This window comes from Apodemus sylvaticus, chromosome 20 (assembly GCF_947179515.1).
Source record: "Apodemus sylvaticus chromosome 20, mApoSyl1.1, whole genome shotgun sequence".
Classification (NCBI taxonomy): domain Eukaryota; kingdom Metazoa; phylum Chordata; class Mammalia; order Rodentia; family Muridae; genus Apodemus; species Apodemus sylvaticus.
The window spans coordinates 66,382,197-66,454,285 of NC_067491.1; positions in this window are offsets into that span (position 1 = coordinate 66,382,197).

Genomic DNA, 72,089 nt, shown 5'->3' on the forward strand with positions numbered 1-72,089 from the left:
CAGAAAATCACGTTTTAAGGAAATCCCACATCGTGGGAAATTAACTTGTTTTTCCTAAACAACACGTTGTAACTTGAAAAGCTTTCGTGTTGCGTGTATGTCAAAGTGTGTAGCCTCAAAAGAGAAAGCACAGGAGAGTTTTCTCTCGAAAGAATATGTAAGAATACCACGTTATAAGAAAATACAGTTTTGCAGAGTAAAGACAAATACATACGTATTGGAAACACTTTATGTGAAGAAATAAGGCATCGTAAAAAATTAGCTTTTATCTCCAAAACTACATGTTGTAACTCGAAAAGAATTGGTGTGGCGTGTACGTCTAAACGTGTAGCCTTAAAAGAGAACCCAAAGGAGAATTTTCTTTCGTCAAAATTTTTCAGAAAATCACGTTTTAAGGAAATCCCGCATTGTGCGAATTTATCCTGTATTTACTAAACAACACGTTGTAACTCGAAAAGCTTTCGTGTTTCGTGTATGTCTAAGTGTGTAGCCTCAAAAGAGAAGGCACAGGAGAGTTTTCTCTCGATAGAATATGTAAGAATACCACGGTATAAGGAAATACAGTTTTGCAGAGTAAAGACTAATACGTACGTACTGGAAACACTTTATGAGAAGAATTAACGCATCCTACAAAATTAGTTTTATCTCCAAAACTACACGTTGTAACTCGAAAAGAATTGGTGTGGCGTGTACGTCTAAACATGTAGCCTCAGAAGAGAACCGAATGGAGAATTTTCTTTCGTCAAACTTTTTCAGAAAATCACGTTTTAAGGAAATCCCGCATCGTGCGAAATTATCTTGTTTTTCCTAAACAACACGTTGTAACTTGAAAAGCTTTCGTGTTTCGTGTATGTCTAAGTGTGTAGCCTCAAAAGAGAAGGCACAGCAGTGTTTTCTCACGAAAGAATATGTAAGAATACCACGTTATAAGGAAATACAGTTTTGCAGAGTAAAGACAAATATGTAGGTATTGGAAACACTTTTCGAGAAGAAATAACGCATCGTAAAAAATTAGCTTGTATCTCCTAAAGTACACGTTGGAACTCGAAAAGAATTGGTGTGGCATGTACGTCTAAACGTGTAGCCTCAAAAGAGAACTGAAAGGAGAATGTTCCTTCGTCAAAATTTTTCAGAAAATCACGTTTTAATGAAATCCCGCATCTTGCGAAATTATCTTGTTTTTCCTAAACAACACCTAGTAACTCGAAAATCTTTCGTGTTGCGTGTATGTCTAAGTGTGTAGCCTCAAAAGAGAAGGCACAGGAGAGTTTTCTCTCGAAAGAATATGTTAGAATACCACGTTATAAGGAAATACAGATTTGCAGAGTAAAGACAAATACTTACGTATTGGAAACACTTTATGAGAAGAATTAACGCATCCTACAAAATTAGCTTTTATCTCCAAAACTACACGTTGTAACTCAAAAAGAAATGGTGTGGCATGTACGTCTAAACGTGTAGACTCAAAAGAGAACCCAAAGGAGAATTTTCTTTCGTCAAAATTTTTCAGAAAATCACGTTTTAAGGAAATCCCGCATCGTGCGAAATTATCTTGTTTTTCCTAAACAACACGTTGTAACTCGAAAAGCTTTCGTGTTGCGTGTATGTCTAAGTGTGTAGCCTCAAAAGAGAAGGCACAGGAGAGTTTTCTCTCAAAAGAATATGTAAGAATACCACGTTATAAGGAAATACAATTTTGCAGAGTAAAGACAAATACGTACGTTTTGGAAACACTTTATGAGAAGAATTAACGCATCCTACAAAATTAGCTTTTATCTCCAAAACTACACGTTGTAACTCGAAAAGAATTGGTGTGGCATGTACGTCTAAACGTGTAGCCTCAAAAGAGAACCCAAAGGAGAATTTTCTTTCGTCAAATTTTTTCAGAAAATCACGTTTTAAGGAAATCCCGCATCCTGCGAAATTATCTTGTTTTTCCTAAACAACACGTTGTAACTCGAAAAGCTTTCGTGTTGCATTTATGACTAAGTGTGTAGCCTCAAAAGAGAAGGCACAGGAGAGTTTTCTCTCGAAAGAATATGTAAGAATACCACGTTATAAGGAAATACAGTTTTGCAGAGTAAAGACAAATACGTAGGTATTGGAAACACTTTACGAGAAGAAATAACACATAGTAAAAAATTAGCTTGTATCTCCAAAACTACACGTTGTAACTCGAAAAGAATTGGTGTGGCGTGTATGTCTAAACGTGTAGCCTCAAAAGAGAACCTAATGGAGAATTTTCGTTTGTCAAACTTTTTCAGAAAATCACGTTTTAAGGAAATCCCACATCGTGGGAAATTATCTTGTTTTTCCTAAACAACACGTTGTAACTTGAAAAGCTTTCGTGTTGCGTGTATGTCAAAGTGTGTAGCCTCAAAAGAGAAGGCACAGGAGAGTTTTCTCTCGAAAGAATATGTAAGAATACCACGTTATAAGAAAATACAGTTTTGCAGAATAAAGACAAATACATACGTATTGGAAACACTTTATGAGAAGAAATAACGCATCGTAAAAAATTAGCTTTTATCTCCAAAACTACACGTTGTAACTCGAAAAGAATTGGTGTGGCGTGTACGTCTAAACGTGTAGCCTTAAAAGAGAACCCAAAGGAGAATTTCCTTTCTTCAAAATTTTTCAGAAAATCACGTTTTAAGGAAATCCCGCATTGTGCGAATTTATCCTGTATTTACTAAACAACACGTTGTAACTCGAAAAGCTTTCGTGTTTCGTGTATGTCTAAGTGTGTAGCCTCAAAAGAGAAGGCACAGGAGAGTTTTCTCTCGATAGAATATGTAAGAATACCACGGTATAAGGAAATACAGTTTTGCAGAGTAAAGACTAATACGTACGTACTGGAAACACTTTATGAGAAGAATTAACGCATCCTACAAAATTAGTTTTATCTCCAAAACTACACGTTGTAACTCGAAAAGAATTGGTGTGGCGTGTACGTCTAAACATGTAGCCTCAGAAGAGAACCGAATGGAGAATTTTCTTTCGTCAAACTTTTTCAGAAAATCACGTTTTAAGGAAATCCCTCATCGTGCGAAATTATCTTGTTTTTCCTAAACAACACGTTGTAACTTGAAAAGCTTTCGTGTTTCGTGTATGTCTAAGTGTGTAGCCTCAAAAGAGAAGGCACAGCAGAGTTTTCTCACGAAAGAATATGTAAGAATACCACGTTATAAGGAAATACAGTTTTGCAGAGTAAAGACAAATATGTAGGTATTGGAAACACTTTTCGAGAAGAAATAACGCATCGTAAAAAATTAGCTTGTATCTCCTAAAGTACACGTTGGAACTCGAAAAGAATTGGTGTGGCATGTACGTCTAAACGTGTAGCCTCAAAAGAGAACTGAAAGGAGAATGTTCCTTCGTCAAAATTTTTCAGAAAATCACGTTTTAATGAAATCCCGCATCTTGCGAAATTATCTTGTTTTTCCTAAACAACACCTAGTAACTCGAAAATCTTTCGTGTTGCGTGTATGTCTAAGTGTGTAGCCTCAAAAGAGAAGGCACAGGAGAGTTTTCTCTCGAAAGAATATGTTAGAATGCCACGTTATAAGGAAATACAGATTTGCAGAGTAAAGACAAATACTTACGTATTGGAAACACTTTATGAGAAGAATTAACGCATCCTACAAAATTAGCTTTTATCTCCAAAACTACACGTTGTAACTCAAAAAGAAATGGTGTGGCATGTACGTCTAAACGTGTAGACTCAAAAGAGAACCCAAAGGAGAATTTTCTTTCGTCAAAATTTTTCAGAAAATCACGTTTTAAGGAAATCCCGCATCGTGCGAAATTATCTTGTTTTTCCTAAACAACACGTTGTAACTCGAAAAGCTTTCGTGTTGCGTGTATGTCTAAGTGTGTAGCCTCAAAAGAGAAGGCACAGGAGAGTTTTCTCTTGAAAGAATATGTAAGAATATCACGTTATAAGAAAATACAGTTTTGCAAAGTAAAGACAAATACGTACATATTGGAAACACTTTTAGAGAAGAAATACCGCATCGTAAAAAATTAGCTTTTATCTCCAAAACTACACATTGTAACTCGAAAAGAATTGGTGTGGCGTGTACGTCTAAACGTGTAGACTCAAAAGAGAACCCAAAGGAGAATTTTCTTTCGTCAAAATTTTTCAGATAATCACGTTTTAAGGAAATCCCGCATGGTGCGAAATTATCTTGTTTTTTCCTAAACAACACATTGTAACTCGAAAAGCTTTCGTGTTGCGTGTATGTCAAAATGTGTAGCCTCAAAAGAGCAGGCACAGGAGAGTTTTCCCTCGAAAGAATATGTAAGAATACCACGTTATAATGAAATACAGTTTTGCAGAGTAAAGACAAATACGTAGGTATTGGAAACACTTTTCGAGAAGAAATAACGCATCCTAAAAAATTAGCTTGTATCTCCTAAACTACACGTTGTAACTCGTAATGAATTGGTGTGGCGTGTACATCTAAACGTGTAGCCTCAAAAGAGAACCCAATGGAGAATTTTCTTTCGTCAAAATTTTTCAGAAAATCACGTTTTAAGGAAATCCCGCATTGTGCGAAATTATCTTGTTTTTCCTAAACAACACGTTATAACTCGAACAGCTTTCGTGTTGCGTGTATATCTAAGTGTGTAGCCTCAAAAGAGAAGGAACAGGAGAGTTTTCTCTCAAAAGAATATGTAAGAATACCACGTTATAAGGAAATAGAGTTTTGCAGAGTAAAGACAAATACGTACATATTGGAAACACTTTATGAGAAGTATTAACGCATCCTACAAAATTAGCTTTTATCTCCAAAACTACACATTGTAACTCGAAAAGAATTGGTGTGGCGTGTCCGTCTAAACGTGTAGCCTCAAAAGAGAACCCAAAGGAGAATTTTCTTTCGTCAGAATTTTTCAGAAAATCACGTTTTAAGGAAATCCCGCATCATGCGAAATTATCTTGTTTTTCCTAAACAACATGTTGTAATTCGAAAAGCTTTCGTGTTGCGTGTATGTCTAAGTGTGTAGCCTCAAAAGAGAAGGCACAGGAGAGTTTTCTCTCGAAAGAATTTGTAAGAATACCTCATTATACGGAAATACAGTTTTGCAGAGTAAAGACAAATAAGTACCTATTGGAAACACTTTACGAGAAGAAATAACACATCGTAAAATATTCGCTTGTATCTCCAAAACTACACGTTTTACCTCGAAAAGAATTGGTGTGGCGTGTATGTCTAAACGTGTAGCCTCAAAAGAGAACCTAATGGATAATTTTCTTTCGTCAAACTTTTTCAGAAAATCACGTTTTAAGGAAATCCCGCATCATGCGAAGTTATCTTGTTTTTCCTAAACAACACGTTGTAACTTGAAAAGCTTTCGTGTTGCGTGTATGTCAAAGTGTGTAGCCTCAAAAGAGAAGGCACAGCAGAGTTTTCTCTCGAAAGAATATGTAAGAATACCACGTTATAAGGAAATACAGTTTTGCAGAGTAAAGACAAATATGTAGGTATTGGAAACACTTTTCGAGAAGAAATAACGCATCGTAAAAAATTAGCTTGTATCTCCTAAAGTACACGTTGGAACTCGAAAAGAATTGGTGTGGCGTGTACGTCTAAATGTGTAGCCTCAAAAGAGAACTGAAAGGAGAATTTTCTTTCGTCAAAATTTTTCAGAAAATCACGTTTTAAGGAAATCCCACATCGTGCGAAATTATCTTGTTTTTCCTAAACAACATGTTGTAACTCGAAAAGCTTTCGTGTTGCGTGTAGGTCGAAGTGTGTAGCCTCAAAAGAGAAGGCACAGGATAGTTTTCTTTCGAAAGAATATGTAAGAATACCACGTTATAAGGAAATAGAGTTTTGCAGATTAAAGTCAAATACATACGTATTGGAAACACTTTAGGAGAAGAAATAACGCATCCTAAAAGATTATCTTGTATCTCCTAAACTACACGTTGTAACTCGAAAAGAATTTTTGTGGCGTGTACATCTAAACGTGTAGCCTCAAAACAGAACCCAAAGGAGAATTTTCTTTCGTCAAAATTTTTCAGAAAATCACGTTTTAAGGAAATCCTGCATTGTGCGAAATTATCTTGTTTTTCCTAATCAACACGTTGTAACTCGAAAAGCTTTCGTCATGCGTGTAGGTCTAAGTGTGTAGCCTCAAAAGAGAAGGCACAGGAGAGTTTTCTCATGAAAGAATATGTAAGAATACCACGTTATAAGGAAATACAGTTTTGCAGAGTAAAGACATATACACACGTATTGGAAACACTTTACGAGAAGAAATAACACATCATACAAAATTAGCTTGTATCTCCAAAACTACACATTGTAACTCGAATAGAATGGGTGTGGCATGTATGTCTAAATGTGTAGCCTCAAAAGAGAACCAAAAAGTGAATTTTCTTTCGTCAAAATTATTCAGAAAATCACGTTTTAAGGAAATCCCGCATCGTGCGAAATTATCTTGTTTTTCCTAAACAACACGGTGTAACTCGAAAAGCTTTCATGTTGCGTGTATGTCTAAGTGTGTAGCCTCAAAAGAGAAGGCACAGAAGAGTTTTCTCTCGAAAGAATATGTAAGAATACCTCATTATAAGGAAATACAGTTTTGCAGAGTAAAGACAAATAAGTAGCTATTGGAAACACTTTACGAGAAGAAATAACACATCGTAAAAAATTAGATTGTATCTCCAAAACTACACGTTGTACCTCGAAAAGAATTGGTGTGGCGTGTATGTCTAAACGTGTAGCCTCAAAAGAGAACCTAATGGAGAATTTTCTTTCGTCAAACTTTTTTCAGAAAATCACGTTTTAAGGAAATCCCACATCATGCGAAATTATCTTGTTTTTCCTAAACAACACGTTGTAACTTGAAAAGCTTTCGTGTTGCGTGTATGTCAAAGTGTGTAGACTCAAAAGAGAAGGCACAGGAGAGTTTTCTCTCGAAAGAATATGTAAGAATACCACGTTATAAGAAAATACAGTTTTGCAGAATAAAGACAAATACGTACGTATTGGAAACACTTTATGAGAAGAAATAACGCATCATAAAAAATTAGCTTTTATCTCCAAAACTACACGTTGTAACTCGAAAAGAATTGGTGTGGCGTGTACGTCTAAACGTGTAGCCTCAAAAGAGAACCCAAAGGAGAATTTTCTTTCTTCAAAATTTTTCAGAAAATCACGTTTTAAAGGAAATCCCGCATTGTGCGAATTTATCCTGTATTTACTAAACAACACGTTGTAACTCGAAAAGCTTTCGTGTTTCGTGTATGTCTAAGTGTGTAGCCTCAAAAGAGAAGGCACAGGAGAGTTTTCTCTCGAAAGAATATGTAAGAATACCACGGTATAAGGAAATAAAGTTTTGCAGAGTAAAGACAAATACCTACGTACTGGAAACACTTTATGAGAAGAATTAACGCATCCTACAAAATTAGTTTTATCTCCAAAACTACACGTTGTAACTCGAAAAGAATTGGTGTGGCGTGTACGTCTAAACATGTAGCCTCAAAAGAGAACCGAATGGAGAATTTTCTTTCGTCAAACTTTTTCAGAAAATCACGTTTTAAGGAAATCCCGCATCGTGCGAAATTATCTTGTTTTTCCTAAACAACACATTGTAACTCGAAAAGCTTTCGTGTTTCGTGAATGTCTAAGTATGTACCCTCAAAAGAGAAGGCACAGGAGAGTTTTCTCTCGAAAGAATATGCAAGAATACCACATTATAAGGAAATACAGTTTTGCAGAGTAAAGACAAATAAGTACGTATTGGAAACACTTTACGAGAAGATATAACGCATCGTAAAAAATTAGCTTGTATATCCAAAACTACACGTTGTAACTCGAAAAGAATTGGTGTGGCGTGTATGTCTAAACATGTAGCCTCAGAAGAGAACCGAATGGAGAATTTTCTTTCGTCAAAATTTTTCAGAAAATCACTTTTTAAGGAAATCCCGCATCGTGCGAAATTATCTTGTTTTTCCTAAACAACATGTTGTAACTCGAAAAGCTTTCGTGTTGCGTGTAGCTCGAAGTGTGTAGCCTCAAAAGAGAAGGCACAGGATAGTTTTCTTTCGAAAGAATATGTAAGAATACCACGTTATAAAGAAATAGAGTTTTGCAGATTAAAGTCAAATACATACGTATTGGAAACACTTTAGGAGAAGAAATAATGTATCCTAAAAAATTATCTTGTATCTCCTAAACTACACGTTGTAACTCGAAAAGAATTTTTGTGGCGTGTACATCTAAACGTGTAGCCTCAAAACAGAACCCAAAGGAGAATTTTCTTTCGTCAAAATTTTTCAGAAAATCACGTTTTAAGGAAATCCTACATTGTGCGAAATTATCTTGTTTTTCCTAATCAACACGTTGTAACTCGAAAAGCTTTCGTCATGCGTGTAGGTCTAAGTGTGTAGCCTCAAAAGAGAAGGCACAGGAGAGTTTTCTCATGAAAGAATATGTAAGAATACCATGTTATAAGGAAATACAGTTTTGCAGAGTAAAGACATATACATAAGTATTGGAAACACTTTACGAGAAGAAATAACACATCATACAAAATTAGCTTGTATCTCCAAAACTACACATTGTAACTCGAATAGAATGGGTGTGGCATGTATGTCTAAATGTGTAGCCTCAAAAGAGAACCAAAAAGAGAATTTTCTTTCGTCAAAATTTTTCAGATAATCACGTTTTAAGGAAATCCCGCATCGTGCAAAATTATCTTGTTTTTCTTAAACAACACGTTGTAACTCGAAAAGCTTTCTTGTTGCGTGTATGTCTAAGTGTGTAGCCTCAAAAGAGAAAGCACAGGAGAGTTTTCTATCGAAAGAATATGTAATAATACCACGTTATAAGGAAATACAGTTTTGCAGAGTAAAGACATATACGTACATATTGGAAACACTTTACGTGAAGAAATAACGCATTGTACAAAATTAGCTTGTATCTCCTAAACTACACATTGTAACTCGAAAAGAATTGGTGTGGCGTGTACGTCTAAACGTGTAGCCTCCAAATAGAACCCAAAGGAGAATTTTCTTTCGTCAATATTTTTCAGAAAATCACGTTTTAAGGAAATCCCGCATCATGCGAAATTATCTTGTTTTTCCTAAACAACACGTTGTAACTCGAAAAGCTTTCGTGTTGCGTGTATGTCTAAGTGTGTAGCCTCAAAAGAGAAGGCACAGGAGAGTTTTCTCTCGAAAGAATATGTAAGAATACCACGTTATAAGGAAATAGAGTTTTGCAGATTAAAGTCAAATACATACGTATTGGAAACACTTTAAGAGAAGAAATAACGCATCCTAAAAAATTAGCTTGTATCTCCTAAATTACACGTTGTAACTCGAAAAGAATTGTTGTGGCGTGTACGTCTATACGTGTAGCCTCAAAAGAGAACCCAAAGTAGAATTTTCTTTCGTCAAAATTTTTCAGAAAATCACGTTTTAAGGAAATCCTGCATCGTGTGAAATTATCCTGTTTTTCCTAAACAACAAGTTGTAACTCGAAAAGCTTTCCTGTTGTGTCTATATCTAAGTGTGTAGCCTCAAAAGAGAAGGCACAGCGGAGTTTTCTCTCGAAAAAATATGTAAGAATACCAGGTTATAAGGAAATACAGTTTTGCAGAGTAAAGACAAATACATTTATATTGGAAACACTTTACTAGAAGAAATAACGCATCGAAAAAATTAGCTTGTATCTCCAAAACTACACGTTGTAACTCGAAAAGAATTGGTGTGGCGTGTATGTCTAAACGTGTAGCCTCAAAAGAGAACCCAAAGAAGAATTTTCTTTCCTCTAAATTTTTCAGAAAATCACGTTTTTAGGAAATCCCGCATCATGCAAAATTATCTTGTTTTTCTAAACAACACGTTGTAACTCGAAAAGCTTTTGTGTTGCGTGTAATTCTAAGTGTGTAGCCTCAAAAAAAAGGCACAGGAGAGTTTTCTCTACAAAGAATATGTAAGAATACCACGTAATAAGGAAATACAGTTTTTCAGAGTAAAGACAAACACATATGTATTGGAAACACTTTACGAGAAGAAATAACGCATCCTAGAATATTAGCTTGTATCTCCAAAACTACACGTTGTAATTCGAAAGGAATATTTGTGGCGTTTACGTCTAAACGTGTAGCCTCAAAATAGAACCCAAAGGAGAATTTTCTTACATCAAAATTTTTCAGAAAATCGCGTTTTAAGGAAATCCCGCATCGTGGGAAATTATCTTGTTTTTCCTAAACAACACGTTGTAACTCGAAAAGCTTTTGTGTTGCATGTATGTCTAAGTGTGTAGCCTCAAAAGAGAAGGCACAGGAGAGTTTTCTCTCGAAAGAATATGTAAGAATACCACATTATAATGAAATACAATTTTGCAGAGTAAAGACTAATACGTATGTATTTGAAACACTTTATGAGAAGAATTAACGCATCCTACAAAATTAGCTTTCATCTCCAAAACTACACGTTGTAACTCGGAAAGAATTGGTGTGGCGTGTACGTCTAATCGTGTAGCCTCAAAAGAGCACCCAAAGGAGAATTTTCTTTCGTCAAAATTTTTCCGAAAATCACGTTTTAAGGAAATCCCGCATTGTGCGAATTTATCTTGTTTTTCCTAAGCAACACGTTGTAACTCGAAAAGCTTTCATGTTTCGTGTATGTCTAAGTGTGTAGCCTCAAAAGAGAAGGCACAGGAGAGTTTTCTCACGGAAGAATATGTAAGAATACCACGTTATAATGAAATACAGTTTTGCAGTGTAAAGACAAATACGAAGGTATTGGAAACACTTTTCGAGAAGAAATAAGGTATCATACAAAATTAGCTTGTATCTCCTAAACTACACGTTGTAACTCGAAAAGAATTGGTGTGGCGTGTACGTCTAATCGTGTAGCCTCAAAAGAGCACCCAAAGGAGAACTTTCTTTCGTCAAAATTTTTCAGAAAATCACGTTTTAAGGAAATCCCGCATCGTGTGAAATTATCTTGTTTTTCCTAAACAACACGTTGTAACTCGAAAAGCTTTCGTGTTTCGTGTACGTCTAAGTGTGTAGCCTCAAAAGAGAAGGCACAGGAGAGTTTTCTCACGAAAGAATATGTAAGAATACCAAGTTATAAGAAAATACAGTTTTGCAGAGTAAAGACAAATACATACGTATTGGAAACACTTTACCAGAAGAAATACCGCATCGTAAAAAATTAGCTTTTATCTCCAAAACTACACGTTGTAACTCGAAAAGAATTGGTGTGGCGTGTACGTCTAAACGTGTAGCCTCAAAAGAGAACGTAAAGGAGAATTTTCATTCTTCAAACTTTTTCAGAAAATCACGTTTTAAGGAAATCCCGCATTGTGCGAATTTATCTTTTTTTTCCTAAACAACATGTTGTAACTCGAAAAGCTTTCATGTTTCCTGTATGTCTTAATGTTCAGCCTCAAAAGAAAAGGCACAGGAGAGTTTTCTCTCGAAAGACTATGTAAGAATACCACGTTTAAGGAAATACGATTTTGCAGAGTAAAGACAAATAAGAACGTATTGGAAACACTTTATGAGAAGAAATAACGCATTGTACAAAATTAGCCTTTATCTCCAAAACTACACGTTGTAACTCGAAAAGAATTGGTGTGGCGTGTATGTCTAAACATGTAGCCTCAGAAGAGAACCGAATGGAGAATTTTCTTTCGTCAAACTTTTTCAGAAAATCACGTTTTAAGGAAATCCCGCATCGTGCGAAATTATCTTGTTTTTCCTAAACAACACGTTGTAACTTGAAAAGCTTTCGTGTTTCGTGTATGTCTAAGTGTGTAGCCTCAAAAGAGAAGGCACAGCAGAGTTTTCTCACGAAAGAATATGTAAGAATACCACGTTATAAGGAAATACAGTTTTGCAGAGTAAAGACAAATATGTAGGTATTGGAAACACTTTTCGAGAAGAAATAACGCATCGTAAAAAATTAGCTTGTATCTCCTAAAGTACACGTTGGAACTCGAAAAGAATTGGTGTGGCATGTACGTCTAAACGTGTAGCATCAAAAGAGTACCCAAAGGAGAATTTTCTTTCGTCAAATTTTTTCAGAAAATCACGTTTTAAGGAAATCCCGCATCTTGCGAAATTATCTTGTTTTTCCTAAACAACACCTAGTAACTCGAAAATCTTTCGTGTTGCGTGTATGTCTAAGTGTGTAGCCTCAAAAGAGAAGGCACAGGAGAGTTTTCTCTCGAAAGAATATGTTAGAATACCACGTTATAAGGAAATACAGATTTGCAGAGTAAAGACAAATACTTACGTATTGGAAACACTTTATGAGAAGAATTAACGCATCCTACAAAATTAGCTTTTATCTCCAAAACTACACGTTGTAACTCAAAAAGAAATGGTGTGGCGTGTATGTCTAAACGTGTAGACTCAAAAGAGAACCCAAAGGAGAATTTTCTTTCGTCAAAATTTTTTAAGAAAATCACGTTTTAAGGAAATCCCGCATCGTGCGAAATTATCTTGTTTTTCCTAAACAACACGTTGTAACTCGAAAAGCTTTCGTGTTGCATGTATGTCTAAGTGTGTAGCCTCAAAAGGAAAGGCACAGGAGAGTTTTCCCTCGAAAGAATATGTAAGAATACCACGTTATAATGAAATACAGTTTTGCAGAGTAAAGACAAATACGTAGGTATAGGAAACACTTTTCGAGAAGAAATAACGCATCCTAGAATATTAGCTTGTATCTCCAAAACTACACGTTGTAATTCGAAAGGAATATTTGTGGCGTTTACGTCTAAACGTGTAGCCTCAAAATAGAACCCAAAGGAGAATTTTCTTACATCAAAATTTTTCAGAAAATCGCGTTTCAAGGAAATCCCGCATCGTGGGAAATTATCTTGTTTTTCCTAAACAACACGTTGTAACTCGAAAAGCTTTTGTGTTGCATGTATGTCTAAGTGTGTAGCCTCAAAAGAGAAGGCACAGGAGAGTTTTCTCTCGAAAGAATATGTAAGAATACCACATTATAATGAAATACAATTTTGCAGAGTAAAGACAAATACGTATGTATTTGAAACACTTTATGAGAAGAATTAACGCATCCTACAAAATTAGCTTTCATCTCCAAAACTACACGTTGTAACTCGGAAAGAATTGGTGTGGCGTGTACGTCTAATCGTGTAGCCTCAAAAGAGCACCCAAAGGAGAATTTTCTTTCGTCAAAATTTTTCCGAAAATCACGTTTTAAGGAAATCCCGCATTGTGCGAATTTATCTTGTTTTTCCTAAACAACACGTTGTAACTCGAAAAGCTTTCATGTTTCGTGTATGTCTAAGTGTGTAGCCTCAAAAGAGAAGGCACAGGAGAGTTTTCTCACGGAAGAATATGTAAGAATACCACGTTATAATGAAATACAGTTTTGCAGTGTAAAGACAAATACGAAGGTATTGGAAACACTTTTCGAGAAGAAATAAGGTATCATAAAAAATTAGCTTGTATCTCCTAAACTACACGTTGTAACTCGAAAAGAATTGGTGTGGTGTGTACGTCTAATCGTGTAGCCTCAAAAGAGCACCCAAAGGAGAACTTTCTTTCGTCAAAATTTTTCAGAAAATCACGTTTTAAGGAAATCCCGCATCGTGTGAAATTATCTTGTTTTTCCTAAACAACACGTTGTAACTCGAAAAGCTTTCGTGTTTCGTGTACGTCTAAGTGTGTAGCCTCAAAAGAGAAGGCACAGGAGAGTTTTCTCACGAAAGAATATGTAAGAATACCAAGTTATAAGAAAATACAGTTTTGCAGAGTAAAGACAAATACATACGTATTGGAAACACTTTACCAGAAGAAATACCGCATCGTAAAAAATTAGCTTTTATCTCCAAAACTACACGTTGTAACTCGAAAAGAATTGGTGTGGCGTGTACGTCTAAACGTGTAGCCTCAAAAGAGAACGCAAAGGAGAATTTTCATTCTTCAAACTTTTTCAGAAAATCACGTTTTAAGGAAATCCCGCATTGTGCGAATTTATCTTTTTTTTCCTAAACAACATGTTGTAACTCGAAAAGCTTTCATGTTTCCTGTATGTCTTAGTGTTCAGCCTCAAAAGAAAAGGCACAGGAGAGTTTTCTCTCGAAAGAATATGTAAGAATACCACGTTTAAGGAAATACGATTTTGCAGAGTAAAGACAAATAAGAACGTATTGGAAACACTTTATGAGAAGAAATAACGCATTGTACAAAATTAGCCTTTATCTCCAAAACTACACGTTGTAACTCGAAAAGAATTGGTGTGGTGTGTGCATCTAAACATGTAGCCTCAAAAGAGAACCCAAAGGAGAATTTTCTTTCGTCAAATTTTTTCAGAAAATCACGTTTTAAGGAAATCCCACATCGTGCGAAATTATCTTGTTTTTCCTAACCAACACGTTGTAACTCGAAAAGCTTTCTTGTTGCGTTTATGTCTAAGTGTGTAGCCTCAAAAGAGGAGGCACAGGAGAGTTTTCTCTCGAAATAATATGTAAGAATACCACGTTATAAGGAAATACAATTTTGCAGAGTAAAGACAAATACGTACGTTTTGGAAACACTTTATGAGAAGAATTAACGCATCCTACAAAATTAGCTTTTATCTCCAAAACTACACGTTGTAACTCGAAAAGAATTGGTGTGGCATGTACGTCTAAACGTGTAGCCTCAAAAGAGAACCCAAAGGAGAATTTTCTTTCGTCAAATTTTTTCAGAAAATCACGTTTTAAGGAAATCCCGCATCCTGCGAAATTATCTTGTTTTTCCTAAACAACACGTTGTAACTCGAAAAGCTTTCGTGTTGCATTTATGTCTAAGTGTGTAGCCTCAAAAGAGAAGGCACAGGAGAGTTTTCTCTCGAAAGAATATGTAAGAATACCACGTTATAAGGAAATAGAGTTTTGCAGAGTAAAGACAAATACATAGGTATTGGAAACACTTTATGAGAAGAAATAACACATCGTAAAAAATTAGCTTGTATCTCCAAAACTACACGTTGTAACTCGAAAAGAATTGGTGTGGCGTGTATGTCTAAACATGTAGCCTCAAAAGAGAACCTAATGGAGAATTTTCTTTCGTCAAACTTTTTCAGAAAATCACGTTTTAAGGAAATCCCGCATCGTGGGAAATTATCTTGTTTTTCCTAAACAACACGTTGTAACTTGAAAAGCTTTCGTGTTGCGTGTATGTCAAAATGTGTAGCCTCTAAAGAGAAGGCACAGGAGAGTTTTCTCTCGAAAGAATATGTAAGAATACCACATTATAAGAAAATACAGTTTTGCAGAGTAAAGACAAATTCGTACGTATTGGAAACACTTTATGAGAAGAAATAACGCATCGTAAAAAATTAGCTTTTATCTCCAAAACTACACGTTGTAACTTGAAAAGAATTGGTGTGGCGTGTACGTCTAAACGTGCAGCCTTAAAAGAGAACCCAAAGGAGAATTTCCTTTCTTCAAAATTTTTCAGAAAATCACGTTTTAAGGAAATCCCGCATTGTGCGAATTTATCCTGTATTTACTAAACAACACGTTGTAACTCGAAAAGCTTTCGTGTTTCGTGTATGTCTAAGTGTGTAGCCTCAAAAGAGAAGGCACAGGAGAGTTTTCTCTCGAAAGAATATGTAAGAATACCACGGTATAAGGAAATACAGTTTTGCAGAGTAAAGACAAATACGTACATACTGGAAACACTTTATGAGAAGAATTAACGCATCCTACAAAATTAGTTTTATCTCCAAAACTACACGTTGTAACTCGAAAAGAATTGGTGTGGCGTGTATGTCTAAACATGTAGCCTCAGAAGAGAACCGAATGGAGAATTTTCTTTCGTCAAACTTTTTCAGAAAATCACGTTTTAAGGAAATCCCGCATCGTGCGAAATTATCTTGTTTTTCCTAAACAACACGTTGTAACTTGAAAAGCTTTCGTGTTTCGTGTATGTCTAAGTGTGTAGCCTCAAAAGAGAAGGCACAGCAGAGTTTTCTCACGAAAGAATATGTAAGAATACCACGTTATAAGGAAATACAGTTTTGCAGAGTAAAGACAAATATGTAGGTATTGGAAACACTTTTCGAGAAGAAATAACGCATCGTAAAAAATTAGCTTGTATCTCCTAAAGTACACGTTGGAACTCGAAAAGAATTGGTGTGGCATGTACGTCTAAACGTGTAGCATCAAAAGAGTACCCAAAGGAGAATTTTCTTTCGTCAAATTTTTTCAGAAAATCACGTTTTAAGGAAATCCCGCATCTTGCGAAATTATCTTGTTTTTCCTAAACAACACCTAGTAACTCGAAAATCTTTCGTGTTGCGTGTATGTCTAAGTGTGTAGCCTCAAAAGAGAAGGCACAGGAGAGTTTTCTCTCGAAAGAATATGTTAGAATACCACGTTATAAGGAAATACAGATTTGCAGAGTAAAGACAAATACTTACGTATTGGAAACACTTTATGAGAAGAATTAACGCATCCTACAAAATTAGCTTTTATCTCCAAAACTACACGTTGTAACTCAAAAAGAAATGGTGTGGCGTGTATGTCTAAACGTGTAGACTCAAAAGAGAACCCAAAGGAGAATTTTCTTTCGTCAAAATTTTTTAAGAAAATCACGTTTTAAGGAAATCCCGCATCGTGCGAAATTATCTTGTTTTTCCTAAACAACACGTTGTAACTCGAAAATCTTTCGTGTTGCATGTATGTCTAAGTGTGTAGCCTCAAAAGGAAAGGCACAGGAGAGTTTTCCCTCGAAAGAATATGTAAGAATACCACGTTATAATGAAATACAGTTTTGCAGAGTAAAGACAAATACGTAGGTATAGGAAACACTTTTCGAGAAGAAATAACGCATCCTAGAATATTAGCTTGTATCTCCAAAACTACACGTTGTAATTCGAAAGGAATATTTGTGGCGTTTACGTCTAAACGTGTAGCCTCAAAATAGAACCCAAAGGAGAATTTTCTTACATCAAAATTTTTCAGAAAATCGCGTTTCAAGGAAATCCCGCATCGTGGGAAATTATCTTGTTTTTCCTAAACAACACGTTGTAACTCGAAAAGCTTTTGTGTTGCATGTATGTCTAAGTGTGTAGCCTCAAAAGAGAAGGCACAGGAGAGTTTTCTCTCGAAAGAATATGTAAGAATACCACATTATAATGAAATACAATTGTGCAGAGTAAAGACAAATACGTATGTATTTGAAACACTTTATGAGAAGAATTAACGCATCCTACAAAATTAGCTTTCATCTCCAAAACTACACGTTGTAACTCGGAAAGAATTGGTGTGGCGTGTACGTCTAATCGTGTAGCCTCAAAAGAGCACCCAAAGGAGAATCTTCTTTCGTCAAAATTTTTCCGAAAATCACGTTTTAAGGAAATCCCGCATTGTGCGAATTTATCTTGTTTTTCCTAAACAACACGTTGTAACTCGAAAAGCTTTCATGTTTCGTGTATGTCTAAGTGTGTAGCCTCAAAAGAGAAGGCACAGGAGAGTTTTCTCACGGAAGAATATGTAAGAATACCACGTTATAATGAAATACAGTTTTGCAGTGTAAAGACAAATACGAAGGTATTGGAAACACTTTTCGAGAAGAAATAAGGTATCATACAAAATTAGCTTGTATCTCCTAAACTACACGTTGTAACTCGAAAAGAATTGGTGTGGCGTGTACGTCTAATCGTGTAGCCTCAAAAGAGCACCCAAAGGAGAACTTTCTTTCGTCAAAATTTTTCAGAAAATCACGTTTTAAGGAAATCCCGCATCGTGTGAAATTATCTTGTTTTTCCTAAACAACACGTTGTAACTCGAAAAGCTTTCGTGTTTCGTGTACGTCTAAGTGTGTAGCCTCAAAAGAGAAGGCACAGGAGAGTTTTCTCACGAAAGAATATGTAAGAATACCAAGTTATAAGAAAATACAGTTTTGCAGAGTAAAGACAAATACATACGTATTGGAAACACTTTACCAGAAGAAATACCGCATCGTAAAAAATTAGCTTTTATCTCCAAAACTACACGTTGTAACTCGAAAAGAATTGGTGTGGCGTGTACGTCTAAACGTGTAGCCTCAAAAGAGAACGCAAAGGAGAATTTTCATTCTTCAAACTTTTTCAGAAAATCACGTTTTAAGGAAATCCCGCATTGTGCGAATTTATCTTTTTTTTCCTAAACAACATGTTGTAACTCGAAAAGCTTTCATGTTTCCTGTATGTCTTAGTGTTCAGCCTCAAAAGAAAAGGCACAGGAGAGTTTTCTCTCGAAAGAATATGTAAGAATACCACGTTTAAGGAAATACGATTTTGCAGAGTAAAGACAAATAAGAACGTATTGGAAACACTTTATGAGAAGAAATAACGCATTGTACAAAATTAGCCTTTATCTCCAAAACTACACGTTGTAACTCGAAAAGAATTGGTGTGGTGTGTGCATCTAAACATGTAGCCTCAAAAGAGAACCCAAAGGAGAATTTTCTTTCGTCAAATTTTTTCAGAAAATCACGTTTTAAGGAAATCCCACATCGTGCGAAATTATCTTGTTTTTCCTAACCAACACGTTGTAACTCGAAAAGCTTTCTTGTTGCGTTTATGTCTAAGTGTGTAGCCTCAAAAGAGGAGGCACAGGAGAGTTTTCTCTCGAAATAATATGTAAGAATACCACGTTATAAGGAAATACAATTTTGCAGAGTAAAGACAAATACGTACGTTTTGGAAACACTTTATGAGAAGAATTAACGCATCCTACAAAATTAGCTTTTATCTCCAAAACTACACGTTGTAACTCGAAAAGAATTGGTGTGGCATGTACGTCTAAACGTGTAGCCTCAAAAGAGAACCCAAAGGAGAATTTTCTTTCGTCAAATTTTTTCAGAAAATCACGTTTTAAGGAAATCCCGCATCCTGCGAAATTATCTTGTTTTTCCTAAACAACACGTTGTAACTCGAAAAGCTTTCGGGTTGCATTTATGTCTAAGTGTGTAGCCTCAAAAGAGAAGGCACAGGAGAGTTTTCTCTCGAAAGAATATGTAAGAATACCACGTTATAAGGAAATAGAGTTTTGCAGAGTAAAGACAAATACATAGGTATTGGAAACACTTTACGAGAAGAAATAACACATCGTAAAAAATTAGCTTGTATCTCCAAAACTACACGTTGTAACTCGAAAAGAATTGGTGTGGCGTGTATGTCTAAACATGTAGCCTCAAAAGAGAACCTAATGGAGAATTTTCTTTCGTCAAACTTTTTCAGAAAATCACGTTTTAAGGAAATCCCGCATCGTGGGAAATTATCTTGTTTTTCCTAAACAACACGTTGTAACTTGAAAAGCTTTCGTGTTGCGTGTATGTCAAAATGTGTAGCCTCTAAAGAGAAGGCACAGGAGAGTTTTCTCTCGAAAGAATATGTAAGAATACCACGTTATAAGAAAATACAGTTTTGCAGAGTAAAGACAAATTCGTACGTATTGGAAACACTTTATGAGAAGAAATAACGCATCGTAAAAAATTAGCTTTTATCTCCAAAACTACACGTTGTAACTTGAAAAGAATTGGTGTGGCGTGTACGTCTAAACGTGCAGCCTTAAAAGAGAACCCAAAGGAGAATTTCCTTTCTTCAAAATTTTTCAGAAAATCACGTTTTAAGGAAATCCCGCATTGTGCGAATTTATCCTGTATTTACTAAACAACACGTTGTAACTCGAAAAGCTTTCGTGTTTCGTGTATGTCTAAGTGTGTAGCCTCAAAAGAGAAGGCACAGGAGAGTTTTCTCTCGAAAGAATATGTAAGAATACCACGGTATAAGGAAATACAGTTTTGCAGAGTAAAGACAAATACGTACATACTGGAAACACTTTATGAGAAGAATTAACGCATCCTACAAAATTAGTTTTATCTCCAAAACTACACGTTGTAACTCGAAAAGAATTGGTGTGGCGTGTACGTCTAAACATGTAGCCTCAGAAGAGAACCGAATGGAGAATTTTCTTTCGTCAAACTTTTTCAGAAAATCACGTTTTAAGGAAATCCCGCATCGTGCGAAATTATCTTGTTTTTCCTAAACAACACGTTGTAACTTGAAAAGCTTTCGTGTTTCGTGTATGTCTAAGTGTGTAGCCTCAAAAGAGAAGGCACAGCAGAGTTTTCTCACGAAAGAATATGTAAGAATACCACGTTATAAGGAAATACAGTTTTGCAGAGTAAAGACAAATATGTAGGTATTGGAAACACTTTTCGAGAAGAAATAACGCATCGTAAAAAATTAGCTTGTATCTCCTAAAGTACACGTTGGAACTCGAAAAGAATTGGTGTGGCATGTACGTCTAAACGTGTAGCATCAAAAGAGTACCCAAAGGAGAATTTTCTTTCGTCAAATTTTTTCAGAAAATCACGTTTTAAGGAAATCCCGCATCTTGCGAAATTATCTTGTTTTTCCTAAACAACACCTAGTAACTCGAAAATCTTTTGTGTTGCGTGTATGTCTAAGTGTGTAGCCTCAAAAGAGAAGGCACAGGAGAGTTTTCTCTCGAAAGAATATGTTAGAATACCACGTTATAAGGAAATACAGATTTGCAGAGTAAAGACAAATACTTACGTATTGGAAACACTTTATGAGAAGAATTAACGCATCCTACAAAATTAGCTTTTATCTCCAAAACTACACGTTGTAACTCAAAAAGAAATGGTGTGGCGTGTATGTCTAAACGTGTAGACTCAAAAGAGAACCCAAAGGAGAATTTTCTTTCGTCAAAATTTTTCAGAAAATCACGTTTTAAGGAAATCCCGCATCGTGCGAAATTATCTTGTTTTTCCTAAACAACACGTTGTAACTCGAAAAGCTTTCGTGTTGCATGTATGTCTAAGTGTGTAGCCTCAAAAGGAAAGGCACAGGAGAGTTTTCCCTCGAAAGAATATGTAAGAATACCACGTTATAATGAAATACAGTTTTGCAGAGTAAAGACAAATACGTAGGTATAGGAAACACTTTTCGAGAAGAAATAACGCATCCTACAAAATTAGCTTGTATCTCCTAAACTATACGTTGTAACTCGTAATGAATTGGTGTGGCGTGTACATCTAAACGTGTAGCCTCAAAAGAGAACCCAATGGAGAATTTTCTTTCGTCAAAATTTTTCAGAAAATCACGTTTTAAGGAAATCCCGCATTGTGCGAAATTATCTTGTTTTTCCTAAACAACACGTTATAACTCGAACAGCTTTCGTGTTGCGTGTATATCTAAGTGTGTAGCCTCAAAAGAGAAGGAACAGGAGAGTTTTCTCTCAAAAGAATATGTAAGAATACCACGTTATAAGGAAATACAGTTTTGCAGAGTAAAGACAAATACGTACATATTGGAAACACTTTACGAGAAGTATTAACGCATCCTATAAAATTAGCTTTTATCTCCAAAACTACACATTGTAACTCGAAAAGAATTGGTGTGGCGTGTCCGTCTAAACGTGTAGCCTCAAATGAGAACCCAAAGGAGAATTTTCTTTCGTCAGAATTTTTCAGAAAATCACGTTTTAAGGAAATCCCGCATCATGCGAAATTATCTTGTTTTTCCTAAACAACATGTTGTAATTCGAAAAGCTTTCGTGTTGTGTGTATGTCTAATTGTGTAGCCTCAAAAGAGAAGGCACAGGAGAGTTTTCTCTCGAAAGAATATGTAAGAATACCTCATTATAAGGAAATACAGTTTTGCAGAGTAAAGACAAATAAGTACCTATTGGAAACACTTTACGAGAAGAAATAACACATCGTAAAAAATTAGTTGTATCTCCAAAACTACACGTTGTACCTCGAAAAGAATTGGTGTGGCGTGTATGTCTAAACGTGTCTCCTCAAAAGAGAACCTAATGGAGAATTTTCTTTCGTCAAACTTTTTCAGAAAATCACGTTTTAAGGAAATCCCGCATCATGCGAAATTATCTTGTTTTTCCTAAACAACACGTTGTAACTTGAAAAGCTTTCGTGTTGCGTGTATGTCAAAGTGTGTAGCCTCAAAAGAGAAGGCACAGGAGAGTTTTCTCTCGAAAGAATATGTAAGAATACCACGTTATAAGAAAATACAGTTTTGCAGAATAAAGACAAATACGTACGTATTGGAAACACTTTATGAGAAGAAATAACGCATCGTAAAAAATTAGTTTTATCTACAAAACTACACATTGTAACTCGAAAAGAATTGGTGTCGCGTGTACGTCTAAACGTGTAGCCTCAAAAGAGAACCCAAAGGAGAATTTTCTTTCTTCAAAATTTTTCAGAAAATCACGTTTTAAGGAAATCCCGCTTTGTACGAATTTATCCTGTATTTACTAAACAACACGTTGTAACTCGAAAAACTTTCGTGTTTCGTGTATGTCTAAGTGTGTAGCCTCAAAAGAGAAGGCACAGGAGAGTTTTCTCTCGAAAGAATATGTAAGAATACCATGGTATAAGGAAATACAGTTTTGCAGAGTAAAGACAAATATGTACGTACTGGAAACACTTTATGAGAAGAATTAACGCATCCTACAAAATTAGTTTTATCTCCAAAACTACACGTTGTAACTCGAAAAGAATTGGTGTGGCGTGTACGTCTAAACATGTAGCCTCAAAAGAGAACAGAATGGAGAATTTTCTTTTGTCAAACTTTTTCAGAAAATCACGTTTTAAGGAAATCCCGCATCCTGCGAAATTATCTTGTTTTTCCTAAACAACACGTTGTAACTCGAAAAGCTTTCGTGTTTCGTGAATGTCTAAGTATGTACCCTCAAAAGAGAAGGCACAGGAGAGTTTTCTCTCGAAAGAATATGCAAGAATACCACATTATAAAGAAATACAGTTTTGCAGAGTAAAGACAAATAAGTACGTATTGGAAACAATTTACGAGAAGAAATAACGCATCGTAAAAAATTAGCTTGTATATCCAAAACTACACGTTGTAACTCGAAAAGAATTGGTGTGGCGTGTACGTCTAAACATGTAGCCTCAGAAGAGAACCGAATGGAGAATTTTCTTTCGTCAAACTTTTTCAGAAAATCACGTTTTAAGGAAATCCCGCATCGTGCGAAATTATCTTGTTTTTCCTAAACAACACGTTGTAACTTGAAAAGCTTTCGTGTTTCGTGTATGTCTAAGTATGTAGCTTCAAAAGAGAAGGCACAGCAGAGTTTTCTCACGAAAGAATATGTAAGAATACCACGTTATAAGGAAATACAGTTTTGCAGAGTAAAGACAAATATGTAGGTATTGGAAACACTTTTCGAGAAGAAATAACGCATCGTAAAAAATTAGCTTGTATCTCCTAAAGTACACGTTGGAACTCGAAAAGAATTGGTGTGGCGTGTACGTCTAAACGTGTAGCCTCAAAAGAGAACTGAAAGGAGAATTTTCTTTCGTCAAAATTTTTCAGAAAATCACGTTTTAAGGAAATCCCGCATCCTGCGAAATTACCTTGTTTTTCCTAAACAACATGTTGTAACTCGAAAAGCTTTCGTGTTGCGTGTAGGTCGAAGTGTGTAGCCTCAAAAGAGAAGGCACAGGAGAGTTTTCTTTCGAAAGAATATGTAAGAATACCACGTTATAAGGAAATAGAGTTTTGCAGATTAAAGTCAAATACATACGTATTGGAAACACTTTACGAGAAGAAATAACGCATCCTAAAAAATTATCTTGTATCTCCTAAACTACACGTTGTAACTCGAAAAGAATTTTTGTGGCGTGTACATCTAAACGTGTAGACTCAAAACAGAACCCAAAGGAGAATTTTCTTTCGTCAAAATTTTTCAGAAAATCACGTTTTAAGGAAATCCTACATTGTGCGAAATTATCTTGTTTTTCCTAATCAACACGTTGTAACTCGAAAAGCTTTCGTCATGCGTGTAGGTCTAAGTGTGTAGCCTCAAAAGAGAAGGCACAGGAGAGTTTTCTCATGAAAGAATATGTAAGAATACCACGTTATAAGGAAATACAGTTTTGCAGAGTAAAGACATATACATACGTATTGGAAACACTTTACGAGAAGAAATAACACATCATACAAAATTAGCTTGTATCTCCAAAACTACACTTTGTAACTCGAATAGAATGGGTGTCGCATGTATGTCTAAATGTGTAGCCTCAAAAGAGAACCAAAAAGAGAATTTTCTTTCGTCAAAATTTTTCAGAAAATCACGTTTTAAGGAAATCCCGCATCGTGCGAAATTATCTTGTTTTTCTTAAACAACACGTTGTAACTCGAAAAGCTTTCGTGTTGCGTGTATGTGTAAGTGTGTAGCCTCAAAAGAGAAAGCACAGGAGAGTTTTCTATCGAAAGAATATGTAATAATACCACGTTATAAGGAAATACAGTTTTGCAGAGTAAAGACATATATGTACATATTGGAAACACTTTGCGTGAAGAAATAACGCATCGTACAAAATTAGCTTGTATCTCCTAAACTACACATTGTAACTCGAAAAGAATTGGTGTGGCGTGTACGTCTAAACGTGTAGCCTCCAAATAGAACCCAAAGGAGAATTTTCTTTCGTCAAAATTTTTCAGAAAATCACGTTTTAAGGAAATCCCGCATCGTGCGAAATTATCTTGTTTTTCCTAAACAACACGTTGTAACTCGAAAAGCTTTCGTGTTGCGTGTATGTCTAAGTGTGTAGCCTCAAAAGAGAAGGCACAGGAGAGTTTTCTCTCGAAAGAATATGTAAGAATACCATGTTATAAGGAAATAGAGTTTTGCAGATTAAAGTCAAATACATACCTATTGGAAACACTTTAAGAGAAGAAATAACGCATCCTAAAAAATTAGCTTGTATCTCCTAAACTACACGTTGTAACTCGAAAAGAATTGTTGTGGCGTGTACGTCTATACATGTAGACTCAAAAGATAACCCAAAGTAGAATTTTCTTTCGTCAAAATTTTTGAGAAAATCACGTTTTAAGGAAATCCTGCATCGTGTGAAATTATCGTGTTTTTCCTAAACAACAAGTTGTAACTCGAAAAGCTTTCCTGTTGCGTCTATATCTAAGTGTGTAGCCTCAAAAGAGAAGGCACAGCGGAGTTTTCTCTCGAAAAAATATGTAAGAATACCACGTTATAAGGAAATACAGTTTTGCAGAGTAAAGACAAATACATTCATATTGGAAACACTTTACTAGAAGAAATAACGCATCGAAAAAATTAGCTTGTATCTCCAAAACTACACGTTGTAACTCGAATGAATTGGTGTGGCGTGTACGTCTAAACGTGTAGCCTCAAAAGAGAACCAAAAGAAGAATTTTCTTTCCTCTAAATTTTTCAGAAAATCACGTTTTTAGGAAATCCCGCATCATGCAAAATTATCTTGTTTTTCTAAACAACACGTTGTAACTCGAAAAGCTTTTGTGTTGCGTGTAATTCTAAGTGTGTAGCCTCAAAAAAGAAGGCACAGGAGAGTTTTCTCTACAAAGAATATGTAAGAATACCACGTAATAAGGAAATACAGTTTTTCAGAGTAAAGACAAATACATATGTATTGGAAACACTTTACGAGAAGAAATAACGCATCCTAGAATATTAGCTTGTATCTCCAAAACTACACGTTGTAATTCGAAAGGAATATTTGTGGCGTTTACGTCTAAACGTGTAGCCTCAAAATAGAACCCAAAGGAGAATTTTCTTACATCAAAATTTTTCAGAAAATCGCTTTTTAAGGAAATCCCGCATCGTGCGAAATTATCTTGTTTTTCCTAAACAACACGTTGTAACTCGAAAAGCTTTTGTGTTGCGTGTATATCTAAGTGTGTAGCCTCAAAAAAGAAGGCACAGGAGAGTTTTCTCTCAAAAGAATATATAAGAATACCACTTTATAAGGAAATACACTTTTGCAGAGTAAAGACATATAAGTACGTTTTGGAAACACTTTACAAAAAGAAATAACGCATCGTACAAAATTAGCTTGTATCTCCTTAACTACACCTTGTAACTCGAAAAGAATTGGTGTGGCATGTACTTCTAAACCAGTAGCCTCAAAAGAGAACCCAAAGGAGAATTTTCTTTCGTCAAAATTTTTCAGAAAATCACGTTTTAAGGAAATCCCGCATCGTGCGAAATTATCTTGTTTTTCCTAAAACAACACGTTGTAACTCGAGAAGCTTTCGTGTTGCGTGTATGTCTAAGTGTGTAGCCTCAAAAGAGAAGGCACAGGAGAGTTTTCTCTCGAAAGAATATGTAAGAATACCAAGTTATAAGGAAATACAGTTTTGCAGAGTAAAGACAAATACATATGTTTTGGAAACACTTAAGAAAAGAAATAATGCATAGTAAAAAATTAGCTTGTATCTCCTAAACTACACGTTGTAACTCGAAAAGATTTGGTGTGACGTGTACATCTAAAAGTGTAGCCTTAAACTAGAACCCACAGAAGAATTTTCTTTCATCAAAATTTGTCAGAAACCACGTTTTAAGGAAATCTCGCATTGTGTGAAATTACCTTGTTTTTGCTAAACAACACGTTGTAACTCGAAAAGCTTTGGTGTTGCGTGTATGTCAAAGCGTGTAGCCTCAAAAGAGAATGCACAGAAGAGTTTTCTATCGAAAGAATAGGTGAGAATACCACGTAATAAGGAAATACAGTGTTTCATTGTAAAGACAACTACGTACGTATTGGAAACACTTTAAGAGAAGAAATAGCGCATCGTACAAAATTAGCTTGTATCTCCTAAACAACACGTTGTAACTCGAAAAGATTTGGTGTGGCGCGTACCTCTACACGTGTAGCCTCAAAAGAGAACCCCCAGGAGAACTTTCTTTCGTCAAAATTTTTCAGAAAACACGTTTTAAGGATATCCCGCATCGTGAGAAATTATCTTGTTTTTCATAAACAACACGTTGTAACTTGAAAAGCTTTGGTGTTGCCTCTATGTCTAACTGTGTAGCCTCAAAAGGGAACGCACAGGATAGTTTTCTCTCGAAAGAATATGTAAGAATACCACGTTATAAGGAAATACAATGTTGCAGAGTAAAGACAAACACGTACTTATTGGAAACACTTTACGAGAAGAATTAACGCATCATAAAAAACGAGCTTGTATCTCCTAAACAACACGTTGTAACTCGACAAGATTTGGTGTGCCGTGTACGTCTAAACGTGTAGCCTCAAAAGAGAACCCACAGGAGAATTTTCTTTCGTCAAAATTTTTCAGAAAACCACGTTTTAAGGAAATCCCGCATCCTGCGAAATCATCTTCTTTTTCCTAAACAACATGTTGTAACTGGAAAAGCTTTGGTGTTGCCTGTATGTATAAGCGTGGAGCCTCAAAAGAGAAGGCACAGGAGAGTTTTCTCTCGAAATAATATGTAAGAATACCACCTTATAAGGAAATACTATTTTGCAGAGTAAAGGCAAATAAGTACATATTGGAAACACTTTATGAGAAGAAATAACGCATCGTACAAAATTAGCTTGTATCTCCTAAACTACCCGTTGTAACTCGAAAAGATTTGGTGTGACGTGTACGTCTAAACGTGTAGCCTCAAAAAAGTACCCACAGGAGAATTTTCTTTCATCAAAATTTGTCAGAAACCACGTTTTAAGGAAATCTCGCATCGTGCGAAATTATCTTGTTTTTCCAAAACAACACGTTGTAACTCGAAAAGCTTTGGTATTGCGTGTATGTCTAAGCGTGTAACCTCAAAAGAGAACGCACAGGAGAGTTTTTTCTCGAAATAATCTAAGAATACCACTTTATAAGGAAATACAATTTTGCAGAGTAAAGACAAATAAATACATATTGGAAACACTTTACGAGAAGAAATAACGCATCGTACAAAATTAGCTTATATCTCCTAAACAACACGTTGTAATTCGAAAAGATTTGGTTTGACATGTACATCTAAAAGTGTAGCCTTAAACTAGAAGCCACAGGAGAATTTTCTTTCATCAAAATTTGTCAGAAACCACGTTTTAAGGAAATCTCGCTTCGTGTGAAATTACCTTGTTTTTGCTAAACAACACGTTGTAACTCGAAAAGCTTTGGTGTTGCGTGTATGTCAAAGCGTGTAGCCTCAAAAGAGAACGCACAGAAGAGTTTTCTCTCGAAAGAATAGGTGAGAATACCACGTAATAAGGAAATACAGTGTTGCATTATAAAGACAACTACGTACGTATTGGAAACACTTTAAGAGAAGAAATAACGCATCGTACAAAATTAGCTTGTATCTCCTAAACAACACATTGTAACTCGAAAAGATTTGGTGTGGCACGTACCTCTACACGTGTAGCCTCAAAAGAGAACCCCCAGGAGAACTTTCTTTCGTCAAATTTTTTCAGAAAACCACGTTTTAAGGAAATCCCGCATCGTGAGAAATTATCTTGTTTTTCATAAACAACACGTTGTAACTTGAAAAGCTTTGGTGTTGTGTCTATGTCTAACTGTGTAGCCTCAAAAGGGAACACACAGGATAGTTTTCTCCTGAAAGAATATGTAAGAATACCATGTTATAAGGAAATACAATGTTGCAGAGTAAAGACAAACACGTACTTATTGGAAACACTTTAAGAGAAGAATTAACGCATCATAAAAAATTAGCTTGTATCTCCTAAACAACATGTTGTAACTCGACAAGATTTGGTGTGCCGTGTACGTCTAAACGTGTAGCCTCAAAAGAGAATCCACAGGAGAATTTTCTTTCGTCAAAATTTTTCAGAAAACCACGTTTTAAGGAAATCCCGCATCCTGCGAAATCATCTTCTTTTTCCTAAACAACATGTTGTAACTCGAAAAGCTTTGGTGTTGCGTGTATGTGTAAGCGTGGAGCCTCAAAAGAGAAGGCACAGGAGAGTTTTCTCTCGAAATAATATGTAAGAATACCACGTTATAAGGAAATACAATTTTGCAGAGTAAAGACAAATAAGTACATATTGGAAACACTTTATGAGAAGAAATAACACATCTTACAAAATTAGCTTGTATCTCCTAAACAACACGTGGTAACTCGAAAGGATATGGTGTGGCGTGTACGTCTAAACGTGTAGCCTCAAAAGAGAACCCACAGGAGAATTTTCTTTCGTCAAAATTTCTCAGAAAACCACGTTTTAAGGAATTCCCGCATCATGAGAAATTATCTTGTTTTTCATAAACACCACGATGTACCTCGAAAAGCTTTGGTGTTGCCTGTATGTCTAAGTGTGTAGCCTCAAAGGGAATGCACAGGAGAGTTTTTTTCTCGAAAGAATATGTAAGAATACCACATTATACGGAAATACAATGTTGCAGAATAAAGACAAATACGTATGTATTGGAAACACTTTACGAGAAGAAGTAATGCATCATACAAAATTAGCTTGTATCTCCTAAATAACACGTTGTAACTCGAAAGATTTGGTGTGACATGTACGTCTAAACGTGTAGCCTCAAAAGAGAGGGCACAGGAGAATTTTCTTTCATCAATATTTGTCAGAAACCACGTTTTATGGAAATCTCGCATCGTGGGAAATTTTTTAGTTTTTCCAAATCAACAGGTAGTAACTCGAAAAGCTTTGGTGTTGCGTGTATGTCTAAGCGTGTAGCCTCAAAAGAGAACGCACAGAAGAGTTTTCTCTCAAAAGAATATGTAAGAATACCATGTTATAAGGAAATACAGTGTTGCAGAGTAAAGACAAATACGTACCTATTGGAAACTCTTTAAGAGAATAAATAACGCATCGTACAAAATTAGCCTGTATCTCCTAAACAACAGGTTGTAACTCGAAAGGATTTGGTGTGGCGTGTAGGTCTAAACGTGTAGCCTCAAAAGAGAACAGACAGGAGGATTTTCTATCGTCAAAATATGTGAGAAAGCCACATTTTAAGGAAATCCCTCATCGTGCAAAATCAGCTTGTTTTTCTTAAACAACAAGTTGTAACTCGAAAAGCTTTGGTGTTGTGTGTATGTCTAAGCGTGTAGCCTCAAAAGAACGCAAAAGAGAGTTTTTTCTCGAAGGAATATGTAAAAATACCACATTATATGGAAATACAGTGTTGCAGAGTAAAGACAAATACGCACCTATTGGAAACACTTTATGAGAAGAATGAATGCATCGTACAAAATTAATTTGTATCTCCTAACCAACACGTTGTAACTCGAAAAGATTTGGTGTGGCGTGTATATCTAAACATGTACCCTCAAAAGAGAACCTACAGGAGAATTTTCTTTCGTCAAATTTTTTTCAGAAAACCACGTTTTATGTATATCCCGCATCGTGTAAAATCATCTTCTTTTTCCTAAAAAACATGTTGTAACTCGAAAAGCTTTAGTGTTGCGTGTATGTCTAAGCGTAAAGCCTCAAAAGAGAACGCACAGGAGACTTTTCTCTCAAAAGAAAATGTAAGAATACCACGTTATTAGGAAGTACAATTTTGCAGAGTAAAGACAAGTAAGTACATATTGGAAACACTTTACGAGAAGAAATGATGCATCATACAAAATTAGCTTGTATCTCCTAAACAGCACGTGGTAACTCGAAAAGATTTGGTTTGGCATGTACGTCTAAAAGTGTAGCCTCAAAAGAGAATCAACAGTGGAATTTTCTTTCGTCAAAATTTGACAGATTACCGGTTTTAAGGAAATCCCGCATCGTGCAAAATTATCTTGTTTTTCCTAAACAGCACGTTGTAACTCGAAAAGCTTTAGTGTTGCGTGTATGTCTAAGCGTGTAGCCTCAAAAGAGAATGCACAGGAGAGTTTTCTCTCGAAAGTACATGTAAGAATACAACGTTATAAGGAAATACAGTGTAGCAGAGTAAAGACAAAAATGTATACATTGGCAACACTTTAATAGAAGAAATAACGCATCATAAAATATTAGCTTGTATCTCCTAAACATCACGTGGTAACTCGAAAAGATTTAGTTTGGCATGTATGTCTAAAAGTGGAGCCTCAAAAGAGAACCCACAGGAGAATTTTCTTTCTTCAAAATTTTCAGAAAACCTCGTTATAAGGCAATTCTGCATCGTGCGAAATTATCTTGTTTTTCCTAAACAACAGGTTGTAACTCGAAAAGCTTTGGTGTAGCATGTATGTCTCAGTGTGTAGCCTAATGGAAATGCACAGGAGAGTTTTCTCTCAAACGAATATGTAAGAATACCACGTTATAAGGAAATACAGTGTTGCAGAGTAAAGACAAATACGTACCTATTGGAAACACTTTAAGAGAATAAATAACGCATCGTAAAAAATTAGCCTGTATCTCCTAAACAACAGGTTGTAACTCGAAAGGATGTGGTGTGGCGTGTAGGTCTAAACGTGTAGCCTCAAAAGAGAACTGACAGGAGAATTTTCTATCGTCAAAATATGTGAGAAAACAACGTTTTAAGGAAATCCCTCATCGTGCAAAATCAGCTTGTTTTTCTTAAACAACAAGTTGTAACTCGAAAAGCTTTGGTGTTGTGTGTGTGTCTAAGCGTGTAGCCTCAAAAGAGAACGCAAAAGAGAGTTTTTTTCGAAAGAATATGTAAGAATACCACGTTATAAGGAAATACAGTGTTGCAGAGTAAAGACAAATACGCACCTATTGGAAACACTTTACGAGAAGAATTAACACATCATACAAAATTAATTTGTATCTCCTAACCAACACGTTGTAACTCGAAAAGATATGGTGTGGCGTGTACATCTAAACATGTAGCCTCAAAAGAGAACCCACAGGAGAATTTTCTTTCGTCAATATTTCAGAAAACCACGTTTTAAGGAAATCCCGCATCCTGCGAAATCATCTTCTTTTTCCTAAACAACATGTTGTAACTCGAAAAGCTTTAGTGTGGCGTGTATGTCTAAGCGTGGAGCCTCAAAAGAGAACGCACAGGAGAGTTTTCTCTCAAAAGAAAATGTAAGAATACCACGTTATTAGGAAGTACAATTTTGCAGAGTAAAGACAAGTAAGTACTTATTGGAAACACTTTACGAGAAGAAATAATGCATCATACAAAATTAATTTGTATCTCCTAAACAACACGTGGTAACATGAAAAGATTTGGTTTGGCTTGTACGTCTAAAAGTGTAGCCTCAAACGAGAACCAACAGGGGAATTTTCTTTCGTCAAAATGTGTCAGATAACCACGTTTTAAGGAAATCCCGCATCGAGCAAAATTATCTTGTTTTTCCTAAACAACACGTTGTTACTCGAAAAGCCATGGTGTTGCGTGTATGTCTAAGCATGTAGCCTAAAAAGAGAATGCACAGGAGAGTTTTCTCTCGAAAGATCATGTAAGAATACAACGTTATAAGGAAATACAGTGTTGCAGAGTAAAGACAAAAATGTATATATTGGAAACACTTTAATAGAAGAAATAACGCATCATAAAATATTAGCTTGTATCTCCTAAACAACAAGTGGTAACTCGAAAAGATTTAGTTTGGCGTGTACATCTAAAAGTGAAGCCTCAAAAGAGAACCCACAGGAGAATTTTCTTTCTTCAAAATTTGTCAGAAAACCTAGTTATAAGGCAATTCCGCATCGTGCGAAATTATCTTGGTTTTCCTAAACAACACGTTGTAACTCGAAAAGCTTTGGTGTTGCATGTATGTCTCAGTGTGTAGCCTAAAAGGAAATTCACAGGAGAGTTTTCTCTTGAACGAATATGTAAGAATACCATGTTATAAGGAAATACAGTGATGCAGAGTAAAGATAAATACGTACATATTGGAAACACTTTACGAGAAGAAATAACACATCGTTCAAAATTAGCTTGTATCTCCTAAACAACACGTTGTAACTCGAAAAGATTTGGTGTGACATGTACGTCTAAACGTGTAGCCTCAAAAGAGAACTCACAGGAGAATTTTCTTTCATCAAAATTTGTCAGAAACCACGTTTTATGGAAATCTCGCATCGTGCGAAATTTTTTAAGTTTTTCCAAAACAACAAGTAGTAACTCGAAAAGCTTTGGTGTTGCGTGTATGTCTAAGCGTGTAGCCTCAAAAGAGAACGCACAGGAGAGTTTTCTCTTGAAAGAATATGTAAGAATACGACGTTATAAGGAAATACAGTGTTGCAGAGTAAAGACAAATAAGTACCTATTGGAAACACTTTAAGAGAATAAATAACGCATCGTAAAAAATTAGCCTGTATCTCCTAAACAACAGGTTGTAACTCGAAAGGATGTGGTGTGGCGTGTAGGTCTAAATGTGTAGCCTCAAAAGAAAACCGACAGGAGAATTTTCTATCATCAAAATATGTGAGAAAACCACGTTTTAAGGAAATCCCTCATCGTGCAAAATCATCTTGTTTTTCTTAAACAACAAGTTGTAACTCGAAAAGCTTTGGTGTTGTGTGTATGTCTAAGCGTGTAGCCTCAAAAGAGAATGCAAAAGAGAGTTTTTTTCTCGAAAGAATATGTAAGAATACCAAGTTATAAGGAAATACAGTGTTGCAGAGTAAAGAAAAATACCCACCTATTGGAAACACTTACGAGAAGAATTAACGCATCGTACAAAATTATTTGTATCTCCTAACCAACACGTTGTAACTCGAAAAGATTTGGTGTGGCGTGTACATCTAAACATGTAGCCTCAAAAGAGAACCCACAGGAGAATTTTCTTTCGTCAAAATTTTTCAGAAAACCACGTTTTAAGTAAATCCCGCATTGTGTGAAATCATCTTCTTTATCCTAAAAAAAATGTTGTAACTCGAAAAGTTTTAGTGTTGCGTGTATGTCTAAGCCTTGAGCCTCAAAAGAGAACGCACAGGAGAGTTTTCTCTCAAAAGAAAATGTAAGAATACCACGTTATTAGGAAGAACAATTTTGCAGAGTAAAGACAAGTAAGTACATATTGGAAACACTTTACGAGAAGAAATAATGCATCATACAAAATTAGCTTGTATCTCCTAAACAACACGTGGTAACTCGAAAAGATTTGGTTTGGCATGTACGTCTAAAAGTGTAGCCTCAAAAGAAAACCAACAGGGGAATTTTCTTTCGTCAAAATTTGTCAGATAACCACGTTTTAAGGAAATACCGCATCGTGCAAAATTATCTTGTTTTTCCTAAACAACACGTTGTAACTCGAAAAGCTTTGGTGTTGTGTGTATGTCTAAGCGTGTAGCCTAAAAGGAAATGCACAGGAGAGTTTTCTCTCGAACGAATATATAAGAATACCACGTTATAAGGAAATACAGTGTTGCAGAGTAAAGACAAATACGTACATATTGGAAAGACTTTACGAGAAGAAATAACACATTGTTCAAAATTAGCTTGTATCTCCTAAACAACACGTTGTAACTCGAAAAGATTTGGTGTGACATGTACGTCTAAACATGTACCCTCAAAAGAGAACGCACAGGAGAATTTTCTTTCATCAAAATTTGTCAGAAACCACGTTTTATGGAAATCTCGCATTGTGCAAATTTTTTAGTTTTTTCCTAAACAACACGTAGTAACTCGAAAAGCTTTGGTGGTGCGTGTATATCTAAGTGTGTAGCCTCAAAAGAGAACGCACAGGAGAGATTTCTCTCGAAAGAATATGTAACAATACCACGTTATATGGAAATACAGTGTTGCAGAGTAAAGACAAATACGTACCTATTGGAAACACTTTAAGAGAATAAATAACGCATCGTACAAAATTAGCCTGTATCTCTAAACAACAGGTTGTAACTCGAAAGGATTTGGTGTGGCGTGTAGGTCTAAACGTGTAGCCTCAAAAGAGAACCGACAGGAGAATTTTCTATCGTCAAAATATGTGAGAAAACCACGTTTTAAGGAAATCCCTCATCGTGCAAAATCAGCTTGTTTTTCTTAAACAACAAGTTGTAACTCGAAAAGCTTTGGTGTTATGTGTATGTCTAAGCGTGTAGCCTCAAAAGAGAACACAAAAGAGAGTTTTTTCTCGAAAGAATATGTAAGAATACCACGTTATAAGGAAATACACTGTTGCAGAGTAAAGACAAATACGCACCTATTGGAAAAACATTACGAGAATAATTAACGCATCGTACAAAATTATTTGTATCTCCTAACCAACACGTTGTAACTCGAAAAGATTTGGTGTGGCGTGTACATCTAAACATGTAGCCTCAAAAGAGAACCCACAGGAGAATTTTCTTTTGTCAAAATTTGTCAGAAAACGACGTTTTAAGGAAATCCCGCATCATGTGAAATTATCTTGTTATTCATAAACAACATGTTGTAACTCGAAAAACTTTGGTGTTGCCTGTATGTCTAAGTGTGTAGTCTCAAAAGGGAACGTACAGGATAGTTTTCTCACGATAGAATATGTAAGAATACCACGTCATAAGGAAATACAGTGTTGCAGAGTAAAGACAAATACTTACCTATTGGAAACACTTTACGAGAAGAATTAATGCATCGTACAAAATTAGCTTGTATCTCCTAAACAACATGTTGTAACTCGAAAAGATTTGGTGTGGCGTGTGCGACTAAACGTGTAGCCTCAAAAGAGAACCCACAGGATATTTTCTTTCGTCAAAAATTTTCAGAAAACCATGTTTTAAGGAAATCCTGCATCCTGCGAAATCATCTTCTTTTTCCTAAACAACATGTTGTAACTCGAAAAGCTTTAGTGTTGCGTGTATGTGTAAGCGTGGAGCCTCAAAAGAGAAGGCACAGGAGAGTTTTCTCTCGAAAGAATATGTAAGAATACCACCTTATTAGGAAATACAATTTTGCAGAGTAAAGACAAATAAGTACATATTGGGAAAACTTTAGGAGAAGAAATAACGCATCGAAAAAAAATTACCTTGTATCTCCTAAACAACACGTGGTAACTCGAAAAGATTTTGTTTGGCGTGTACGTCTAAACGTGTAGCCTCAAAAGAGAACACAAAGGAGAATTTTCTTTCGTCAAAATTATCTTGTTTTTCTAAACAACACGTTGTAACTCGAAAAGCTTTGGTGTTGTATGTATGTCTAAGCGTGTAGCCTCAAAAGAGAATGCACAGGAGAGTTTTCTCTCCAACGAACATGTAAGAATACGTTATAAGGAAATACAGTGTTGCAGAGTAAAGACAAATACGTACATATTGGAAACACTTTACGAGAAGAAATTACGCATCATAAAATATTAGCTTGTATCTCGTAAACAACAAGTGGAAACTCGAAAACATTTGGTTTGGAGTGTACGTCTAAAAGTGTAGCCTCAAAAGAGAACCCACAGGAGAATTTTCTTTCTTCAAAATTTGTCAGAAAACCACGTTTCAAGGATATCCCGAATCGTGAGAAATCATCTTCTTTTTCCTAAACAACATGTTGTAACTCGAAAAGCTTTGGAGTTGCGTGTATGTCTAAGCCTGTAGCCTCTAAAGAGAACGCACAGGAGAGTTTTCTCTCAAAAGAACATGTAAGAATACAACGTTATAAGGAAATACAGTGTTGCAAAGTAAAGACAAATACGTACATATTGGAGACACTTTACAAGAAGAAATAACGCATCGTTCAAAATTAGCTTATATCTCCTAAACAACACGTTGTAACTCGAAAAGATTTGGTGTGACGTGTACGTCTAAATGTGTAGCCTTAAAAGAGAACCCACAGGAGAATTTTCTTTCATCAAAATTTGTCAGAAACCACGTTTTAAGGAAATCTCGCATCGTGCGAAATTTTCTAGTTTTTCCTAAACAACACGCTGTAACTCGAAAAGCTTTGGTGTTGCGTGTATGTCTAAGTGTGTAGCCTCAAAAGGGAATACACAGGAGAGTTTTCTCTTGAAAGAATATGTAAGAATACCACGTTATAATTAAATAGAGTGTTGCAGAGTAAAGACAAATACGTACCTATTTGAAATACTTTAAGAGAAGAAATAAAGCATTGTACAAAATTAGCTTGTATCTCATAAACAACACGTTGTAACTCGAAAATATTTGGTGTGGCTCTTACGACTACACGTGTAGCCTCAAAAGAGAACGCACAGGAAAACTTTCATTCGTCAAAATTTGTCAGAAAACCACGTTTTAAAGAAATCCCGCATCGTGCAAAATTATCTTGTTTTTCCTAAACAACGCATTGTAACTCGAAAAGCTTTGGTGTTGCGTGTATGTCTAAGCATGTAGCCTCTAAAGAGTACGCACAGGAGATTTTTCTCTCGAAAGAACATATAAGAATACAACGTTATAAGTAAATACAGTGTTGCAATGTAAGACAAATACGTCCGTATTGGAAACACTTTACGAGAAGAAATAAAGCATCATACAAAATTAGCTTGTATCTCCTAAACAACACGTGGTAACTCGAAAGGATTTGGTGTGGCATGTACGGCTAAACGTGTAGCCTCAAAAGAGAACCCATTGGAGAATTTTCTTTCTTCAAAATTTGTCAGAAATCCACGTTTTAACAAAATCCAGCATCCTGCGAAATTATCTTGTTTTTCCTAAACAACAAGTTGTAACTCGAAAATCTTTGGTGTTGCCTGCATGTCTAAGTGTGTAGTCACAAAAGGGAATTCACAGGAGAGCTTTCTCTCGAAAGAATATGTAAGAATACCACGTTATATGGAAATAGAGTGTTGCAGAGTAAAGACAAATACGTACATATAGGAAACACTTTAAGAGAAGAAAAAACACATCGTAAAAAATTAGCTTGTATCTCCTAAACAACACGTTGTAACTCGAAATGATTTGGTGTGACATGTACGTCTAAACGTGTAGCCTCAAAAGAGAACCGACAGGAGAATTTTCTTTCATCAAAATTTGTCAGAAAACCACGTTTTAAGGAAATCTCGCATCATGCGAAATTATCTTGTTTTTTCTAAACAACACGTTGTAACTCGAAAAGCTTTGGTGTTGCGTGTATGTCTAAGCGTGTAGCCTCAAAAGAGAACGCACAGGAGAGTTTTCTCTCGAAAGAATATGTAAGAATACCAAGTTATAAGGAAATACAGTGTTGCAGAGTAAAGACAAATACGTATGTATTGGAAACACTTTACGAGAAGAAATAACGCATCATACAAAATTAGCTTATATCTCCTAAACAACAGGTTGTAACTCGAAAGGATTTGGTGTGGCGTGTACGTCTAAATGTGTAGCCTCAAAAGAGAACCGACAGGAGAATTTTCTATCGTCAAAATATGTGAGAAAACCACGTTTTAAGGAAATCCCGCATCGTGAGAAATCATCTTCTTTTTCCTAAAAAACATGTTGTAACTCGAAAAGCTTTGGAGTTGCATGTATGTCTAAGCCTGTAGCCTCTAAAGAGAACGCACAGGAGAGTTTTCTCTCGAAAGAACATGTAAGAATACAACGTTATAAGGAAATACAGTGTTGCAAATAAAAGACAAATACTTACATATTGGAAAAACTTTACGAGAAGAAATAAAGCATCATACAAAATTAGCTTGTATCTCCTAAACAACACGAGGTAACTCGAAAGGATTTGGTGTGGTGTGTACGTCTAAACGTGTAGCCTCAAAAGAGAACCCACAGGAGAATTTTCTTTCGTCAAAATTTTTCAGAAAACCACGTTTTAAGGAAATCCCGCATTGTGCAAATTATCTTGTTTTTCATAAACAACACGTTGTACCTCATAAAGCTTTGGTGTTGCCTGTATGTCTAAGTGTGTAGCCTCAAAAGGGAACGAACAGGATAGTTTTCTCTGGAAAGAATATGTAAGAATACCATGTTATAAGGAAATACAGTGTTGCAGAGTAAAGACAAATACTTACATATCGTAAACACTTTATGAGAAGAATTAACGCATCGTACAAAATTAGCTTGAATCTCCTAAACAACACGTTGTTACTCAAAAAGATTTGGAGTGGCGTGTACGTCTAAACGTGTAGCCTCAAAAGAGAACCCACAGAAGAATTTTCTTTCGTAAAAATTTTTCAGAAAACCATGCTTTAAGGAAATCCCGCATCGTGCGAAATCATCTTCTATTTCCAAAACAACATGTTGTAACTCGAAAAGCTTTGGTGTTGCGTGTATGTCTAAGCATGGAGCCTCAAAAGAGAAGGCACAGGAGAGTTTTCTCTCGAAAGAATATATAAGAATACCACATTATAAGGAAATACAATTTTGCAGAGTAAAGACAAATAAGTACATATTGGAAACACTTTACAAGAAGAAATAACGCATAATAAAAAAATAGCTTGTATCTCCTAAACTACACGTTGTAACTCGAAAAGATTTGGTGTGACATGTACGTCTAAATGTGTAGCCTCAAAAGAGAACCCACAGGAGAATTTTCTTTCATCAAAATTTGTCAGAAACCACGTTTTAAGGAAATTTCGCATCGTGCGAAATTATCTAGTTTTTCCTAAACAACATGTTGTAACTCGAAAAGCTCTGGTGTTGCGTGTATGTCTAAGCGTGTAGCCTCAAAAGAGAACACACAGGAGAGTTTTCTTTCGAAAGAATATGTAAGAATACCACGTTATAAGGAATACAGTGTTGCAGAGTAAAGACAAACACATTCGTATTGGAAACACTTTACGAGAAGAATTAATGCATAGTACAATACTAGCTTGTATCTCCTAAACAACAAGTTGTAACACGAAAAGATTTGGTGTGGCCTGTACGTCTAAACGTGTAGCCTCAAAAGAGAACCCACAGGAGAATTTCCTATCGTCAAAATTTTTCAGAAAACCACGTTTTATGGAAATCCCGCATCGTGCGAAATAATCTTCCTTTTCCTAAACAACATGTTGTAAGTCGAAAAGATTTAGTGGTGCGTGTATGGCTAAGCGTGGAGCCTCAAAAGAGAACGCACAGGAGAGTTTTCTCTCGAAAGGTATGTAAGAATACCACGTTATTAGGAAATACAATTTTGCAGAGTAAAGACAAATAAGTACATATTGGAAACACTTTACGAGAAGAAATAATGCATCATTCAAAATTAGCTTGTATCTCCTAAACAACACGTGGTAACTCGAAAAGATTTGGTTTGGCATGTACGTCTAAAAGTGTAGCCTCAAAAGAGAACCAACAGGAGAATTTTATTTCGTCAAAATTTGTCAGATAACCATGTTTTAAGGAAATCCCGCGTCGTGTAAAATTATCTTGTTTTTCCTAAACAACATGTTGTAACTCGAAAAGCTTTGGTGCTGCGTGTATGTCTAAGCGTGTAGCCTCAAAAGAGAATGCACAGGAGAGTTTTCTCTCGAAAGAACATGTAAGAATACAACGTTATAAGGAAATACAGTGTTGCTGAGTAAAGACAAAAACGTATATATTGGACACACTTTAAAAGATGAAATAACGCATCATAAAATATTAGCTTGTATCTCCTAAACAACAAGTGGTAACTCGAAAAGATTTAGTTTGGCATGTACGTCTAAAAGTGTACCTCAAAAGAGAACCCACTGGAGAATTTTCTTTCTTCAAAATTTGTCAGAAAACCTCGTTATAAGGCAATTCCGCATCGTGCGAAATTATCTTGTTTTTCCTAAAGAACAAGTTGTAACTCGAAAAGCTTTGGTGGTGCAGGTATGTCTAAGTGTGTAGCCACAAAACGGAATGCACAGGAGAGTTTTCTCTCGAAAGAATATGTAAGAATACCACGTTATAAGGAAATACAGTGTTGCAGAGTAAAGACAAATACGTACATATTGGAAACACTTTAAGAGAAGAAATAACTCATCGTACAAAATTAGCTTGTATCTCCTAAACAACACGTTGTAACTCGAAATGATTTGGTGTGACGTGTACGTCTCAACGTGTAGCCTCAAAAGAGAACCGACAGGAGAATTTTCTTTCATCAAAATTTGTCAGAAACCACGTTTTAAGGAAATCTCGCCTCATGCGAAATTATCTTGTTTTTCCTAAACAACACGTTGTAACTCGAAAAGCTTTGGTGTTGCGAGTATGTCTAAGCGTGTAGCCTCAAAAGAGAATGCACAGGAGAGTTTTCTTTCGATAGAATATGTAAGAATACCACGTTATAAGGAAATACAGTGTTGCAGAGTAAATACAAATACGTATGTATTGGAAACACATTACGAGAAGAAATAACGCAACATACATAATTAGCTTGTATCTCCTAAACAACAGGTTGTAACTCGAAAGAATTTGGTGTGGCGTGTACGTCTAAACGTGTAGCCTCAAAAGAGAACGGACAGGAGAATTTTCTATCGTCCAAATATGTGAGAAAACCATGTTTTAAGGAGATCCCTCATCGTGCAAAATTATCTTGTTTTTCTTAAACAACAAGTTGTAACTCGAAAAGCTTTGGTTTTGCGAGTATGTCTAAGTGTGTAGCATCAAAAGAGAACACAAAGGAGAGTTTTTTCTCGAAAGAATATGTAAGAATACCACGTTATAAGGAAATACAGTGTTGCAGAGTAAAGACAAATATGTACCTATTGGAAACACTTTACGAGAAGAATTAACACATCTTAAAAATTAGCTTGTATCTCCTAACCAACACGTTGTAACTCGAATGATTTGGTGTGGCATGTAAGTCTAAATGTGTAGCCTCAAAAGAGAACCCACAGGAGAATTTTCTTTCGTCAAAATTTTTCAGAAAACCACGTTTTAATGAAATCTCGCATCGTTCGAAATCATCTTTTTAGTAAACAACATATTGTAACTCGAAAAGCTTTAGTGTTGCGTGTATGTCTAAGTGGGGAGCCTCGAAAGAGAAGGCACAGGAGAGTTTTCTCTCGAAAGTATATGTAAAAATACCACGTTATAAGGAAATAGAATTTTGCAGAGTAAAGACAAATAAGTACATATTGGAAATATTTTAGGAGAAGAAAAAACGCATCATACAAAATTAGCTTGTATCTCCTAAACAACACGTTGTAACTCGAAAAGATTTGGTGTGACGTGTACGTCTAAACATGTAGCCTCAAAAGAGAACCCACAGGAGAATTTTCTTTCTTCAAAATTTGTCAGAAACCACGTTTTAAGGAAATCTCGCATCGTGAGTAATTATCTTGTTTTTCCTAAACAACACGTTGTAACTCGAAAAGCTTTCGTGTTGCGTGTATGTCTAAGTGTATCGCCTCAAAAGAGAAAGCACAGGAGAGTTTTTTCTCGAACGAATATGTAAGAAAACCACGTTATAAGCAAATACAGTTTTGCAGATTAAAGACAAATACATACGCATTGGAAACACTTTACAAGAAAATAAACGCATAGTACAAAATTAGCTTGTATCTCCTAAACAACACGTAGTAACTCGAAAAGATTTGGTGTGGCGTGTACGTCTAAACGTGTAGCCTCAAAAGAGAACCCACAGGAGAATTTTCTTTCGTTAAAATTTTTCAGAAAACCACGTTTTAAGGAAATCCCGCATCGTACGAAATCGTCTTCTTTATCCTAAACAATATGTTGTAACTCTAAAAGCTTTGGTGTTGCGTGTATGTCTAAGCGTGGAGCCTCAAAAGAGAACGCACAGGAGATTTTCTCTCGAAAGAATATGTAAGAATACCACGTTATAAAGAAATACATATTTGCAGAGAAAAGGCAAATAAGTACATATTGGAAACACTTTAAGAGAAGAAATAACGCATCGTACAAAATTAGCTTGTATCTGTAAACAACACGTTGTAACTCGAAAATATTTGGTGTGACGTGTATATCTAAACGTGTAGCCTCAAAAGAGAACCCACAGGAGAATTTTCTTTTGTCAAAATTTGTCAGAAAACCACGTTTTAAGGAAATCCCGCATCGTGCGAAATTATCTTGTTATTCATAAACAACACGTTGTAACTCGAAAAACTTTGGTGTTGCCTGTATGTCTAAGTGTGTAGTCTCAAAAGGGAACGCACAGGATAGTTTTCTCTCGAAAGAATATGTAAGAATACCACGTTATAAGGAAATACAGTGTTGCAGAGTAAAGACAAATACTTACCTATTGGAAACACTTTACAAGAAGAATTAACGCATCGTAAAAAATTAGCTTGTATCTCCTAAACAACACGTTGTAACTCCAAAAGATTTGGTGTGGTGTGTACGTATATCGTGTAGCCTCAAAAGAGAACCCACAGGAGAATTTTCTTTAGTCAAATTTTTCAGAAAACCACGTTTTAAGGAAATCCCGCATCCTGCGAAATCATTTTCTTTTTCCTAAACAACATGTTGTAACTCGAAACGCTTTAGTGTTGCATGTATGTGTAACCGTGGAGCCTCAAAACAGAAGGCACAGGAGAGTTTTCTCTCGAAAAAATATGTAAGAATACCACGTTATTAGGAAATACAATTTTGCAGAGTAAAGACAAATAAGTACATATTGGGAACACTTTACGAGAAGAAATAACAAATCCAAAAAAATTAGCTTGTATCTCCTAAACAAGACCTTGTAACTCGAAATGATTTGGTTTGGCGTGTACATCTAAACGTGTAGCCTCAAAAGAGAACCCACAGGAGAGTTTTCTAACAAGATAATTTCGCACGATGAGGGATTTCCTTAAAACGCGGTTTTCTGAAAAATTTTGACGAAAGAAAATTCTCCTGTGGGTTCTCTTTTGAGGCTACACGTTTATTCGTACACGCCACACCAAATATTTTCGAATTACAACGTGTTGTTTAGGAGATACAAGCTAATTTTGTACCATGCGTTATTTCTTCTCGTAAAGTACTTACAATAACTACCTATTCATCTTTACTCTGCAACACTGTATTTCCTTATAACGTGGTATTCTTACATATTCTTTCGAGAGAAAACTCTCCTGTGCGTTCTCTTTTGAGGCTACACGCTTAGACATACACGCAACACCAAGGCTTTTCGAGTTACAACGTGTTGTTCAGGAAAAACAAGATAATTTCGCACGATGTGGGATTTCCTTAAAACGTGGTTTTCTGCCAAATTTTGACGAAAGAAAATTCTCCTGTGGTTTCTCTTTTGAGGCTACACATTTAGACGTACACGCCACACCAAATCCTTTTGAGTTACAAGGTGTTGTTTAGGACATACATGCTAATTTTGTACAATGCGTTATTTCTTCTCATAAAGTGTTTCCAATACGTATGTATTTGTCTTTACTCTGCAACTCTGTATTTCCTTATAACGTGCTATTCTTACATATTCTTTCGAGAGAAAACTCCCCTGTGCATTCTCTTTTGAGGCTACACGTTTAGACAAACATGCGACACCAAAACTTTTCGAGTTACAAGGTATTGTGGAGGAGATACAAGCTAATTTTTTACGATGCATTATTTCTTCTCGTAAAGTGTTTCCAATACTTATGTATTTGTCTTTATTCTGCAACACTCTATTTCCTTATAACGTGGTATTATTACATATTATTTCGAGAGAAAACTCTCCTGTGCGTTCTACTTTGAGGCTACACGCTTAGACATACATGCAACACCAAAGCTTTTCGAGTTACAACCTGTTGTTGAGGAAAAACACAGTAATTTCGCACGATGCGGTATTTCCTTAAAAAGTTGTTTTCTGACAAATTTTGACGAAAGAAAATTCTCCTGTCGGTTTTCTTTTGAGGCCACACGTTTAGATGTAAACACCACACCAAATCTTTTCGAGATACAACGTGTTGTTTAGGAGATACAAGCTAATTTTGTACCATGCGTTATTTCTTCTCGTAAAGTGTTTCCAATAAGTATGTATTTGTCTTTACTCTGTGACACTATATTTCCTTATAACGTGGTATTCTTACATATTCTTTAGAGAGAAATCTCTCCTGTGCGTTCTCTTTTGTGGCTACACACTTACACATACACGCAACACCAAAGCTTTTCGATTTACAACGTGTTGTTTAGGAAAAACAAGATAATTTCTCACGATACGGGATTTCCTTAAAACGTGGTTTTCTGGCAAATTTTGACGAAAGAAAATTCTCCTGTGGGTTCTCTTTTGAGGCTACATGTTTAGACGTACACGCCACACCAAATCTTTTCGAGTTACAAGGTGTTGTTTAGGAGATACAAGCTAATTTTTTACGATGCATTATTTCTTCTCGTAAAGTATTTACAATAACTACCTATTTATATTTATTCTGCAACACTGTATTTCCTTATAACGTGGTATTCTTACATATTCTTTCAAGAGAAAACTCTCCTGTGCATTCTCTTTTGAGGCTACACGCTTAGACATACATGCAACACCAAAGCTTTTCGAGATACAACGTGTAGTTTAGGAAAAACAAAATAATTTCGCACGATGCGGAATTTCCTTAGAACATGGTTTTCTGACAAATTTTGACGAAAGAAATTTCTCTTGTGGGTTCTCTTTTGAGGCTACACGTTTAGACGTACACGCCACGCCAAATATTTTCGAGTTACAACGTGATGTTTAGGAGATACAAGCTAATTTTGAATAATACATTATTTCTTCTCGTAAAGTGTTTCCAATACTTACGTATTTGTCTTAATTTTGCAACACTGTATTTCCTTTTAACGTGGTATTCTTACATATTCTTTTGAGAGAAAACTCTCCTGTGCATTCTCTTTTGAGGCTACGCGCTTAGACATACACGCAACACCAAGGCTTTTCGAGTTACAACGTGTTGTTCAGGAAAAACAAGATAATTTCGCACGATGTGGGATTTCCTTAAAACGTGGTTTTCTGCCAAATTTTGACGCAAGAAAATTCTCCTGTGGTTTCTCTTTTGAGGCTACACATTTAGACGTACACGCCACACCAAATCCTTTTGAGTTACAAGGTGTTGTTTAGGACATACATGCTAATTTTGTACAATGCGTTATTTCTTCTCATAAAGTGTTTCCAATACGTATGTATTTGTCTTTACTCTGCAACTCTGTATTTCCTTATAACGTGCTATTCTTACATATTCTTTCGAGAGAAAACTCCCCTGTGCATTCTCTTTTGAGGCTACACGTTTAGACAAACATGCGACACCAAAACTTTTCGAGTTACAAGGTGTTGTGGAGGAGATACAAGCTAATTTTTTACGATGCATTATTTCTTCTCGTAAAGTGTTTCCAATACTTATGTATTTGTCTTTATTCTGCAACACTCTATTTCCTTATAACGTGGTATTATTACATATTATTTCGAGAGAAAACTCTCCTGTGCGTTCTACTTTGAGGCTACACGCTTAGACATACATGCAACACCAAAGCTTTTCGAGTTACAACCTGTTGTTGAGGAAAAACACAGTAATTTCGCACGATGCAGTATTTCCTTAAAAAGTTGTTTTCTGACAAATTTTGACGAAAGAAAATTCTCCTGTCGGTTTTCTTTTGAGGCCACACGTTTAGATGTAAACACCACACCAAATCTTTTCGAGATACAACGTGTTGTTTAGGAGATACAAGCTAATTTTGTACCATGCGTTATTTCTTCTCGTAAAGTGTTTCCAATAAGTATGTATTTGTCTTTACTCTGTGACACTATATTTCCTTATAACGTGGTATTCTTACATATTCTTTAGAGAGAAATCTCTCCTGTGCGTTCTCTTTTGTGGCTACACACTTACACATACACGCAACACCAAAGCTTTTCGATTTACAATGTGTTGTTTAGGAAAAACAAGATAATTTCTCACGATATGGGATTTCCTTAAAACGTGGTTTTCTGGCAAATTTTGACGAAAGAAAATTCTCCTGTGGGTTCTCTTTTGAGGCTACATGTTTAGACGTACACGCCACACCAAATCTTTTCGAGTTACAAGGTGTTGTTTAGGAGATACAAGCTAATTTTTTACGATGCATTATTTCTTCTCGTAAAGTATTTACAATAACTACCTATTTATATTTATTCTGCAACACTGTATTTCCTTATAACGTGGTATTCTTACATATTCTTTCAAGAGAAAACTCTCCTGTGCATTCTCTTTTGAGGCTACACGCTTAGACATACATGCAACACCAAAGCTTTTCGAGATACAACGTGTAGTTTAGGAAAAACAAAATAATTTCGCACGATGCGGAATTTCCTTAGAACATGGTTTTCTGACAAATTTTGACGAAAGAAATTTCTCTTGTGGGTTCTCTTTTGAGGCTACACGTTTAGACGTACACGCCACGCCAAATATTTTCGAGTTACAACGTGATGTTTAGGAGATACAAGCTAATTTTGAATAATACATTATTTCTTCTCGTAAAGTGTTTCCAATACTTACGTATTTGTCTTAATTTTGCAACACTGTATTTCCTTTTAACGTGGTATTCTTACATATTCTTTTGAGAGAAAACTCTCCTGTGCATTCTCTTTTGAGGCTACGCGCTTAGACATACACGCAACACCAAAGCTTTTCGAGTTACAACATGTTGTTTAAGAAAAACAAGATAAGTTCGCAGGATGAGGAATTTCCTTAAAACGTGGTTTTCTGACAAATTTTGAAGAAAATAAATTCTCCTGTGGGTTCTCTTTTGAGGCTACACGTTTAGACTCACACGCCACACCAAATATTTACGAATTACAACGAGTTGTTTAGGAGATACAAGCTAATTTTGCACGAAGCATTACTTCTTCTCCTAAAGTGTTTCCAATAGGTATGTATTTGTCTTTACTCTGCTACACTGTATTTCCTTATAACGTGGTATTCTTACATATTCTTTCGAGAGAAAACTCTCCTGTGTGTTCTCTTTTGAGGCTACACGCTCAGACATACACGCAACACCAAAGCTTTTCGAGTTACAACGTGTAGTTTAGGAAAAACAAGATAATTTCGCACGATGAGGGATTTCCTTAGAACACGGTTTTCTGACTAATTGTGACGAAAAAAAATTCTCCTGTGGGTTCTCTTTTGAGGCTACACGTTTAGATGTACACGCCACACCAAATCTTTCAAGTTACAACGTGTTGGTTAGGAGATACAAGCTAATTTTGTACGATGCGTTATTTCTTCTCATAAAGTGTTTCCAATACGTACATATTTGTCTTTATTCTGCAACACTGTATTTCCTTATAAAGTGGTATTCTTACATATTCTTTCGACAGAAAAGTCTCCTGTGCATTCTCGTTTATGGCCAAACGCTTAGACATACATGCAACACCAAAGGTTTTCGAATTACAACGTGTTGTTTAGGAAAAACAAGATAATTTCGCACGATGCGGGATTTCCATAAAACGTGGGTTTCTGACAAATTTTGACGAAAGAACATTCTCCTGTGGGTTTTCTTTTGAGGCTACACATTTAGATGTACACGCCACACCAAATCTTTTCGAGTTACAACGTGTTGTTTAGGAGATACAAGCTAATTTTGTACCATGCGTTATTTCTTCTCCTAAATTATTTACAATTACTAACTATTTATCTTGACTCTGCAACACTGTATTTCCTTATAACGTTGTATTCTTACATATTCTTTCGAGAGAATCCTCTACTGTGCATTCTCTTTTGAGGTTACACGCTTAGATATACACGCAACACCAAAGCTTTTCGAGTTACAACATGTTGTTTAGGAAAAACAAGATAATTTCGCACGATGCGGGATTTCCTTAAAACATTGTTTTCTGACTAATTTTGACGAAAGAAAATTCTCCTGTTGGTTCTCTTCGAGGCTACACGTTTAGACGTACACACCAAACCAAATATTTTCGAGTCACAACGTGTTGTTTAGGAGATAGAAGCTAATTTTTTACGATGTATTATTTCTTCTCCTAAAGTGTTTCCAATAAGTACTTATTTGTCTTTACTCTGCAACACTGTATTTCCGTATAACGTGGTATTCTTACATATTCTTTCGAGAGAAAACTCTCCTGTGCGTTCTCTTTTGAGGCTACATGCCTAGACATACACGCAACACCAAAGCTTTTCGAGTTACTACGTGTTGTTTAGGAAAAACAAGATATTTTCGCAGGATGCGGGATTTTCTTAAAACGTGGTTTTCTGACAAATTTTGACGAAAGAAAATTCTCCTGTGGATTCTCTTTTGAGGCTACACGCTTAGAAGTACACGCCACACCAAATCCGTTCGAGTTAGAAGGTGTTGTTTAGTAGATACAAGCTAATTTTGTATGATGCGTTATATCTTCTCGTAAAGTGTTTCCAATATGTACATATTTGTCTTTACTCTGCACAACTGTATATCCTTATAAGGAGGTATTCTTACATATTCTTTCGAGAGAAAACTCTCCTGTGCGTTCTGTTTTGAGGCTGCATGCTTAGACATACACGCAACACCAAGCCTTTTCGAGTTATAATATGTTGTTTAGGAAAAACAAGACAATTTCGCGCGATGCGGGATTTCCTTAAAACGTGGTTTTCTGAAAAATTTTGACGAAAGAAATTCTCCTGTGGGTTCTCTTTGAGGCTACACGTTTAGACGTACACACCAAAGCAAATCTTTTCGAGTTACAACGTGTTGTTTAGGAGATACAAGCAAATTTTTACGATGCTTATTTCTTCTCGTAAAGTGTTTCCAATATGTATGTATTTGTCTTTACTCTGCAACACTGTACATCCTCATAACGTGGTATTCTTACATATTCTTTCGAGAGAAAACTCTTCTGTGAGTTTTTTTTTTTTTTTGAGGCTACACGCTTAGACATACACGCAACACCAAAGCTTTTCGAGTTACAACGTGTTGTTTAGGAAAAACAAGATAATTTCCCATGATGCGGGATTTCCTTAAAACGTGGTTTTCTGACAAATTTTGACGAAAGAAAATTCTCCTGTGGGTTCTCCTTTGAGGCTACATGTTTAGACGTACACGCCACACCAAATCTGTTCGAGTTAGAAGGTGTTGTTTAGTAGATACAAGCTAATTTTGTACGATGCGTTATTTCTTCTCGTAAAGTGTTTCCAATATGTATGTATTTGTCTTTACTCTGCAACACTGTATTTCCTTATAAGGAGGTGTTCTTACATATTCTTTCGAGAGAAAACTCTCCTGTGCGTTCTGTTTTGAGGCTACACGCTTAGACATGCATGCAACACCAAGCCTTTTCGAGTTATAATATGTTGTTTAGGAAAAACAAGATAATTTCGCGCAATGCGGGATTTCCTTAAAACGTGGTTTTCTGAAAAATTTTGACGAAAGAAATTCTCCTGTGGTTTCTCTTTGAGGCTACATGTTTAGACGTACACACCAAAGCAAATCTTTTCGAGTTACAACGTGTTGTTTACGAGATACAAGCAAATTTTTACGATGCTTATTTGTTCTTGTAAAGTGTTTCCAATATGTACGTATTTGCCTTTAATCTGCAACACTGTATATCCTTATAACGTGGTATTCTTACAAAATCTTTCGAGAGAAAACTCTTCTTTGAGTTTTCTTTTGAGGCTACACGCTTAGACATACACGCAACACCAAAGCTTTTCGAGTTACAACCTGATGTTTAGGAAAAACAAGATAATTTCGCATGATGCGAGGTTTCCTTAAAACGTGGTTTTCTGACAAATTTTGACGAAAGAAAATTCTCCTGTGGGTTCTCTTTTGAGGCTACATGTTTAGACATACACGCCACACCAAATCTTTTTGGGTTACAACGTGTTGTTTAGGAGATACATGCTAATTTTGTACAATGCGTTATTTCTTCTCATACAGTGTTTCCAATAATTACGTATTTGACTTTATTCTGCATCACTGTATTTCCTTTTAACGTGGTATTCTTACATATTCTTTCGAGAGTAAACTCTCCTGTGCCTTCTCTTTTGAGGCTACAAGCTTAGACATACACGCAACACCAAAGCTTTTGGAGTTACAACGTGTTTTTTAGGAAAAACAGGATAATTTCGCACGATGCGGGATTTCCTTAAAACATGGTTTTCTGACAAATTTTGACCAAAGAAAATTCTCCTGTGGGTTCTCTTTTGATGCTACACGGTTACAGGTATATGCCACACCAAATCTTTTCGAGTTACAACGTGTTGTTTAGGAGATACAAGCTAATTTTGTAAGATGCGTTATTTCTTCTCCTAAAGTGTTTCCAATACATACGTATATGTCATTATTCTGCAACACTGTATTTCCTTATAACGTGGTATTCTTGCATATTGTTTCGAGAGAAAACTCTCCTGTGCCTTCTCTTTTGAGGATACATGCTTAGACATACATGCAACACCAAAGCTTTTCGAGTTACAACGTGTTGTTTAGGAAAAACAAGATAATTTCGCACGATGCGGGATTTCCTTAAAACGTGGTTTTCTGACAAATTTTGAGGAAAGAAATTTCTCCTGTTGGTTCTCTTTTGAGGTTACACGTTTAGACGTACATGCCACGCCAAGTATTTTTGAGTTACAACGTGTTGTTTAGGAGATACAAGCTAATATTGTACGATGCATTATTTCTTCTCGTAAAGTGTTTCCAATACAGACGTATTTGACTTTACTCTGCAACACTGTATTTCCTTATAACGTGGTATTCTTACATATTCTTTCGAGAGAAAACTCTCCTGTGCGTTCTCTTTTGGGGCTACACGCTTAAACATACACACAACACCAAATCTTTTCGAGTTACAACGTGTTGTTTAGGAGAAACAAGATAATTTTGCACGATGCGGGATTTTCTTAAGACGTGGTTTTCTGAAAAATTTTGACGAAAGAAAATTCTCCACTCTTTTCTCTTTTGAGGCTACACGTTTAGATGTACACGCCACACCAAATCTTTTCGAGTTACAACGTGTTGTTTAGGAGATACATGCTAATTTTTTATGATGCGTTATTTCTTCTTGTAAAGTGTTTCCAATATGTACATATTTGTCTTTACTCTGCAACACTGTATTTCCTTATAACGTGGTATTCTTACATATTCTTTCGACAGAAAACTCTCTTGTGCCTTCTTCTTTGAGGCTACACGCGTAGATATACACACAACACCAAAGCTTTTCGAGTTACAATGTGTAGTTTAGGAAAAAGAAGATAATTTCTCACAATGCAGGATTTTCTTAAAACGTGGTTTTCTGACAACTTTTGACAAAACAAAATTCTCCTGTGGGTTCTCTTTTGAACGTACACGTTTAGACGTACATGCCACACCAAATCTTTTCGAGTTACAACGTGTTATTTAGGAGATACAAGCTAATTTTATACGATGCTTTATTTCTTCTTGTAAAGTGTTTCCAATACGCATGTATTCGTCTTTTCTCTGCAACACTGTATTTCCTTATAACATGGTATTCTTACATATTCTTTCGAGAGAAAACTCTCCTCTGCGTTCGCTTTTGAGGCTACACACTTAGACATACACGCAATACCAAAACTTTTCGAGTTACAACATGTTGTTTAGGAAAAACAAGATAATATCGCACGATGCGGGATTTGCTTAAAACGTGGTTTTCTGACAAATTTGGCCAAAGAAAATTCTCCTTTGGGTTCTCTTTTGAGGCTACATGTTTAGATGTACACGCCACACCAAATCTTTCCGAGTTACAACGTGTTGTTTAGGAAAAACCAGATGATTTCGCACAATGAGGCATTTCCTAAAAACGTGATTTCTGAAAAAATTTGATGAAAGGAAATTCTCCTGTGGGTTCTCTTATGAGGCTCCACGTTTAGACGTACATGCCACACCAAATCTTTTCGAGTTACAAAGTGTTGTTTAGGAGATACAAGCTAATTATGTACGATGCGTTATTTCTTATTGTAAAGTGTAAGTGTTTCCAATATGTACGTATTTCTCTTTACTCTGCAAAACTGTATTTCCTTATAAACTGGTATTCTTACATATTCTTTCGAGAGAAAAGTCTCCTGTGCATTCTCTTTTGAGGCTACACGCTTAGACATACACGCAACACCAAAGCTTTTCGAGTTACAACATGTTGTTTAGGAAAAACAAGATAATTTCACACGATAAGGGATTTCCTTAAAACGTGGGTTTCGGACAAATTTTGACGAAAGAAAATTCTCCTGTTGGTTCTCTTTTGAGGCTACATGTTTAGATGTACACGCCACACCAAATTTGTTCGAGTTACAAGGTGTTCTTTAGGAGATACAAGCTAATTTTGTACCATGCATTATTTCTTCTCGTAAAGTATTTACAATACGTACTTATATATCTTTACTCTGCAACACTGTATTTCCATATAACGTGGTATTCTTACATATTCTTTCGAGAGAAAACTCTCCTGTGCGTTCTGCTTTGAGGCTACACGCTTAGACATACATGCAACACCAAAGCTTTTCGAGTTACAACGTGTTGTTTAAGAAAAACAAGATAATTTCGCACGATGCGGGATTTCTTTAAAACGTGGTTTTCTGACAAATTTTGATGAAAGAAAATTCTCCTGTGGGTTCTCTTTTGAGGCTACACGTTGAGACATACACGCCACACCCAATTCTTTCGAGTTACAACGTGTTGTTTAGGAGATACAAGCTAATTTTGTACGATGCCTTATTTCTTCTCTTAAAGTGTTTCCAATAGTTATGTATTTGTCTTTACTCTGCAACACTGTATTTCCTTATAACGTGGTATTCTTACATATTCTTTCGAGAGAAAACTCTCCTGTGTGTTCTCTTTTGAGGTTACACGCTTAGACATACATGCAACACCAAAGCTTTTCGAGTTACAACGTGTTATTTAGGAAAAACAAGATAATTTCACACGATGCGGGATTTCCTTAAAACGTGGTTTTCTGACAAATTTTGACAAAGAAAATTCTCCTGTGGGTTCTCTTTTGAGGCTATACATTTAGACGTACATGCCACACCAAATCTTTTCGAGTTACAACGTGTTGTTTAGGAGATACAGGCTAATTTTATACGATGCATTATTTTGACTCGTAAATTGTTTCCAATATGTACATATTTGTCTTTACTCTGCAACACTGTATTTCCTTATAACGTGGCATTCTTACATAGTTTTCAAGAGAAAACACTCCTGTGTGATCTTTTTTGAGCCTACACGCTTAGACATACACGCAAACCAAGACTTTTCGAATTACAACGTGTTGTTTAGAAAAAACAAGATAATTTCGCACGATGCAGGATTTCCTTAAAACGTGGTTTTCTGAAATATTTTAAGGAAAGGAAATTCTCCTGTGGGTTCTCTTTTGAGGCTACACGTTTAGATGTAAACGCCACACCAAATATTTTCGAGTTACAACCTGTTGTTTAGGAGATATAGCTAATTTTGTATGAAGCGTTATTTCGCCTCGTAAAGTGTTTCCAATACTTACGTATTTGTCTTTACTCTGCAACACTGTATTTCCTTATAACGTGGTATTCTTACATATTCTTTCGAGAGAAAACTCTCTTGTGCCTTCGCTTTTGAGGCTACACTCTTAGACATACACGCAAAACCAAATCTTTTTGAGTTACACGTGTTGATTAGGAAAAACAAGATAATTTCGCACATTGCGGGATTTCCTTAAAACGTGGTTTTCTGACAAATTTTGACGAAAGAAAATTCCTCTGTGGGTTCTCTTTTGAGGCTACATGTTTAGACGCACACGCCACATCAAATCTTTTCAAGTTACAACTTGTTGGTTAGGAGATACAAGCTAATTTTGTACAATGCGTTATTTCTTCTCATAAAGTGTTTCCAATATGTACATATTTGTCTTTATTCTGCAACACTGTATTTCCTTATAACGTGGTATTCTTACATATTCTTTCGAGAGAAAACTCTCCTGTGTGTTCTCTTTTGAGGCTACACACTTAGACAAACACGCAACACCAAAGCTTTTCGAGTTACACATGTTGTTTTGGAAAAACAAGACAATTTCGCACGATGTGGGATTTCCTTAAAACGTGGTTTTCTGACAAATTTTGAGGAAGGAAAATTCTCCTGTGGGTTCTCTTTTGAGGCTACATGTTTAGACGTACACATCACACCAAATATTTTCGAGTTACAAAGTGTTGTTTAGGAGATACAAGCTAATTTTTTTTGTTGCGTTATTTCTTTTTGTAAAGTCTTTCCAATAGGTACGGATTTTTCTTTATTCTGCAACACTGTATTTCCTAATAACGTGGTATTCTTACATATTCTTTCGAGAGAAAACTCTCCAGTGCCTTTTCTTTTGAGGCTACATGCTTAGACATACACGAAACACCAAAGCTTTTCGAGTGACAACGTGTTGTTTAGGAAAAACAAGATAATTTCTCACGATGCGGGATTTCCTTAAAACGTGGTTTTCTGACAAATTTTGACGAAAGAAAATTCGTCTGTCGGTTCTCTTTTGAGGCTACACGTTTAGACGCACACGCCACACCAAATCATTTCGAGTTACAACGTGTTGTTTAGGAGATACAAGCTAATTTTCTACCATGCGATATTTCTTCTCATAAAGTGTTTCCAATATGTAAGTATTTGCCTTTATTCTGCAACACTGTATTTCCTTATAACGTGGTATTCTTACATATTCTTTCGAGAGAATACTCTCCTGTACGTTCCCTTTTGAGGCTACACGCTTAGACAAACAGGCACACCAAAGCTTTTCGAGTTACAACGTGTCGTTTAGGAAAAACAAGATAATTTCGCACGATGCGGGATTTCCTTAAAACGTGCTTTTCTGTAAAATTTTGAAGAAAGAAAATTCTCCTGTGGGTTCTCTTTTGAGGCTACACATTTAGACGTACACTCCACACCAAATATTTTCGAGTTACAACGTGTTGTTTAGGAGATACAAGCTAATTTTGTATGGTGCGTTATTTCCTCTCATAAAGTGTTTCTAATACATACGTATTTGTCTTTACTCTGCAACACTGTATTTCCTTATAACGTGGTATTCTTACATATTCTTTCGAGAGAAACTCTCCTGTGCGTTCTCCTTTGAGGCTACATATTTAGACATATACGCAACACCAAAGCTTTTCGAGTTGCAACGTGTTGTTTAGGAAAAACCAGATAATTTCGCACGATGCGGGATTTCCTTAAAACGTGGTTTTCTTAAAAATTTTGACTAAAGAAAATTCTCCTGTGGGTTCTCTTTTGAGGCTACACGTTTAGACGTACACACCACACCAAATATTTCCGAGTTACAACGTGTTCTTTAGGAGACACAAGCTAATTTTGTATGTTGCGTTATTTCTTCCCGTAAAGTGTTTCCAATATGTACGTATTTGCTTTACTCTGCAACACTGTATTTCCTTATAACGTGGTATTCTTACATATTCTTTCGAGAGAACACTCTCCAGTGCGTTCTTTTTTGAGGCTACACGCTTAGACATACACGCAACACCAAAGCTTTTCGAGTGACAACGTGTTGTTTAGGAAAAACAAGATAATTTCGCACGATGTGGGATTTCCTTAAAACGTGGTTTTCTGACAATTTTTGACGAAAGAAAATTCTTCTATGGGTTCTCTTTTGAGGCTACACGTTTAGATGCACAGGCCACTTCAAATCATTTCGAGTTACAACGGGTTGTTTGGGAGATACAAGCTTATTTTGTACGATGCGTTATTTCTTCTCGTAAAGTGTTTCTAATATGTACTTATTTGTCTTTATTCTGCAACACTGTATTTCTTTATAACGTGGTATTCTTACATATCCTTTTGAGAGAAAATTCTCCTGTGCGTTCTCTTTTGAGGCTACACACTTAGACAAACACGCAACACCAAAGATTTTCGAGTTACAACGTGTACATTAGTAAAAACAAGATAATTTCGAACAGTGCGGGATTTCCTTGAAACGTGGGTTTTTGACAAATTTTGACGAAAGAAAATTCTCCTGTGGGTTCTCTTTTGAGGCTACACATTTAGAAGTACACGCCACACCAAATATTTTCGAGTTACAACTTGTTGTTTAGGAGATTCATGCTAATTTTGTATGATGCTTAATTCTTCTCATAAAGTGTTTCCAATACATACATATTTGTGTTTACTCTGCAACGCTGTATTTCCTTATAACGTGGTATTCTTACATATTCTTTCGAGAGAAAACACTCCTGTGCGTTCTCTTTTGAGGCTACACACTTAGACATACACGCAACACCAAAGCTTTTCGAGTTGCAACGTGTTGTTTAGGAAAAACAAGATAATTTCGCACGATGCGGGATTTCCTTAAAACGTGGTTTTATTAACAATTTTGACGAAAGAAAATTCTCCTGTCGGTTCTCTTTTGAGGCTACTCGTTTAGATGTAAACACCACACCAAATCTTTTCGAGTTACAACATGTTGTTTAGGAGATATAGCTAATTTTGTATAAAGCGTTATTTCGCCTCGTAAAGTATTTACAATATGTACTTATATATCTTTACTCTGCAACACTGTATTTCCATATAACGTGTTATTCTTACATATTCTTTCAAGAGAAAACTCTCCTGTGCATTCTCTTTTGAGACTACACGCTTAGACATACATGTAACAACAAACTTTTCGAGTTACAACGTGTTTTTTAGGAAAAACTAGAAAATTTTGCACGATGCGAGATTTCCTTAAAACGTAGTTTCTGACAAATTTTGATGAAAGAGAATTCTCCTGTGGGTTCTCTTTTGAGGCTACACGTTTAGAAGTACACGACACACCAAATCTTTTCAAGTTACAACGTGTTGTTTAGGAGATACAAGCTAATTTTGTATGATGTGTTATTTCTTCTCCTAAGTGTTTCCAATACGTACGTATTTTTGTTGACTCTACAACACTGTATTTCCTTATAACGTGGTATTCTTACCTATTCTTTCGAAAGAAAACTCTCCTGTGCCTTCTCATTTAAGGCTCCATGCTTAGACCTACACGCAACACTAAAGCTTTTCGAGTTACAACATGTTGTTTAGGAAAAAGAAGATGATTTCGCACGATGCGGGATTTCCTTAAAACGTGGTTTTCTGAAAAATTTTGACGAAAGAAAATTCTCCTGTGGATTCTCTTTTGAGACTACATGTTTAGTTGTGATTGCCACACCAAATCTTTTCGAGTTACACCATTTTGTTTAGGAGATAAAAGGTAATTTTGTACAATGCGTCTTTACTTCTCTTAAAGTTTTCCAATATATACATATATGTCTTTACTCTGCAACACTGTATTTCCTTATAACGGGGTATTTTTACATATTCTATCGAGAGAAAACTCTCCTGTGCATTCTCTTTTGAGGCTACAAGCTTAGACATACTCGCAACACCAAAGCATTTCGAGTTATGATGTATTGTTTAGGAAAAACATGATAATTACGCACGATGCGGGATTTCCTTAAAACGTGGTTTTCTGACAAATTTGTCGAAAAAAAATTTTCCTGTAGGTTCTCTTTTGAGGCTAAACGTTTAGACGTACAGGCCACACCATATCTTTTCAAGTTACAACGTGTTGTTTAGGAGATACAAGCTAATTTTGTACGATGCATTATTTCTTCTCCTAAAGTGTTTCCAATATGTGCGTATTTGTCTTTACTCGGGAACACTGTATTTCCTTATAACGTGGTATTCTTACATATTCTTTCGAGAGAAAACTCTTCTGTGCCTTCTCTTTTGAGGCTACACGCTTAGACATACACGCAACACCAAAGCTTTTGGAGTTACAACGTGTTGTTTAGGAAAAACAAGATAATTTCGCACGATGCGGGATTTCCTTAAAACGAGGTTTTCTGACAAATTTTGACTAAAGAATATTCTCCTGTGGGTTCTCCTTTGAGGCTACATGTTTAGACATACAAGCCACATCAAATCTTTCTGAGATACAACGTGTTGTTTAGGAGATACAAGCTAATTTTTTAAGATGCGTTATTTCTTCTTTAAAGTGTTTCCAATATGTACGTATTTGCTTTACTCTGCAACACTGTATTTCCTTAAACGTGGTATTCTTACATATTCTTTCGAGAGAAAACTCTCCCGTGCGTTCTCTTTTGAGGCTACACGATTAGACTTACAAGCAACACCAAAGCTTTTCGAGTGACAACGTGTTGTTTAGGAAAAACATGATAATTTCGCACTATGCGGGATTTCCTTAAAACGTGGTTTTCTGTCATATCTTGACAAAAGAAAATTCTCCTGTGGGTTCTCTTTTGAGGCTACACGTTTAGACATACACGCCACATCAAATCTTTTCGAGTTACAACGTGTTGTTTAGGAGATACAAGCTAATTTTGTACGATGCGTTATTTCTTCTTGTAAAGTGTTGCCAATACATACGTTTTTGTCTTTACTTTGCAACACTGTATTTTCTTAAAACGTGGTATTCTTACATATTCTTTCGAAAGAAAACTCTCCTGTGCGTTCTCTTTTGAGGATACACGCTTAGACATACACGCAACACCAAAGCTTTTTGTGTTACAATGTGTTGTTTAGGAAAAACAAGATAATTTCGCACGATGCGGGATTTCCTTAAAATGTGGTTTTCTGAAAAATTTTGACGAAAGAAAATTCTCCTGTGGGTTCTCTTTTGAGGCTACATGTTTAGACATACACGCCACACCAAATCTTACCGAGTTACAACGTGTTATTTAGGAGATACAAGCTAATTTTGTAAGTTGCGTTATTTCTTCTTTAAAGTGTTTCCAATACGTACTTATTTGCTTTACTCTGCAACACTGTATTTCCTTATAACGTGGTATTCTTACATATTCTTTCGAGAGAAAACTCTCCTGTGCGTTCTCTTTTGAGGCTAAACGCTTACACATACACTAAATATCAAAGCTTTTCGAGTGACAACGAGTTGTTTAGGAAAAGCAAGATAATTTCGCATGATGCAGGATTTCCTTAAAACGTGGTTTTCTGACAAATTTTCACGAAAGAAAATTCTACTGTGGGTTCTCTTTTGAGGCTACACGTTTAGACGTACATGCCATGTCAAATCTTTTCCAGTTACAACTTGTTGTTTAGGAGATACAAGCTAATTTTGTACGATGCTTTATTTCTTCTCCTAAAGTGTTTCCAATATGTACGTATTTGTCTTTACTCTGCAACACTGTATTTCCTTATAATGTGGTATTCTTACATATTCTTTCGAGAGAAAACTCTCCTGTGCCTTCTCTTTTGAGGCTACACGCTTAGACATACACTCAACACCAAAGCTTTTCGAGTTAGGACGTGTTCTTTAGGAAAAACAAGATAATTTCGCACTATGCAGGATTTCCTTAAAACGTGGATTTTTGACAAATTTTGACAAAAGAAAATTCTCCTGTGGGTTCTCTTTTGAGTGTACACGTTTAGACGTACACGCCACACCAAATCTTTTCGAGTTACAACGTGTTGGTTAGGAGATACACGCAAATTTTTTACGAAGCGTTATTTCTTCTCCTACAGTGTTTCCAATATGTACATATTTGTCTTTACTCTGCATCACTGTATTTCCTTATAACTCTCTTGTGCCTTCTCTTTTGAGACTACACGCTTAGACATACACGCAACACCAAGCTTTTCGAGTTAAAAAGCGTTGTTTAGGAAAAACAAGATAATTTCGCACGATGCAGAATTTCCATAAAACATGGTTTTCTGACAAATTTTGACATAGAATATTCTCCGTTGGGTTCTCCTTTGAGGCTATACGTTTAGCCGTACAAGCCACATCAAATCTTTCCGAGTTACACCGAGTTGTTTAGGAGATACAAGCTAATTTTGTATGATGCGTTATTTCCTCTCGTAAAGTGTTTCCAATACGTACTTATTTGTCTTTACTCTGCAACATTATATTTCCTTATATTGTGGTATTCTTACATATTCTTTCAAGAGAAAACTCTCCTGTGCCTTCTCTTTTGAGGCTACACGCTTAGACATACAGGCAAAACCAAAGCATTTCGTGTTAGACATACACGCAAAACCACAGGTTTTCGAGTTAGAACGTGTAGTTTAGGAAAAACAAGATAATTTCGCAGGATGCAGGATTTCCTTAAAACGTGGTTTTCTTAAAAATTTTGGCGAAAGAAAATTCTCCTGTGTGTTCTCTTTTGAGGCTACACGTTTAGATGTAAATGCCTCGCCAAATCTTTTCGAATTACAACCTGTTGTTTAGGAGATAAAAGAGTAATTTGTACGATGCATTATTTCTTCTCGTAAAGTGTTTCCAATACGTACGTATTTTTCTTTATTCTGCAACAACACTGTATTTCCTTATAACGTGGTATTCTTATATATTCTTTCGAGAGAAAACTCTCCTGTGCATTCTCTTTTGAGGCTACACGCTGAGACATACACGCAACACCAAAGCATTTCGAGTTACAATGTGTAGTTTAGGAAAAACAAGATAATTTCGCATGATGCGGGATTTCCTTAAAACGTGGTTTTTCTGAAAAATTTTGATGAAAGAAAATTCTCCTGTGCGTTTTCTTTTGAGGCTACACGTTTAGATGTAAATGCCTCACCAAATCTTTTCGAGTTACAACCTGTTGTTTAGGAGATAAAAAGGAATTTGTGCGATGCATTATTTCTTCTCGTAAAGTGTTTCCAATACCTACGTATTTTTCTTTATTCTGCAACACTCTATTTCCTTATAACGTGGTATTCTTATATATTCTTTCGAGAGAAAACTCTCCTGTGTGTTCTCTTTTGAGGCTACACGCTTAGACATACACGCAACACCAAAGCTTTTCGAGTTACAAGGAGTTGTTTAGGAAAAACAAGATAATTTCGCACGATTCGGGGTTTCCTTAAAACGTGGTTTTCTGAAAAATTTTGAAGAAAGAAAATTCTCCTGTGGGTTTTCTTTTGAGGCTACACGTTTAGATGTAAATGCCACAACAAATCTTTTCATGTTACAACGTTTTGTTTAGGAGATACAAGCTAATTTGGTACCATGCGAGAAGAAATAACGAATGTTGCAGAGTAAAGACAAACACATAAGTGACGTGTACGTCTAAACCTGTAGCCTCAAAAGAGAACGCACAGGAGAATTTTCTTTCATCAAAATTTGTCAGAAACCACGTTTTAAGGAAATCTCGCATCTTACGAAATTATCTTGTTTTTCCTAAACAACACGTTGTAACTCGAAAAGCTCTGGTGTTATGTGTATGTCTAAGCATGTAGCCTCAAAGGAGAACGCACAGGAGAGTTTTCTCTCAAAAGAATATGTAAGAATACCAAGTTATAAGGAAATACAGTGTTACAGAGTAAAGACAAACACGTACGTATTGGAAACACTTTACGAGAAGAATAAAACATAGTACAAAATTAGCTTGTATTTCCTAAACAACACGTTGTAACTCGAAAAGATTTGGTGTGGCGTGTACGTCTAAACGTGTAGCCTCAAAAGAGAACCCACAGGAGAATTTTCTTTCGTTAAAATTTTTCAGAAAACCACATTTTAAGTAAATCCCGCATCGTGCCAAATCATCTTCTTTTTCCTAAACAGCATGTTGTAACTCGAAAACTTTGGTGTTGCGTGTATGTCTAAGCGTGGAGCCTCAAAAGAGAAGGCACAGGAGAGTTTTCTCTTGAAAGAATATGTAAGAATACCATGTTATAAAGAAATACACTTTTGCAGAGTAAAGGCAATTAAGTACATATTGGAAACACTTTACGAGAAGAAATAACGCATCGTACAAAATTAGCTTCTATCTCCTAAACAACACGTTGTAACTCGAAAAGATTTGGTGTGTCGTGTACGTCTAAATGTGTAGCCTCAAAAGAGAACCAACAGGAGAATTCTCTTTCATCAAAATTTGTCAGAAAATACGTTTTAAGGAAATCTCGCATCGGGCGAAATTTTCTAGTTTTTCCTAAACAACACGTTGTAACTGGAAAAGCTTTGTTGTTGCGTGTATGTCTAAGCGTGTAGTCTCAAAAGAGAACGCACAGGAGAGTTTTCTCTTGAAAGAATATGTAAGAATACCACGTTATAAGGAAATACAGTGTTGTAGAGTAAATACAAATACGTACCCATTGGAAACACTTTAAGAGAAGAAATAAAGCATCGTACAAAATTACCTTGTATCTCCTAAACAACACGTTGTAACTCGAAAGATTTGGTGTGGCTCGTATGTCTACACGTGTAGCCTCAAAAGAGAACCCACAGGAGAACTTTCTTTGGTCAAAATTTGTCAGAAAACAACGTTTTAAGGAAATCCTGCATTGTGCAAAATTATCTTGTTTTTCATAAACAACACGTTGTAACTCGAAAAGCTTTGGTGTTGCGTGTATGTCTAAGCGTGTTTCCTCTAAAGAGAACGCAAAGGAGAGTTTTCTCTCGTAAGAACATGTAAGAATACAACGTTATAAGGAAATACAGTGTTGCAGAGTAAAGACAAATACGTACGTATTGGATAAACTTTATGAGAAGAAATAATGCATCGTACAAATTAGCTTGTATCTCCTAAACAACACGTGGTAACTTGAAAGGATTTGGTGTGGTGTGTACGTCTAAACGTGTAGCCTCAAAAGACAACCCACAGGAGAATTTTCTTTCGTCAAAATTTGTCAGAAAACCACGTTTTAAGGAAATCCCGCATCATGCGAAATCATCTTCTTTTTCCTAAACAACATGTTGTAACTCGAAAGGCTTTGGTGTTGCGTGTATGTCTAAGCGTGGAGCCTAAAAAGAGAAGGCACAGGAGAGTTTTCTCTCGAAAGAATATGTAAGAATACCACATTATATGGAAATACAATTTTGCAGAGTAAGGACAAATAAGTACATATTGGAAACACTTTATGAGAAGAAATAACTTATCGTAAAAAATTAGCTTGTATGTCCTAAACAACACGTTGTAACTCGAAAAGATTTGATGTGAGGTGTACATCTAAACGTGTAGCCTCTAAAGAGAACCCACAGGAGAATTTTCTTTCATCAAAATTTGTCAGAAACCACGTTTTAAGGAAATCTCGCATCGTGCGATATTATCTTATTTCTCCTAAACAACACGTTGTAACGCGAAATGCTTTGCTGTTGCGTGTATGTCTAAGCATGTAACCTCAAAATAGAACTCCCAGAAGAGTTTTCTCTCGATAGAATATGTAGGAATACCACGTTATAAGGAAATACAGTATTGCAGAGTAAAGACAAATACGTACGTATTGGAAACACTTTAAGAGAAGAAATAACGTGTCGTACAAAATTAGCTTGTATCTCCTAAACAACACGTTGTAACTCGAAAGATTTGGTGAGGCTCATACATCTACATGTGTAGCCTCAAAAGAGAACCCACAGGAGAACTTTCTTTTGTCAAATTGTGTCAGAAAACCACGTTTTAAGGAAATCCCGCATCGTGCGAAATTATCTTGTGTTTCCTAAACAACACGTTGTAACTGGAAAAGCTTTGGCGTTGCGTGTATGTCTAAGCGTGTAGCCTCAAAAGAGAAGGCACAGGAGAATTTTCCCTCAAAGGAATATGTAAGAATACCACGTTATAAGGAAATACAGTATTGCAGAGTAAAGACAAATAAGTATGTATTAGAAACACTTTAAGTGAAGAAATAACGCATTTTAAAAAATTTGCTTGTATCTCCTATACAACACGTTGTAACTCGAAAAGATTTGGTGTGGCTCATACGTGTACATGTGTAGCCTCAAAAGAGAACCCACAGGAGAACTTTCTTTCGTCAAAATTTGTAAGAAAACCACGTTTTATGGAAATCCCGCATCATGCAAAATTATCTTGTTTTTCTAAAACAACACGTTGTAACTCGAAAAGGTTTGGTGTTGCGTGTATGTCTAAGCATGTAGCCTCTAAAGAGAACGCACAGGAGAGTTTACTCTCGAAAGAACATGTAAGAATACAACGTTAGAAGAAAATACAGTGTTGCAGAGTAAAGCCAAATACGTACGTATTGGAAAAACTTTACGAAAAGAAATAATGCATCTTAGAAAATTATCTTGTATCTCCTAAACAACACGTGGTAACTCGAAAGGATTTGGTGTGGCATGTACGTCTAAACGTGTAGCCTCAAAAGAGAACCCACAGGAGAATTTTCTTTCCTCAAAATTTGTCAGAAAACCACGATTTAAGGAAATCCCGCAAGGTGCGATATTATCTTGTTTTTCCTAAACAATACGTTGTAACTCGAAAAGCTTTGGTGTTGCCTGTATGTCTAAGTGTGTAGCCTCAAAAGGGAACGCCCAGTATAGTTTTCTCTCGAAAGAATATGTAAGAATACCACGTTATAAGGAAATACAGTGTTGCAGAGTAAAGACAAATACTTACGTATTGGAAACACTTTATGAGAAGAATTAAAGCATCGTACAAAATTAGCTTGTATCTCCTAAACAACACGTGGTAACTCGAAAAGATTTGGTGTGGCGTGTACGTCTAAACGTGTAGCCTCAATAGAGAACCCACAGGAGAATTTTCTTTCGTTAAAATTTTTCAGAAAACCACGTATTAAGGAAATCCCGCATTGTGCGAAATCATCTACTTTTTCCTAAACAACATGTTGTAACTCGAAAAGCTTTAGTGTTGCGTGTAGGTCTAAGCGTGGGACCTTAAATGAGAAGGCACAGGAGAGTTTTCTTTCAAAAGAATAGGTAAGAATACCACGTTATAAGGAAATACAGTGTTGTAGAGTCAACAAAAATACGTACGTATTGGAAAAACTTAGGAGAAGAAATAACACATCATACAAAATTAGCTTGTATCTCCTAAACAACACGTTGTAACTCGAAAAGATTTGGTGTGTCGTGTACGCCTAAACGTGTAGCCTCAAAAGAGAACCTACAGGAGAATTCTCTTTCATCAAAATTTGTCAGAAACTACGTTTTAAGGAAATCTCGCAGCGTGCGAAATTTTCTAGTTTTTCCTAAACAACACGTTGTAACTCGAAAAGTTTGTTGTTCTGTGTATGTCTAAGTGTGTAGTCTCAAAAGAGAATGCACAGGAAAGTTTTCTCTTGAAAGAATATGTAAGAATACCACGTTATAAGGAAATACAGTGTTGCAGAGTAAAGACAAATACGTACCCATTGGAAACACTTTAAGAGAAGAAATAAAGCATCGTACAAAATTACCTTGTATCTCCTAAACAACACGTTGTAACTCGAAAAGATTTGGTGTGGCTCGTATGTCTACACGTGTAGCCTCAAAGGAGAACCCACAGGAGAACTTTCTTTTGTCAAAATTTGTCAGAAAACAACGTTTTAAGGAAATCCTGCATTGTGCAAAATTATCTTGTTTTTCATAAACAACACGTTGTAACTCGAAAAGCTTTGGTGTTGCGTGTATGTCTAAGCGTGTATCCTCTAAAGAGAACGCAAAGGAGAGTTTTCTCTCGTAAGAACATGTAAGAATACAACGTTATAAGGAAATACAGTGTTGCAGAGTAAAGACAAATATTTACGTATTGGATAAACTTTATGAGAAGAAATAATGCATCGTACAAATTAGCTTGTATCTCCTAAACAACACGTGGTAACTTGAAAGGATTTGGTGTGGTGTGTACGTCTAAACGTGTAGCCTCAAAAGACAACCCACAGGAGAATTTTCTTTCGTCAAAATTTGTCAGAAAACCACGTTTTAAGGAAATCCCGCATCATGCGAAATCATCTTCTTTTTCCTAAACAACATGTTGTAACTCGAAAGGCTTTGGTGTTGCGTGTATGTCTAAGCGTGGAGCCTAAAAAGAGAAGGCACAGGAGAGTTTTCTCTCGAAAGAATATGTAAGAATACCACATTATATGGAAATACAATTTTGCAGAGTAAGGACAAATAAGTACATATTGGAAACACTTTATGAGAAGAAATAACTCATCGTAAAAAATTAGCTTGTATGTCCTAAACAACACGTTGTAACTCGAAAAGATTTGATGTGAGGTGTACATCTAAACGTGTAGCCTCTAAAGAGAACCCACAGGAGAATTTTCTTTCATCAAAATTTGTCAGAAACCACGTTTTAAGGAAATCTCGCATCGTGCGATATTATCTTATTTCTCCTAAACAACACGTTGTAACGCGAAATGCTTTGCTGTTGCGTGTATGTCTAAGCATGTAACCTCAAAATAGAACTCCCAGAAGAGTTTTCTCTCGATAGAATATGTAGGAATACCACGTTATAAGGAAATACAGTATTGCAGAGTAAAGACAAATACGTACGTATTGGAAACACTTTAAGAGAAGAAATAACGTGTCGTACAAAATTAGCTTGTATCTCCTAAACAACACGTTGTAACTCGAAAGATTTGGTGAGGCTCATACATCTACATGTGTAGCCTCAAAAGAGAACCCACAGGAGAACTTTCTTTTGTCAAATTGTGTCAGAAAACCACGTTTTAAGGAAATCCCGCATCGTGCGAAATTATCTTGTGTTTCCTAAACAACACGTTGTAACTGGAAAAGCTTTGGCGTTGCGTGTATGTCTAAGCGTGTAGCCTCAAAAGAGAAGGCACAGGAGAATTTTCCCTCAAAGGAATATGTAAGAATACCACGTTATAAGGAAATACAGTATTGCAGAGTAAAGACAAATAAGTATGTATTAGAAACACTTTAAGTGAAGAAATAACGCATTTTAAAAAATTTGCTTGTATCTCCTATACAACACGTTGTAACTCGAAAAGATTTGGTGTGGCTCATACGTGTACACGTGTAGCCTCAAAAGAGAACCCACAGGAGAACTTTCTTTCGTCAAAATTTGTAAGAAAACCACGTTTTATGGAAATCCCGCATCATGCAAAATTATCTTGTTTTTCTAAAACAACACGTTGTAACTCGAAAAGGTTTGGTGTTGCGTGTATGTCTAAGCATGTAGCCTCTAAAGAGAACGCACAGGAGAGTTTACTCTCGAAAGAACATGTAAGAATACAACGTTAGAAGAAAATACAGTGTTGCAGAGTAAAGCCAAATACGTACGTATTGGAAAAACTTTACGAAAAGAAATAATGCATCTTAGAAAATTATCTTGTATCTCCTAAACAACACGTGGTAACTCGAAAGGATTTGGTGTGGCATGTACGTCTAAACGTGTAGCCTCAAAAGAGAACCCACAGGAGAATTTTCTTTCCTCAAAATTTGTCAGAAAACCACGATTTAAGGAAATCCCGCAAGGTGCGATATTATCTTGTTTTTCCTAAACAATACGTTGTAACTCGAAAAGCTTTGGTGTTGCCTGTATGTCTAAGTGTGTAGCCTCAAAAGGGAACGCCCAGTATAGTTTTCTCTCGAAAGAATATGTAAGAATACCACGTTATAAGGAAATACAGTGTTGCAGAGTAAAGACAAATACTTACGTATTGGAAACACTTTATGAGAAGAATTAAAGCATCGTACAAAATTAGCTTGTATCTCCTAAACAACACGTGGTAACTCGAAAAGATTTGGTGTGGCGTGTACGTCTAAACGTGTAGCCTCAATAGAGAACCCACAGGAGAATTTTCTTTCGTTAAAATTTTTCAGAAAACCACGTATTAAGGAAATCCCGCATTGTGCGAAATCATCTACTTTTTCCTAAACAACATGTTGTAACTCGAAAAGCTTTAGTGTTGCGTGTAGGTCTAAGCGTGGGACCTTAAATGAGAAGGCACAGGAGAGTTTTCTTTCAAAAGAATAGGTAAGAATACCACGTTATAAGGAAATACAGTGTTGTAGAGTCAACAAAAATACGTACGTATTGGAAAAACTTAGGAGAAGAAATAACACATCATACAAAATTAGCTTGTATCTCCTAAACAACACGTTGTAACTCGAAAAGATTTGGTGTGTCGTGTACGCCTAAACGTGTAGCCTCAAAAGAGAACCTACAGGAGAATTCTCTTTCATCAAAATTTGTCAGAAACTACGTTTTAAGGAAATCTCGCAGCGTGCGAAATTTTCTAGTTTTTCCTAAACAACACGTTGTAACTCGAAAAGTTTGTTGTTCTGTGTATGTCTAAGTGTGTAGTCTCAAAAGAGAATGCACAGGAAAGTTTTCTCTTGAAAGAATATGTAAGAATACCACGTTATAAGGAAATACAGTGTTGCAGAGTAAAGACAAATACGTACCCATTGGAAACACTTTAAGAGAAGAAATAAAGCATCGTACAAAATTACCTTGTATCTCCTAAACAACACGTTGTAACTCGAAAAGATTTGGTGTGGCTCGTATGTCTACACGTGTAGCCTCAAAGGAGAACCCACAGGAGAACTTTCTTTTGTCAAAATTTGTCAGAAAACAACGTTTTAAGGAAATCCCGCATTGTGCAAAATTATCTTGTTTTTCCTAAACAACACGTTGTAACTCGAAAAGCTTTGGTGTTGCGTGTATGTCTAAGCGTGTAGCCTCTAAAGAGAACGCAAAGGAGAGTTTTCTCTCGAAAGAACATGTAAGAATACAACGTTATAAGGAAATACAGTGTTGCAGAGTAAAGACAAATATTTACGTATTGGAAAAACTTTATGAGAAGAAATAATGCATCGTACAAAATTAGCTTGTATCTCCTAAACAACACGTGGTAACTCGAAAGGATTTGCTGTGGTGTGTACGTCTAAACGTGTAGCCTCAAAAGACAACCCACAGGAGAATTTTCTTTCGTCAAAATTTGTCAGAAAACCACGTATTAAGGAAATCCCGCATCGTGCGAAATTATCTTGTTTTTTCGTAAACAACACGTTGTACCTCGAAAAGATTTGGTGTTGCCTGTATATCTAAGTGTGTAGCCTCAAAAGGGAATGCACAGGATAGTTTTCTCTCCAAAGAATATGTAAGAATACCACGTTATAAGGAAAAACAGTGTTGCAGATTAAAGACAAATACGTTCATATTGGAAACACTTTACGAGAAGAATTAACGCATAGTATAAAATTAGCTTGAATCTCCTAAACAAAATATTGTTACTCGAAAAGATTTGGTGTGGCGTGTATGTCTAAACGTGTAGCCTCAAAAGAGAACCCACCGGAGAATTTTCTTTCGTCAAAATTTTTCAGAAAACCACGTTTTAAGGAAATCCTGCATCGTGCGAAATCATCTCCTTTTTCCTAAACAATATGTTGTAACTCGAAAAGCTTTGGTGATGCGTGTATGTCTAAGCATGGAGCCTCAAAAGAGAAGGCACAGGAGAGTTTTCTCTCGGAAGAATATGTGAGAATACCACATTATAAGGAAATACAATTTTGCAGAGTAAAGACAAATAAGTACATATTGGAAACACTTTATGAGAAGAAATAACGCATCTTGCAAAATTAGGTTGTATCTCCTAAACAACACGTTGTAACTCGAAAAGATTTGGTGTGAGGTGTACGTCTAAACATGTAGCCTCAAAAGAGATCCCACAGGAGAATTTTCTTTCATCAAAATTTGTCAGAAACCACGTTTTAAAGAAATCCCGCATCGTGCAAAATTATCTTATTTTTCCTAAACAACACGTTGTAACTCGAAAAGCTTTGCTGTTGCGTGTATGTCTAAGCATGTAGCCTCAAAAGAGAACGCCCAGGAGAGTTTTCTCTCGAAAGAATATGTTAGAATACCACGTTATAAGGAAATACAGTGTTGCAGCATAAGGACAAATATGTACGTATTGGAAACACTTTAAGAGAAGAAATAACGTGTCGTACAAAATTAGCTTGTATCTCCTAAACAACATGTTGTAACTCGAAAAGATTTGGTGAGGCTCGTACATTTACACGTGTAGCCTCAAAGAGATCCCACAGGAGAACTTTCTTTTGTCAAATTGTGTCAGAAAACCACGTTTTGAGGAAATCCCGCATCGTGCGAAATTATCTTGTGTTTCCTAAACAACATGTTGTAACTGGAAAAGCTTTGGCGTTGGGTGTATGTCTAAGTGTGTAGCCTCAAAAGAGAACCCACAGAAGAATTTTCTTTCATCAAAATTTGTCAGAAAATCACGATTTAAGGAAATCCCGCAAGGTGCGATAGTATCTTATTTTTCATAAACAATACGTTGTAACTCGAAAAGCTTTGGTGTTGCCTGTATGTCTAAGTTTGTAGCCTCAAAAGGCAACGCCCAGGATAGTTTTCTCTCGAAAGAATATGTAAGAACACCACTTTATAAGGAAATACAGTGTTGCAGAATAAAGACTAATACTTACGAATTGGAAACACTCTATGAGAAGAATTAAAGCATCGTACAAATTTAGCTTGTATCTCCTAAACAACACGTTGTAACTCAAAAAGATTTGGTGTGGCGTGTACGTCTAACCGTGTGGCCTCAAAAGAGAACCCACAGGAGAATTTTCTTTCGTTAAAATTTTTCAGAAAACCACGTATTAAGGAAATCCCGTATCCTGCGAAATCATCTTCTTTTTCCTAAACAACATGTTGTAACTCGAAAAGCTTTAGTGTTGCGTGTATGTCTAAGCGTGGAGCCTCAAAAGAGAAGGCACAGGAGAGTTTTCTTTCGAAAGAATAGGTAAGAATACCACGTTATAAGGAAATACAGTGTTGTAGAGTCAACAAAAATACGTACGTATTGGAAACACTTTAGGAGAAGAAATAACACATCATACAAAATTAGCTTGTATCTCCTAAACAACACGTTGTAACTCGAAAAGATTTGGTGTGACGTGTATGTCTAAACGTGTAGCCTCAAAAGAGAACCCACAGGAGAATTTTGTTTCATCAAAATTTGTCAGAAACCACGTGTTAAGGAAATCTCGCATCGTGCAATATTATCTTGTTTTTCAAAACAACACGTTGTAAATCTAAAAGCTTTGGTATTGCGTGTATGTCTAAGCGTGTAGCCTCAAAAGAGAATGCACAGAATAGTTTTCTCTCTAAAGAATATGTAGGAATACCACATTATAAGGAAATTCAGTGTTGCAGAATAAAGACAACTACGTACATATTGGAAACACTTTAAGAGAAGAAATAACGCATCATACAAAATTAGCTTGTATCTCCTAAACAACACGTTGTAACTCGAAAAGATTTGGTGTGGCTCGTACCTCTACACGTGTAGCCTCAAAAGAGAACCAACAGGAGAGTTTTCTTTCGTCAAAATTTTTCAGAAAACCACGTTTTATGGAAATCCTGCATTGTGCAAAATTATCTTGTTTTGCCTAAACAACACGTTGTAACTCGAAAAGCTTTGGTGTTCCGTGTATGTCTAAGCGTGTAGCCTCAAAAGTGAATGCACAGGAGAGTTTTCCTCGAAAGAATATGTAAGAATACCACGTTATAAGGAAATACAGTGTTGCAGAGAAATACAAATACGTAAGTTCTGGAAACACTTTACGAGAAGAAATAACACATCATACAAAATAAGCTTGTATCTCCTAAACAACACGTGGTAATTCGAAAGGATTTGGTGTGGCGTGCACATCTATATGTTTAGCGTCAAAAGAGAACCCACAGGAGAATTTTCTTTTGTCAAAATTCGTCAGAAAACCACATTATAAGGAAATCCCACATCGTGCGAAATTATCTTTTTTATTCATAAACAACACGTTGTAACTCAAAACGCTTTGGTGTTGCCTGTATGTCTAAGTGTGTAGCCTCAAAATGGAACGCACAGGATAGTTTTCTCTCCAAAGAATATGTAAGAATACCACGTTATAAGGAAATACAGTGTTGCAGAGTAAAGACAAATACTTATGTATTGGAAACACCTTACGAGAAGAATTAACGCATTGTAAAAAATTAGCTTGTATCTCCTAAACAACACGTTGTAACTCCAAAAGATTTGGTGTGGCGTGTACGTCT